General features: G+C 39.9%; 1 pseudogene; it reads left to right on the top strand.

Moving 5' to 3' along the window:
• The first annotated feature begins 12,493 nt into the window (after positions 1-12,493).
• Positions 12,494-70,078, top strand: LOC122917508 (annotated as a pseudogene).
• Positions 70,079-72,089: the final 2,011 nt, after the last annotated feature.

The following is a 72,089-nucleotide window of genomic DNA, read 5'->3' as shown; positions in this document are numbered from 1 at the left end:
CCGACGCGGGACTCGATCCCAGGACCCCGAGATCATGACCCGAGCCGAAGGCAGCGGCCCAACCCACTGAGCCACCCAGGCGCCCCTATGTTGAAAATCTTAAATTTGGGAGGTCATGAATCCCTTTGGAAATCTTACGGGTGCTGCTCATAACTTTCAAAGCAAGGGGAATGCACACATAAATATACAATATTTTACATGGAATTTTGTGGCATTCTCAGTCTTTCTAGGGGATTTATGACACCCAGTAAAGAGTTCTTCTCAAAAAACAAGAATAAATGTAGCTAAATAGACACTGAACAAGTGATATAATCAAATTCATATTTAACAAAACAGTGGTTTTTAGAAGTTGGCGGGTAGAGAGATCACCTTGGGACTTTATGTATGAATACAAGAGTTTGCCTTTTAATTTACATATTTTCTCCCATGGCATTGTGGGAAGTGAGTAGGAACTAATTATAACAGCCAGAATTTATTCTGTTCTGGCTACTGTGATATGTGCTTTCTCTTCATTATCTCCAAGTGCAGGCCTGTGGTAGGAGAGGCACCGTTTAGCGTTCTTTCACTCCCATTCATAGGATCTCAAATTCTGACTTTTGATGTTTTCTGCAAATTAGGATGTACTTACAGACACAGGGACACATTAGGAGAATCTAAGAATGTACTCAGAATGTGATTTTATATGTTTGATCCATTAATAGGCCATACTGTCTGGAGTGCAATTTGAAGGAATTTTTTAATACATCTTGAAATTGTCATATGAATAGCATAATTATATACATGTATTATGCTTATATGTATATATACAAAGGTATACATATGATAATATATGCAAATGTATACACATGTATATTTTGCAGGTGTTTTTTCAGGTTTTAAAAATATCTTACCATTTTTGAAATCTCATTTTCACATTTGTCCCTTTTTCAACCTGCTTGGAATCTCAGACACTAGTAGCAATCTAGGACTCTATTGATCTTGGGGAGGCTCTCCAAACCACAGCTTCTCAAGGTGCCCCATTCTGGGACGAAGGGGAGGGGCTTTCTCTCCAGGTCTCCTCAGAGTTGGCTTCAGCAGGCCTGAGTCAGGCCTGGGTGGACTGATTTTTAACAGCTTCTCTGCCAGTTGTGGTGCATAGGACAGTTTGAGAACCTCTGGCTCAGAGAGATGAAAGAGAGCTTGAGGGGTCCATAGGGGAAGGATTTGGCTTTCCCCATCACCAAACCCCAGAGTCATTGGCTCAGAGAAACCATGATGCACACAGCTGTGCCCTCCCAGCAGAAGTTTCATGTTTGGAAAATCTCAGAGCAATGACAGTCGACTAACTTCAGAGAGCACCCAAAATATTTGACTCATTTTGTAAGGCAGAGAGGTAGAAATGCTCGGATTGCAGACTCCAAAATGGAAAAATAGAACCGATTTCCAAATTCTGCACCCCTGTCCCCAAGCAAATGACGTCTTGGCTCCTATAAGAAGTGAGATAATTGTGACGGTCCCTTCATTGTTCCAAGAAAAAAAAATGCATGCAAATTATCAAAGGAACTGAAGGTACTAGATTGGACAATACTTGAATTAAAGCAGCAAGAATGCCCACATAATAGTGCAGCTGAAACCATAAAGACAACCTAAGATCCGTGTTCAGGCAACCTGGACGATTGCCCTAAGGCAGGTTAACATGGAACGCTGGCCTCCAGACCGTTATCATCATTCTGGTGTGGTTGCCTTTCAACAGTAACTGTTAAATCTCAGCAATCCTGGAGGTAAACTGATTTAGGAAAATGCTTGGAGCAATGTTCTCATCCCTCCCTTAAAAGTTAATAATTTAAAGGCGATAGAATCACAAGGAAATTGGGCACAACAAAACGTTTCTACATCTGATAGCTTGGAATCCATAAGAAGTAGTCTAACAGAAATTGAAACAAATTTTCTTTTCTTTAAAAAGTGTGTGTGTGTGTGTGTGTGTAAATATTCTGGATCTGTTGGATATGTCAGATGTGGCTCTGCTACCTTTTCTCACCAAAAAGTGACTTCACAAAACAGTCATAATAAAGATCAAGTTTCTTGGGGAATTGTACTGATTGCCATAAACCAATCTCAGTTTTCAGATCTCCAGAAACTTCTATAACTCTTACAGTATTCATTTTTAGTTTGTGGATGTTTTCCAATGGTTTGTAAACTTAAACATCCAACAAACTTTTAGCTTTTGTTGCAAACAGAAGATTCAAGTTTTAAGTCTTCTTGATTAAATCCCATGTTCTTGCTCCTGGGTATCATGTAACTGATTAGCAATACCTTATATATGTAGGAAAAAGACATTCAAACACATGTACTCTTTATTGCTTATGCCCACCAGTTCTAAATAACAATCCTCAGTGATTATGTGGGAGGTCTTAGGGCAACTCACAACAGATTTTGTCTATTCATCTGTGCAGCAGGTGTAGAAAAATGAGAGGGAGGTTCTGGCCATCTAATTTCAGCTTTGGAGGCCTTAATCCACTTGTAGTTCTCCAGTAACAGAGAGTCAAGGCTCTAGTGACTCTTCAAATGACTCCTCCCTTTTTTTTGAATAAATGAAGAATGTTCTTCTATGAGAGCATTAGACCTTTGACTTATATTTTGCTAATTAAGAAAGGTGTTCCTGATGTGTTAAAAAAATTTTTTAATGCACTTGTATTCATTGTATAATACAAATCTTCAAAACTTTAAATTCTTCCCTCCTGTGAAAGGGGGATTAAGGTTTGTTCTACCCTCTTAGGTTCCATGCCTGGACCTGCAAGTATAACCAGTAGGAGAAAGGCACACAAATTTTATTTAATTTTACATGCACACAAGAGTCTTCATAAGAGAAATGAAGAGTTGGAGAAGCAGTTATAGAACCAAGAGCTCATATACTTTTTTTAAAACAAAGAAATGATACATTGGGGAGAAGTGAGGAGACAAAGGAATTTTGTTGGAGGGCAGTCAGTTGTGGGACAGTGAGACTAGAAAACTAACAGAGATAACAGTTATTTTTAGTAGGTTTGTTTAGATTGTTCTATTTTGGCATCAACGGTCAGTCTGTGATGAAAATATTCTTCACCTCCTGATACAGGGAGGACATCGTTCTCATGGGAAATTTCACGACTTGCTAATAGGTAGAAGGGAGACATCATAGAACTCTTTTTGCACTGGCTGTGTCTCAGGAGCTTTCTACCAAGGTGGCATATTTTGGGGGTATTATGTTCTGAACCCCTTCACCTGCTTGCACTCTTAATTATTGCCTCACTTTCAAAAACATCATATGCTCTTAGAAGCCATCGAAATAAATACCCTTGAAAATTCGGTTTATGCCAATTGACAATTTAAATAATTTCTCCAAAATCATTTATTTACAGTTAAGGGCCCTAATAAAATAAATTCTTAAAACAAATCCCTCAGAGATCTTTTGACAAGGGAAAATACAGTCCTTGAAAGAGGATTTCCTGGATAATCTGGGATTTCAAAGTACTGTGCTCAGGTTTTCCAAGTAAGGCATACTTCTTACTCTTAAAGACTTTGTAAGAGGATGGTATCTCTGGAGCATGAATAAGTATGACACCAAGCCAATGCAAAGGCTTATGAGAGGAAAAGCATAGCCGCCTGGAACAGTCCTGGGGGTGGCGGCCAGAGGTGGGCGGGGCTGGACATGTACGGCCTCTTGTAGGTGCCAAAAAAAAGTCTAGCGTTAAGCGGAGGTCTGCCTTTTTTGTGTTCTAGGGTAGATTAAAAAGACAGTGTGAATGGCAGGGAGCAGCCAGCGATTACAGAAGGAAAACTGAAGATTTCAGGAGCTGTTCTGTCAGGTTAATAACAGAAGCCAGTGATTATTAACTCTAAATGCTGTTTTATTTTACTGAGGAGCTTGAAATAAATGTTTTCTGGGAACTAATATTCAGACCTGCAGTTTTCAGGAAGGACGCCTTGTTTGAGGCAACAAATGTACTTCTGGAGAATGGCGGCTAATTCACATTTTTATAAATGGACTAATTTTAAACACAGCAGGGAGTATGCTTTTTAAAGGAAACCTATGGTGCATCCTTTTATAAAATACAGAATCTCTTTGGAAAACAAATATGTTTTGTAAATCTCTCCTTTAGTGGATGGGAAGAGTACGCTCCTGTGCTGAGAGCCATGTATATTCATATATACTTAGGTTTCAACAACGAAAAAGTTCTTTCGAAAACAAGAGCTGCTTCCCTTCAAATGCTTTGGCCTGTAAATATTTTAGTCGAAGGCCCAATCTCTCCGTCATCTTGCTTATTTTTAGAGCCCTCATTGGCAAAAATAATCTCTGGTTTCACTTTTAGTGAAGATCACAAATTCTGGAGAATTCTAAAGAGGTATTTTCAGAAGAATGGGGCAGATGTCTATGTTTCAAGATAGGCACTTCCCTTTGTCCATGTTCTTCTTGAGGAGCTTCTCAGAAAACAAAACAAAACAAAAACAAAACCAAAGCAAAACCAGGAGACGTGTCTTTGTGGAAAGAGACAACCCTCATCTCCTTGATGACTCATGCTCAGGCAGTTGATGTGAGAACATTAAGGCAATGAGATTCTGATGTGGGGTTGTGTTGGAGCGTCCACGGTGATTCTTGGCAGACATCACCTTGGAGACTGAGATTTTTTTTGGTCTTGTTTTAATCTTGGCTTCTAGGTCTACTTGATACAGAATTTATATAGAGAAGAGGAATTTTTTTTTCCAATGGCTCATCTTCCTCTGGGACTCATAGATTTCTAAGAAAGTTCTTATGTCTACTCTAGGGTTTGCTATGACAGGTATTTATGTTTGATACAGAATGAAACACAAAATATACTTAACCTTTATTCAGCCTGCATTATAAATGTATTCTGCAGGCTCTCAGCCACAGTGAATTATATTAATAACCTGTTATTGTAAAAATGTCAAGAGTATTTTCTGTCTCTTGGAATGATTATTTATCTGCTGAAAGTACAGTGTTTATTTTAACACGTTTGACAAGAAGAAGAGGAAAAAAGTGCCTTTTAGTGAAATAGTACTTTTCAGGCAGGTGTTTTTTTGTTTGTTTTGCCTTTTTTTTTTTTTTTAAGATGACTCCAAAAAATTGCTCCAGAGATGGCACAGGGAAAATGTCTCAATAGTACCTAGAATCTGAAATCACCCTTACCCCCATTTGATTACACAGAGAACTTATAGGCTTTATTTACCTTGTTTGTAGCTGCACTAATGCACTGATCTCATTGTCCCTAAGTAGGTTTGTCATTTAAAAAGAACAGATGAAATGGTCCTTGAATGGAGAGGACAAAAAAACAAACAAACCAACCAAAAAAATGCTCTTTAATTCCTTACCATCCATGTCCATCGGAGAGTACATTCTTTATGAGCACAGCATAGACAACACTTAAAGATTAGAGATTCTGAGATATCTTCATTGATTCTTGCCTGGGCACAAATGCTGCAAAGAATTAACTTGAGAAGTTTGCATTCAAATCTGAGTTTAGCATGCTGGCAAACTTCTATTATGCCATCCTTCGTGATGTTTGCTGGTGGTGGGCAGGATGTGTGGTGTATTCATCTAGTGTTTTAGCTTTAAGTCCTCAGTATAACCTTTGATTTCTTCTTATAGGTAGTTGAACTTTGTACACTTATTTATTTTTAATATTTTAAAAATCACACTGGGATCTGGATTCCTGCAACAGCTCTTGGAGTGTCTTTTCTACTTTAGGCCCATTCTTTCCAAACCTTTCCTGTTGATTGTTGCCTGATTCCTATCTCTAGCTGTGATTTGTTGATTCTTTTCTCAAGAACTCACAGTTGGTTCCTTTTGTTGGTGGAGTATATATTTCAATCTAGCTTTCAGAGCTTCTGTGACCTTATCCAACTGTGGTTGATCCAACATAATCTCCACTTATTAAAAAATGAACTTTGAACCAGTTGGGAAGTCTCACTAGTAGACTGGTCTCCGTCTGCCAATATGTCCTATGTATACTCCTAAATTCTTATTTTTGCTTATTCTGTTCTTCTAATTTTAATTCACTACTGAATGGCTTCTCTGTCCTGCCAACTTCTTGTCACCAGTGAACACACACTTCCCACTGGGTGTGCAGGAATGCCTTTCCCCATGATGAGGTCAAGATGTTGGTTTCTTAGCTATCTTATTTTAAATAGCTGTTGGATTGTATCAGAGTACATTTATATCTAACAGCCATTTTTTTTTTAAAGATTTTATTTATTTATTTGACAGAGATCACAAGTAGGCAGAGAGGCAGGCAGAGAGAGGGGAAGGGAAGCAGGCTCCCTGCTGAGCAGAGAGGCCCAACGCCGGGCTTGATCCTAGGACCCTGAGATCATGACCGGAGCCAAAGGCAGAGGCTCTAACCCACTGAGCCACTGAGGCGCCCCCTAGAGCAACAATTCTTTTTTTTTTTTTTTTTTTTTTTTTAAAGATTTTATTTATTTATTTGACAGACAGAGATCACAAGTAGGCAGAGAAGCAGGCAGATAGAGAGGAAGGGAAGCAAGCCCCCTGCTGAGCAGAGAGCCCAATGTGGGACTCAATCCCAGGACCCTGAGATCATGACCTGAGCCGAAGGCAGTGGCTTAACCCACTGAGCCACCCAGGCGCCCCAGAGCAACCATTCTTAAACCCAAGTGGAGAGATGAAAGTAAGGCAAACCAAGGGTGGGAGCTTAAATAAAACTGAAGGAAGACAAGTGGGAGATTTTTGAGAATGAGTGCTGTAGGATAAAGGAGATGAATGTCAGGTATATACCTCTTCTTGAACATCACTGAGGTCTAAAGTTCCTTGTGAAAAGGGATCTCAAGGGAAAGCTCACCTGAGCATCCCAACAGAGAGGTGTAAGACATCTGTGAGTATATTGGGGTTTAGTCATTCGCTTTCCATGATTCTTCCCCCTGTCTCCCAACAACAGGTCCCCAATGTCTTGCAGTGAGAGAGAGCTGAAATGTACAGATACCTCTAGAGCTGCTGGCTGGATTATATAATGGGGGAAGTAGCAAGAAGTGATGTTTTGGTGAGTTATTACATCTAAACGTTGATTCCAGCTTTGTTGATTTAGAAGCTTCATACAACAAGATATCCAGAAGCTGACAGCTTTTGAGACACTAACTCACACTTTCCAAACTTATGAGGTGTGTAACTCAGCTTATTAATTGACAGGGGTGGGTATTCCTTTCCAGAGACCAGAATGTATAATTTCTGGGCACCCCTGAAAGTAGGAAATCTGAAGGAGGGGCAAGGGGTTGCCAGGTGAGCATCATAGCAAAACAAAGGGCCCTAGGTCATTTGAAGAGTACTTCCCTTAGTCCAGAGAAAAGTCTGGTGAGCTATTTCTGCACTACAAAAAGAGAAATAATAATGGTCATGTGAACATGTGTCCTGTCCCTTGTAAGAGTCAGAGAAAAGCAATTTGGCTTGGAGAATGCTTGTTGATGAAAGTTAGGGAATGGTGAAGAGGAAGACAAAGTATTACTTTTCAAAGAACGAAGTAGAACTTAAGTTTATAGGAGTAACAGGAGTTCCTTCCTTCCTTCCTTCCTTTCTTCCTTTCTTCCTTCCTTCCTTTGTAGGCTCTACATCCAATGTGGAGCCCAACACGGAGCTTGAGCTCACAACCCTGAGATCAAGACCTGAGCTGAGATGGGGAGTCTGATGCTTAAATAAATGAGCCACCCAGGTGTCCCTAGTAGGAATAGGAATATCTAACGGAAAAAGGTAGGCTTATGCTTTTAAGATAATTTCAGGTTCAGAGTCGAAATGTTTTTAGATTTTAGATCATCTGGGCAAAGCAGCTATAGTTTCTCTTCTTACTGGATCTTGGGCTAGATAGACCTTACTTTCCATAGAGTTTCACTAACCCAAGAAACTGAGAAAAGCTGCTGACATTTGAAGCCAAGAGTGGTAGACTTACAGGACAGAAGGAGGGAAAGGAGGACCCTAGCTCAGAGAGTCATGGAATGTTCTGGGAAAGGAGTAAGGAGTGGGGTAGATACTCCCAGTGTTGGCAGTGGGAGGTAGATGAATGGTTGTGGGAAGAACAGAAACAAAAGGAGGAGGGAGAGAATGAGGAGTGCACGCAGAGTACTTGGAGGGCATCTCTGTTGAAGGGAAAAGCCCAACCCAGGAGGTCTGCCCTGGCTGGTATTAAGAGGGAAAGTAGCTTACCAGAAGCCAGCGTCTTATATCCTCCATTACCCTAGCCACCTGACATTAGAATTCCTATAGCTTTGGAACAGTCACTGAAGGTCCTTGAAGAATCACTTAACCTCTCTTCTGTCCAAATCTGGGCATGTTTGCTGTAGGAAAATTTGATAATCTTGTAGCTAAACATGGAAGAAGCACTTTTTCAGCCTGAGCTGCCAGAAGTTCCAATTGAAATTCAAACTGGCTTAAATAAAAAGGGGATTTATCAATTCATATATTCATTGGCTTCAAGTGTGACTTTAGGGACCACAAATCTCTAACCAGACCTAGTCTCCTGCTGACTTTTAGCTCTTCTTCCCACTGTGTTGTCTGAACAAAGGGCTCCTCAGAGATCCAAGTTCACATTCACCCTATTTTAAGTCCCTTGGAAAAAATGTACCACTTCTTGATAGTTACACCACAGCTTCTAGGATTTTATCTGGGGTGCCATGGCTGGTCACTGGGCTTAGCCCCCAACAGTCATGGAGGGTGGGAGATTTGGCTCTTGGATCAGACTTGCTTCACTGGTATCAAATGGGCTGAGGGTGAGGAAGGATACTTTCCAAAGGTAAAGTCAGAATGAAGAGTGGCTGCAGGGCAGGAGGAAACAATACCCGTCCCACTCTTCTCCGGAGTCATGACCATTAGCAGCCCGTCTCTTGATGTGGATTACTTGGCCCAAGACTCATCTGGCTACAGAATAGACAGAACTGGGGAGCCGGTAACATGTAGCTCCCCAACTTCTTCCTCCCCATCGATTGCTGGGGACCAACCCTGTGTGGGACAGGGAAAAAGGTGCATGGCAAAAGTCACGTAATAACTTTAGTGATTAGTGAGAAACTCCTTTGTACCAGGTGTTAGTTATGGTATTTAATTTAATTCTTCCAATTACATTATGTTTTAAGGACTGTTATGCTCATTTTAGGGATAAAGAAGCGTAAAGGTAAAAGAAGCTAAAAAAAAAAAAAAGCTGTCTTTTCATAGACAGCACTACAGTAATCTCTGTGTATTTATCTGTATGCTATCCATGTCCTTTGCTAGAATGTAAATTCCATGAGGCAAGGACTGTGAGGGTCTATCTTTGACACCATGGAGTTCCCGTGCCCGGAAAAGTGCCTACTAGCAGTAGTAGGTGCTTACAAACACTCCTTAAATATTTGCTAAAATACTGACTTTTGCAGCCTTCCCAAACCTTAGAAAATTAGTGACAACCAAATACAGTAGATGTTTGCAACTTTCATTGCCCATGTCACCAATTTCAAACCATTCTTGAGCTTTGCATTCTCCTTGACGTCTACCCGCCTCCTGCCCACAACCTGTAGCTCAGGCTCTCTTCTCAAGCCAAGCAAGCTTGCTGGTTAGTCGTATGACACGCACTGACATGTCTCTGCCTGTCTGTGACCCTCCTGGAAACTTCCTTCCCACTTCTGTTCTCCTCACTTATCCGGCTGTGCCCCCAGAAAGAAGCACACAATTGCTAAAGCCCTTGATATTGAAGTAAGATCCTGATTCCATTAAAAAGGATTTTGGGGGGACGTCTGGGTGGCTCAGTCGGTTAATCATCCGCCTTTGGTTCAGGTCATGATCCCAGGGTCCTGGGATCGAGTCCCACATCGAGCTTCTTGCTCAGTGTGGAAACTGCTTCTCCCTCTGCCTGCTTCTCCCCCTGTTCATGCTCTCTCTTTCTCCCTCCCTCTCTAACAAATTAAAAAAAAAATACCCCCCCCCAAAAAAAGAACCTGGGGGTGCCTGGGTGGCTCAATGGGTTGAGCAGCTGACTTTTGGTTTTGGCTCAAGTCATGATCTCAGGGCCCTGGGATCAAGCTCTGCGTGGTGCTAATCTTAGCTTGGCAGGGAGTATGTTCGTGGATTATCTTTCTCCCGTGTTTCTGCTGGTAATGGCAAAGCTTTGAAGAATTCCGAGCCAGGCTTTGTAGAGTTTGACAGGGCAGGAAATTGCTAATAGATATTTAAAGAGGCAAGGGGTTAGGTATTTGTGAGACTCCAAAGTGCAGAACTACCACAAGGACAAAAATGACTGGGAAACTGATTTTAGACCAACATACAAAACAACCGTCAAATAAGAATCTTGCCAGTGGAACAGGCCGCGAGTAGAGTGAGTTCATCATCACCAGAGGCATGTAAGTGTGTCAGGGAGGGGATTCAAGCATCCAATGAGGGACCACACTGAATTACCGCATGTTCCTCCCGTGTAGGTTTTCAGGTCATAATGGTGACGGGCCACTCCTGGACTGCAGGGGCTTTGGGAAGGGCTGACATGTTATGCTGTGCATACATGAGACAGGAACTTTATTTCATAGTAAAGTTGAGAAGCTACCATTAAGAATAAGTGTATGAAAAAGCATGAAAGCAGGAATGAGAAAGGGAGCATGGGAAAGAGGGGGAGGAGGGGAGAGAGAGACAGAGAGCGAGAGGAAGGGAGAAGTGCACTCTTCACTAGGAAACGGAAGCTTTCTGCTTTTGTTCTTCATTCATAAAGGATATACATCCTTCGTAGGTACTCCAGCCCCACTATCGCAAGTATTGTGGGAAAAGGCCACGTTTCCTAAATGTGGGAAGGAAAGCCAGATTTTCAGGCTTTTTCTTTGGCAATCAGGAACACCTGGGAGAGGGACATGATTTGTGGTGGGAGCGGGATGAGGCCCGTGTCAGCTGGATAGGCCAGAGTCTGGTTTGTGTTGTATTATTTGTAATACTGAATACTGAGCTCCAGAGTACTTTGTAATCATTACCCAACCTGCACGGCCTCCCTGACAGGTAAGCTGTGCCGTTCCCAATTTAGAGATGAAACAATGGGGGTAACTGAAGACTCCATGAGTGAGTTTCAGGGCTACAAACAGAAGCTCAGATGCCTTGGTTGTCCGTTGGATGCTGGAGTTCCTTGATTAACACTTTCCAGGCAGCAAGTCTTAACCAGTCCGGGTCCCCCAGAGGTGCACTCTGCCAACAGGGCCGGTCTGATCCCCACCCCCGCCACTGGGTCTGCTGACAGGGTCCACACATCTTTGAACATCCTAAGGGCCACCATCTTTAACTTTGTCCAAATGTCATTTGTTTGCTCAGAATATTAATCGTGGGTTTCCTGGTATGTGATTCTCAGAATGGTAACCTAAACCTTCATATGTTGGTGTTGTGTGTGTGTGTTTGTGTGTATGAGATCATGTTTGTCGGTGTTGTGTGTGTGTGTGTGTGTGTATATGTATGTGTATAAATCTGTGTACGTCTGTGTGTGTATGTGCATCTGCAAGTATGTACGTATGTGTGTGTATTATACTATCCTTGCTTTACCTCTCCTTGTGTTTTATTGCTTAGTAGTTCCAAAGACAGATGGAACTTTTTTCATTGTATCATTCTGCTAGCAACCTTCTGAATACTAATAAGAGAAAATTATTTTTCCTGGGAAAAATATTTCTGTGCATCCTGACATTTTTGGCAAGTCTTTTTCGACTTCTAATGGAAAGTTTTGATAAAAGGAATTATCTTTTGTGCAGAGTTGTTTTCCTTTGTATTTCCCTGTGCCTACCATTCATTCAGTTTTCTATTAAATTATTATTTTCTCTGTCTTACTTTACAAGTTGTAATTGCTTTGTTATCAGAAAGACAGAGGTAGGTTCATTTTATCCTTTTATCTCCTAGCGTCTTGGTGAATGAATTGTAGCACTCCTCATTACCATAGCTTTGTTCGGCTCAGTTTTTAATGATAATTGGCCTTGTCATTTCTTGTAATGTAAGCTATAGAAATCTTCTGGTTAAAGAAGAGAGAGATTAACAAGTCAGAATATATTTTCCAATGAATTGATAAAGAAATTTCATGTTTGATTTAAAAGCATTAATTAAATGACAAGGAGCTCATGAAGTGAAATAAACAAAAGATGGACAAATGACACTGTCACAGCACATTCAGGAAGGAAGCACATGAGCATGTGATTTACTGAGACAGAATACTACGTGCGTGGGTCCTGTCATTCACACTCCCACCCCCCAATTTATAACCCCTTCCGATGTATTTTTTCTTTCATCTTTTTTACATGAGTGCGCCCCATCTCGGTCTTCTTTATATGCCACACTTTTTTGTGATTTTGTCCTTCTGGATGAGACAATGTACATTTGCGTAGTCATACTCAGAATTGTTAACACTGAGTTTAACAGGGGCTAAACCTGTGCAGGCCAAAAAGCTCTACATTGCCCTCGTCTGTCAGGTAGAGGAATTGCCCATCTCACAGATCGCTTCAAGTAAGGTGGAACCTTCCAGAGTACCTAGCGAAGGATGCAAGGATGAGGTTCTTCTGCGGAGTGGAGAACATGGAGCAGTTGAGCAAGGAGCTTCTTACTCAAGTTGATCATAGGGTGAGTTTCTAAGGAAACTGCCTACTTTAGAAGGAGAATCCACTTTATGCATCTTTGATTTAAATCTTCTGCTATATAAACTATGTCACTCTTGCCACTTTCTAAACTAGTCCAGTTCCAGGACCTTACTTTGTAGAAGATGTAGGACCCGCCCATCCTATGTTCCTTTGTGATTTTGACCAAGGTGGGAACACACTTGCCCAGTCTAATCAAGATAAAGTGGTAGTGTTCAAGATGAAGTGTAATGTATTTTTTGAAAAAAGCCAAGGGAAGGTATCCTAGAACTTACAAGAGCCTAGACTTGAGCGCTGTGTCCACACTGTGTCTAGTTGCAGATGAAATCTGGCAATGCTCCTTCTAGCCTGAGGTAGGTACATGTTTTAACTACTTCCACCTTCTAAATCCTATGCAAAATCTCTTGCCAGGACCAGTGGAAGTTGTTATCTATTCAAAATGGAAAGTGTTGATAAACAGCATTATCTTTTGTCCAGTTGTTTTCCTCTGTATTTCTCTGTGTGCACTGCCCCCCACCAAATCCCTCAGTTTCCTATGGAATTAATTACTTTGTCTGTATTCCTTTCTAGGTTGTGGTTGCTTTGCTTGTAATCACTTTCTGCTAGAACCTGCTTCCTGGTTTTCTCCCAAGGTATGGGTAAACAGATCAGCTCCGTCTGCGTTAGGAAGACGTTCTCATGTTGGCTCATCATGCTTCTTCTCCCGGTCCTCCTCAGCTGTAAGTAAAGCTCCCTTGCGTTCAAAACTGTATCGGTAGTGCCGTGAGTGTTAATGCTACTACAGTGAAGAACATTTACTTTTCCATCTCTAACACCTAGTGTGGAGTCTCATGCACATTAGGGCTTCAGAAGAGGCTTGTTGAATAAGTGAATTGGTGATACACTTTCGCTTACAAGATATTTATTTGGAGTCTGATGAAAGAACTAACAGGTGAGAGCTGTGGGCCCCAGGAATTCCTGTCCTCTCACTTGACCTTTTCCCTCAAACTTGCCTGGAGCTTATTCACGAGACGTTTCAGACTTGTTTAAATTTTTGATGATGCGTAGCAGTTCTAGCTAACATCTGGAGAGAGTTCACGGTAGGGGACATGTGGACCCAGTCAGCGCCAACTTTCCTCATAGCCCAGTGGTAATAAATTACTTCCTTGCAGTAACCAGAGGCAGACTCACACTCCAGTCTGGGCCTGGTTCCTTGTTTCTGTTTCTGGTTTGACGGATCCCTCCAACTCTCTGCTCAAGTACAAAGCAGAGATGACGGTTATGTCCTGAGCCCCCTGGTTGAACAAGACATTGAATTTCACTCTCCTGGCTCTTTTTTATGGCCCACAACCTACCCACTTCTTAGGTACTTTGAGGGAAGGATAATCCCAAACCACATTCCTAGAGTTTTACATCTTCAAAACTATTACTTTTTTTTTTTTTTCACAGATGGATTTGCTCTTCCAGTTAAAGTTTGTGGTTAGAATCTAGATATTCTGATTCCTGACCTAGTGCCATATCCATATTATAACACTTAGGAAAATTTAGTGACTTTCAGAAATATGCGACTGACTTAGTGATTCTGTGGTATTTAATTATTAATCATCATGACACTTGATTGTGTTCTACATCTAATTTCTCTCTTTTCAGTAATGGCCAGAAAACCTTATAAGAATTGTCTCTGTGGGGGCGCCTGGGTGGCTCAGTGGGTTGGGCCGCTGCCTTCGGTTCGGGTCGTGGTCTCGGGGTCCTGGGATCGAGTCCCGCGTCGGGCTCTCTGCTCGGCGGGGAGCCTGCTTCCCTTTCTCTCTCTCTGCCTGCCTCTCCATCTACTTGTGATTTCTCTCTGTCAAATAAATAAATAAAATCTTTAAAAAAAAAAAAAAGAATTGTCTCTGTGTATTTTTGCCATTTCAACCCCTTGACCACTTCTTTCAGGCTTTTACAATCTGGTTTTCTATCACCTTTTGTCAGACTGTAATTGTTCTAGAAATGGATAAGCCCAGGGGTTTTCCTGAGTGCTCTATTCCTGGATCTTTCTTAGTCCTAGAAGGTTATGTTCAGTTTTCCCTTCCGGTAGCATCAAAGGCATGGCACTCTCCAGATGATACTGTTATATTTCAGTAATTCCTTTAAAAAAAAAAAAACTTTTCAACTATGAAACATTTCAAGTATCTACAGGAAAAGCAAAAATGGTGTAACGAATCCCTGTTTACCTATAAGCCAGTTTCAATAATGGTCAACACTTTGCTGCTTTGATTTTCCTATCTCCCCATATTTTATTTTTAAGGGGATTAAAGCACATCTAAGACTGCATATTATTTGAATTATAAATAATTCAGTGTGTATCTCTAACATATAAAAACCTAAAAAAAAAAAAAACCAAAAAAACCCTGATGGCATTAGCACATCTAAGCATTAATGGTAATTCCTTAGAATTATTCAGGAATCAGTCTGAATTCAGTTCCCCTATTCATGCCATCTATTTTGGAACAGGAATCATTTGTCTGTTAGAATTTATTCATACTGAATCTGGCTAATCGTACCCTTGGGTGTTTTCAATATGTCCTTCCTTCTATTCTCCAAATTTTTTGCCAAGTGGTGATTAGATCTAGAGGAGCACTGTCCCCTGGAGTAGAATGCAAACCACGGATATAATTTAAGGTATTCTAGGGGCACCTGGGTGGCTCAGTCAGTTAAGTGTCTGACTCTTGATTTCAGCTCAGGTCATGATCTCACGGTTGTGGGATCGAGCCCCAAGTCAGGCTCTGTACTCAGGCAAAAGAGTGCTTGAGATTCTCTCTCTTCCTCTCCCTCTGTCCCTGCCCCCACAAATAAATAAATAAATCTTTTTTAAAAAGTATTTTAGATAGTGCTAAATTCACCCTCCCAGAGGGTTTGTACTATTTTTGTATTTCCTCCAGCAAAATGGGAGATCACTGATCACCTTAGAGCCTTACAAACAGTACTCTGAACTGCCAAGCCCAGGGTTTTCTATCAGTCTAGTGAGAAATGGTATCTTGGTGTAGTTTTAACTTACATGTCTCTTATCAACAGCCAGGGTAAGCATCTTTTCCTGTGTGTAAGGGCTGCTTCTACTTTCTCTTCTGTGAACTGTCCATGTACCTTTACCCATTTTCTCTTGGATTGCTGATCTTCTTCGTCTCCATCTTTAGAAAATCTTTTTGAGGAGTATTTGATCTTTGAGTGGAATGTAAATGAAAGTTGCAAGTGTTTTTCCCCAGGTCCCTCCTGTGTAGCCTTCTCACCTTGGCTCTTCCTTCTTCTCCTTCCAATGGGCAGCCTTGCTTCACGGTTCTGCTGTCAAATTGCTGATTATCCTCTGAGCTCATCCATCAAGAACTCAACATGCCTCTCTCCATACTGTGAGTTCTCACGAAGGAGACTCAGGTTCTATTAATTTTTGTATTTCCAGCTCCTGATGCTGTGGTTAACTCATGGGGGATCTTTGATATATTGTTTCAACCTCTATGCTGTGATGTGCAAAATTTATTTTTAATCTCTACTTATATAACTTGTATATCTTGGTCATGTTGTTTTTACCACCTGGATTTTTCCCCTTTTTTTATTTTCTAGATCTGAACTGTTGAAATTTTACTTCTCTTTTAAGGCTTATCTGTGCCATTTACTCTACAAAAGCTTTCCTGATTTCATTAAGATGATCTTTCCTTTCTTTGAAATCCTTCATACTTTGTATTTCTTTCTGGGTCCTTATCATGTGACCCCTTCCCCTGACTCACATCCTTTGCAGAGTCTAGTACACAGGCTGAAGGAAAAGGATAGTTGCTGAATTACATAAAATATGAATGATGTGTTCTTTCTCTATTTTACATAGTTGGTTTATCTTGCCTATCTAAGTTCCCATCGTAAGTTTCCAGAAGGCTCATCAAATCAGACTCAAAGATGGGAAATATTTTAAGCACTCAATTAGCATCTTATTAAATACAAATTAACTTGTTTTAAAAATAAATAATAAATGAAATAAATAAATAAAAAACACCAATAATTTCAGTGTTAGTTACAGGAGTGGTCAATGTTAGTTTAGAGACGAGAATCCACAGGGCAGAGCTAGGAGAGGAAAGGTTTCTAGCATCATTAGTATGTAACTACCTTCACCTAGAGAAGTAAGTCACTGGATTAAGTTACTGCAACAGTCTGAAGATGTCTGTGTTCTTTTTCTTCCTTTTTCCCCCCTTTTTGGGGAGTGTGTGCAAAATTCATTTGCGGAATATTGAGTTACTTGATTGAATATTGAGTTACATTACCTGATTTATTGAAGATTATTTTCATTGAGCTTTATAAGGCTCCATCTTTTTTGAGTTATTCATTTAATTCCTCTTCATCTCAGAGCCGCACCCCATTTCTGCCTACCCTGTCAATCCTTACTTGATCATAGTTGACACATGTCTTCAGGTAAACCATCCTTATAAAATAGATAGTGCCCTGTGTGTGACTTTGGGTTTGGCCCTGTGCCTCTTTAACTAATAAAAAGAGGGAGAAGTGGCTGTTTACCAGATTCCAGCTGAGGCAATCAAGAGGACACTTTTCATTTATTTATTTATTTATTTTGTGCTATCATTGTCACCAAGACAAGTGTCCTGGTGGCTGGCCTTAGGAGGGGATGACTACTATTTTCAGATTGTTGGTTTAGAAACTCATATCTTATTTCTGACGACATTTTGCATGTCGCCATGTTGTTGGGCATCAGTAAATAAAATATGAACTGGAAGCAATATAATATAGCATTCCCTGGAAATACCGTCATTCAATCACTTAGGGAATCTACTAAAAGTGCAGATCTTTTGGCTTGCCCAGATATTCTGTATCAGAAACTATATGGTGGGGTCCAGGAATATAGATGTGTTTTAAAAGAAATAGCCAGTGATTCAGATACATGTGGTTCTTGGGTCCATTTTGAGAAATGCTAATTCTGTTTTCTTCTCTATAATATAATGGGATAAATATCTAAGTGTATAAAATGTAGCCATCATCAATCCATCACCAATCTAGTCATCTCACTCATATATCTCAAACATATTAACTTTGTTTAAAAAAAGATTCATTGGGACGCCTGGGTGGCTCAGTTCGTTGGACAACTGCCTTCGGCTCAGGTCATGATCCCAGAGTCGCGGGATCGAGTCCTGCATCCGGCTCCCAGCTCCACGGGGAGTCTGCTTCTCTCTCTGACCTTCTCCTCGCTCGTGCTCTCTCTCACTGTCTCTCTCTCAAGTAAATAAGTAAAATCTTAAAAAAAAATAAAATCTTAAAAAAAATCTTAAAATCTTTTAAGATTTTAAAATCTTAAAATCTTATTTATTTTAGAGAGAGAAAGAGAGTGTGTAGTAGTGGGGGGCGGGGGGAAGGGTCCGGGGAGAAGGACCACCTAGGTGCCCCAAACATACTAACTTTTAAACGTTCATTTAATGTGTTTTAGAAAACACAAGCATATAGCCTCATGGAGATTTCAAAATGAACTTCAAACGGATCCTGTGTAAGAGATGTCTTGTTTAAAGATGCCAGTTCATCAGTTTCTGTCCACAGATTGAGTTTATCTGCTTCACATCTCTCTCTATCATGGAAAACTCTCTTCCCTGCCCTTTTATCATGAACTTCCAAGTCACCCGTTAGAGTCCACGTTGATTAGTCCATTTAAATGGACTTTGCTGGTTTATGTGTAGGTCAGCTCGAAAATGGAATAAACAGTGTGACTCCACGGATCCGTAAGGCCCCTTGGCCCTGAGCTGTTTGTCCCGTTGACTCAGTCACAGGACCCCTGGGATGCCCACAGTGTGGAGAGTTCCCGTTAAATGTATTTGTTATTTGGGAAGGGCTAGCACTCTTCTTTACTGGTAAGTGATAGCTCTGGTTGAAATACTTCCTCAGATCTTTAGCTGGTCACCCCCGACTTAGATAATGGACAGTTTTGATTACAAAATAGGGAATAAGAGCTATCAAGAATGTGGGTCATTTCATAGGACACGTGTGTACCTGAACACAGTGAGCAAAGGCAGGACTGACAAGAAAGGGGACTGACTGGGTGTTCATTTAGACCTACTTTTACTTTGCAAATTTTTTCCTAGAGAGAGAAGCCTTCATTTATAATGGTGGTCTTTCCTATTTCTTATAATGAATGTGTATGTTCAGCTGAGCAGTGCTCCTACAGTTTTCACATGTTGAAAGCTTTTGGGCTAAAGAAGAGTCTTTAGGTGCCAATTATTATTTTAATGCTAAAATTAAATAAGGAGCCAGTAATTTCGCAGGGAAGCTTGCCTCATTTGCATGTTGATTAAAAAGTATCTGTGAAGATTGGGGTGGGATTTGAACAAATAAGCCTTGTGTGTGGATCATATATTTTTCTTCTGGTCAGAATTGGGAAATGTCCTTTGTCTATGAAGGATATGGAGTGGCTGCCGAGAGAATCGATCATTCAAAAGATCTTCTTACTGAATCTCAAATAGCCTCCCTAGCTTTGTTGTGTACATGCTAGTGTGTACCCAGGTGTGTGTTCACTGCGTATGTTCATGAGCTTAGTTTTCTCTAAAGCTACTGAAATAAAACCAAACACAACACAAAATAAAATATACTTTCCCAAAACCTGTCGTCTACTGCTGTACAACATTCGTTTTTAGTTAGAATTAAATCTTTTGTACACGTGCCAAGGGTTATTGTTGTCAGTCTCCTTCAAGCTTGGATACACTGTGATTTGTAAGATTTGGGGGTCTTTCCCCTTTGCACTTGGGCATTGTATTTATAATCAGGTAGTATCTGATAGGAGCTGCCCAAGTCAGTTTTGAGGATTCCTTTATGTGGTTGGAACATAGCCTGATATGCCTTGTTACTCTTTTTTTTTTTTGTCACATAGCAAATGTGCTTTTCCTTGTCACTCGTGATTTTTCATCCTTTTTGGTCCCATTTTAATGCTCTCTAAAATTCTATTTAGGACCCTGTTTCACTCACAGCCATCACAAATATAATCAGGATTTTCGTGAGGAAGGCTGATTTGATATTTGAATCTTGCTTTTTAGCCACACTGTCAACTCATTAAACAAACACACAGTCAGATGTAGTATTCAATTAGGCGCCCGGAACAACAAGTTGCTTCACAAATGTTATTTGATCGTGATTAAGGTTACAGTTTTCCATGAACTATCCTTGTCCTGGTCAGGTGCTTTGGTCTCTATGTTTACCCAATGTCAGCTGTTTGAAGCTCTAAACATCCCTGTGAGCCATCTAAAGCTAGATGTCATTGCCAGCTGATGTTGAAAGAGTGCCACAGTTCTTTCTTTAATGGTATTTTCAAATGTAACGAAAGTTGAAGCCCCAAAATGGGCTTCTCCTTTTGATGGAGAAATAAGAGATGAATATGTTGGCTGACTAAGGGGCATTTCCAGGGACAGCTGACTTGATCATTGTTTTTCTTTTATTGTTGTGTGAATGACAGGAAGGAAAGGGGAATGGAATGGATATACGTGAGCGTTTTTTTTTTTTTTTTGACCAGAGCTTATTCAAAAGGCATTTGAACATCAGGAATTACATATAGCACACAAGTAGCCACAAGTTTTCCCTTTAATAACTGGAGATTGCCTTATTGTCCTTGATCTTTAGTTCAGGGGTGGGTAAGCTATATCCCACCAAATACTGCCCAACAGCCTGTTTTGTAGATAAATTTTATTGGAACACACCCACGCCCATTCATTTGCATACTCTCTCCCATAGCTTTCATGCTACAATGGCAGAGGTGAGTATAATCCACAAAGACGAAAATATTTACTCTCCAGTCCTTTATAGAAAAAGGTCACTAGGGACGCCTGGGTGGCGCAGTTGGTTGGACGACTGCCTTCGGCTCAGGGCGTGATCCTGGAGTCCCGGGATCGAGTCCCACATCAGGCTCCCAGCTCCATGGGGAGTCTGCTTCGCTCTCTGACCTTCTCCTCGCTCATTCTCTCTCTCACTGTCTCTCTCTCTCAAATAAATAAAAAAATAAAATCTTTAAAAAAAAAAAAAAAGAAAAAGTTCACTAACCCACATTTTGGTTGAATCAAGGGTCTTAGGGGTGTTGGAGCCTGGTTGGGCTATATGCCTATTTTGATCATATTCTTTGGGAAAGAGGTAATAACATGTTTACCATTTGTTCCGCATTTTGTGTCTTGGAACATGCAACTTATTTTTAGAATGAGTTGGTTTTATCCAAGGATTTTTATTTCAATCTATGAAGAAGTAGTTCCCACAGTGTGTTGTGTGTCTCAAGAGATACAGGGGTAAAATCATACATGCAAATTCTGTGGGGTGTGTGTGTGTGAGAGAGAGAGAGAGAGAACAGAGACAGGATAAAAGATTTTTTTTTTTGTTTCGGTGCCTATACATTTCTTTTGAGCTATTTACATTGGCTGTTGTACTCCTCAGTCAGTTTCTTGCAAGATTAAAATCTGCTTCCCACTCCTGGCTATGGCCCTAACTTCACTCAGCATTTGGAAAAAGGAGAAAGTTGGCATTGGTTTAATATTTAAGTTTCGGTGAATTTGTTCTTATGTATTTGTTTTTGCTTAAATAATATATACCCAAGGTAAGAGATCAGAAATACAGATGAGCTTATGATGGGGAAGGAGGGAAACCTCTCTGCTTTCTTCCTCACGTTCCCGGGCTCATTTCCACCAGCATTTCTTTGAACCATTAAAAAGAAATTCTGGTAGCTATTGAATAGAAATCATCAACACCTATTTCTTAATTTAATGACCTTGGACCATTTCCCCTTACTCGGTGCTGTGAGAGATGGCAATTTGGCTCCCTCACCCTTTTCCTTAACTTTGGTGGTTACATTTGTATTTTCAGTTTTACTTTTGGTTCTTTTCATAACTTTAGAAAAAATATCAATAATCCGATCTCTTGTTCCCTTTCTTTTAGTCAATTGACTTGATTTTGCTCTGGGATGAAAATATTAGTCCTTTCCCTCTCTTGCCTGCTCCTTCTTTACATTTTTTTTTTTCTTCCCATGTTCCTTCAATTTAATTTTGGCTTTTATATTGTCAAGGTTGATAACATTTACATTCTGTTCTGCAATTACAACCATACTTTCTGTGCTCTCTGACTATGTTTGTTGCCTTTGAGGCTAAAAATAATCAATCTTTTATATTACTATAAGTATGTAATTATTTTTTACTGCCGAGACATGTAGTGTGCTAGGATTCCATTTCTTTTCTTCTGGATTCCATTACATGCCCCCAGGCCACTCATCAGGGTAAAATGGAATCTTTTCCTTTGTACCTCTGTGTCGTTTTTATAGGATTTCTGTTAATCAGTCGCTGGCCAACCTGGATTGATTTTTATATGTCTCTTATCTTTTTGCTCACATTTTCAATTTGTCTTTTCTGCTCTATAGTCCGAAGGATGTCTCAAACTTTGTTTTCTATCCATTTTATGGCATTTTAAAATTTTGGCAATTGGTCCTCCTGCTCTTTTTACTTGCTCTTTCTGGAGAATTCCACGATTAACTTCCTGCTTCAGCCCTCCCTCCTGATCATCGTTTGAGTGATGGCTCCCTCTGCTTTCATGTATACATAGAACCATTCTATTCCCTACTCTGTCATCCAGAAATCTGCAAAAATATCTGGTCCATTGATGTCCCATATGTTCTCAGCACTTTTATGAATTTACTTCCTTGTGTCTTTTTTAACTGCCATTTTAATGAGTTTCAAAGGAGAAGAGGCAAAGGCATATGCATAGTCTACCATCTTGAACTTTATTACTTTAAATTCATATCTCACTGTAGCTTTTTTTCCCTTTAAGAAGCACAGACTATTTTAGAGTTTATAATAAATAACCCGCACATTTATCTAGCATATTTACATTGTCTTTTATTCTTTCAAGCAGGCCAACAAATTTTCCTCAAAGATTTGGTTATAAATCAGGTTCTGATAAGAACTGCATGATAAATGCAGTAAATGCATGGTTGAATTTTTCCTTTCTATAATTTCTCTTTCTTCAAGTCAGTTTTATTTAAAACTATTCTACATACTTAGGTGTTCTACAAACTCAGAGTTTTAAAGTTTAAGATCCTACATCATTTTTTACATGGCATTTACATTCAAATTTATTTCCCACCATAAATCAACCATAGGCTTCGTATGCATTCAATTAGTTATATAGTTTCTTATGAACACAATAGGCATACGCTCCCTGTTTCCTTTTCCTCTTTTCCTCATTGTGATTTGCTTTTCTAATGAACTTCCCTTCTGGCACTTTTTTTGTATTTTCAGATCACTTACCATTTCTTTTCCTCAGAGAAGAGTTAAGCAGAAAATCAGACACTTTTTCTCCCCACCTCTTATCTTTAAGACATTTTGCATGTGGGTAGAGAGTGCCTATAATTTAGTTTTCTTCAGATGCCTTCTCACAATTAATTAATTAATTAATTAGTTAATTAATGAGACTGCTGTGGACGGAACTGTTTGCTCCCAGAAGTCAAAGGTGGAACGCCTACCCCTCAGGGTGACTACATTTGGAGCTAGGGCCTTTGCAGAGGTCATTAAGGTTAAATGAAGTCATAAGGGTGGGGCCCTGATGTGAGAGGATTTGAGCCTGCCAGAGAAGAGACCTCCAGGTGCTCCCTCTTTCGTCCCACCCTGTGAGGACACTGTGACCAGATGATCAGTTGCAAATCAGGAAGAGAGCTTTTAACAGTAGCTAAACTGGTTGGCACCATGATCTTGGACTTCTTAGCCTCCAGCACGGTGAGAAATAAATTTCTGTTATTTAAGCCACCCAGGGTATGGTGTCTTGTTATGATGGCCCACACTGACCAATAGAGACCCTACAAAGGTTTTGAGTTTTCTATTTCTCTATCCCTTTCTGTTGCTTAGATGTTGACTTAACTAGTACCTCCCGCTCCCCTCCTCCACTCTCTACTCTTTCCTCATGTGGTTTAATGAGCATCGTGACACTTCCTCAGATACCCGGGATCCCAACAGTATATACTATAGAGGTTCCTGTTGGGAGCACTTGGTTATAGTCAGTTTTCTTAGGTGAGGCCCCATCAGGCATTTCATGCCTTGTTACTCCCCAAGTTCTCGCCCAGTCACAGAAATTTCAAATTTATTTCCATTCAAGTCTGAACAAATGCTGTGCTCCCTTCTTGCATGGTAATGATTGTTTCTGTCATTGCCATTCGCCTTAGATGGCCTCCTACATTTATGCTTCCACGGGCATGAGGCTGCCTATTGAATTTCCCTCAAATCTAGGAATTTGTGTTAATTTCTGCCAAGAATTTTCTTGCACTCAGTTTCAGTGGTGGCGTAGGGCTGGCTTCTGATATCCTTATCAGGAAGCCATCTGCTGGCCAAGCACCTATGGGAGGCAGAGGGGAGCATTTTGCTATCACCTTCTCTACTTCTATGAATTCTCTTGAAATAAACTCCGTCATGAATCTCTAGCCTACTCTTATGTGGGCTGGAAGTGGGAGATGGACACTGATAGGCAAGTTCTGCCACCTTTAATAAGTCTCACGAGAATGCTCGGACATCTCTCCGCAGAAGGAAGAATTTCTCCTCATCTAGTGTCCTCAGATCTGATGCTTCAGCCAACATCCCACCATTGCAGGGAAAATCCCAGTTAGCATCTTGTTGCTCTGCTTTGATAATTAACATTTGTTTCCACCAACGCTAGCCCTTCTTTCTCAGTCAGAAAGAGTCAGTGGAATGGAAGCGGGGAAAGAAAAGTTCCCTTCTCTAGAAATTCTCCCTCAAAGTGAGTTCACCCATTCGTGTAGAGATAAGATGAGTATTTCCCTAGGGTCCTTGGTGCTGTCCTCCGCACAAGGCTGTGGTGGCTCAAGAGTCTATTTACTGTTTGTAACGTGTTTCTTCTCTACCAGAAAATGGCCCCATCTCCTCCCACCAAGGTCCCTAGCACATAGCAGAGAACATGAATTATAACTGGGACTCGGTTAATGTTGGTTGCACTATTGACAATGAGCTGACTGGGGAGCTGTAAAGGGGAGCTTGACTGGAAATGGCCATTTGATTTTGACATTTGACAACTTCGAAAGCTCTGAATGGAAGATGCATTTGTGGGAAGAATAAAGCTGTCCTGAACTTAAGTACTGTGACGAGGAAGGCCCTGTCTCTATGGGCAGAGAGGAATTGAAAAGGATAATCACCCTCTCCCCACCTCCAGTTAGCTTCCTCAGATATCCTAAATTTAGAAAAATTCTAAAGTCCCTTGAACAACTGTGTTAATCCTGAAAGAAGCAGTTTATAAACAGGCAAGGAGTGAGGGCTGCGAAAACACCTTGACTTACCTACTAAGATGCCTTGGAGAATCACTTAAAATTGTATTGAAGGCACAAATCTGTCAGTGGCCCCTGCTTTAGAGACCTGAAATCACATTCTTTAGGTGGGAAGACTTTTCCATTTAGGGCTGTGTACATTCTGCTGATGCAAAATCGACAAGGTTGGCAGCCTCTTTGGATGAACGTGTGGCAGCTTATTATTTTCCATGGTAACAGATTTTTGTGACACCAATATGGGATTGACTTTGCAGTAGGTTCAAGCAGAAGTACAAGCTGACTCGCAGGAAATAAGCTGTTGTCTAAATTTAACCATTTGGAGCAGGTTACGAACCGAGCAGAGAAACCCGCGTTCTTTTTCAGGACATGGGTGTTTTGGGTCTGCTCCTGCTTCAGAAATCTCGGTGTGGAAAACCCAAGTTCAAACAGTGTGATGAGAGAGAGGATCGGAGAAAGCAAGTGACAGAGGGACAGGGATTGAGAGGGTCTGTGTGAGCAGTGACTGTGGGGAGGGAACGAGTCAGAAGTGCCTCTGCTTAAGAATGTTGAGGAAAGGCACCTGGGGGGCTCAGGCAGTTAAGCCTCTGCCTTGTGCTCAGGTCATGATCCCAGGGTCCTGGGATCGAGCCCAACGTCAGGCTCCCTGCTCAGTGGGGAGTGTGCTTCTCCCTCTCCCTCTGCCTGCTGCTCCCCCTGCTTCTGCTCTCTCTCTGTGTCAAATAAATAAATAAAATCTTAAAAAAAAAAAAAAAAAAGAAAGGAATGTTGAAGACAACCGATGTTGTAGGCTAACGGCACCCCTACCCCCACAGTATCAAAAGGATAGCAGCATGGCAGTCTGCTGTGTATGTAAATAAAAAAGTTGAGGAAAGACGTGTACTCAGCATGCTCTTAAAACATCTGTTCTAGTAAAACACTTGAAAATAATCATGCACTAACAGGAGAAAAACAGCTGTGTGGGAATCGGTAGGCTCCACCATACGCACGCCTGGAATACAGATACGATAAAACCTTCAGAAATGGGCCCCTGGGGCATTTGGATCAGTGGACGGACTATTGATTATGTGTAATTTTACTGAAAGCTGTTTTTATTTAGCTGTACGGAATATACTGTGCCTAGGGTCCTAGGGAAAGCTGCTCCTCGTGCATGTGTCACTTAAAGCCTTTTACACCAACTCTCACAAAGGAATCGAGGAGCAAAAATTACCCTCTAGGGAAGGTTTTGAGGTACCAGGTGGTGATGTTTCTGCAACCGAGTCATGGAGGTGACTCCGTGCTTAACTCGGGGCAGGAAGCCTTGCTTCCCCTTGGCACTAAATTGTACCCCAAGCTTTGATCCTGTTCTCTATCCCTTGTTTTTGGTCAGCTCACTGCATCGTGATCAGATGTTCTTATTTGTAGAGACAGAGAGGCTATGTAGCCTCCCAAGAGATAGCTTGTGTGGATCTTAGGAACCCGTCTCTTCTCACCCATCCCTGGAAAGCTGTTAGAGAAAAACACTTTTCTTTCCCCAGGCAGTAGAAAATGTGTAATATAAGTAAAATAAACTCTCTGTTTATTCCTCCCTGTATCTTTTAAGATTTTGTGTCTGGAGACACTCACTATTGAAATTAATTTGCTCCTAAATTAATAACCATTACTTATGTACTATAATTGCCCTCGTGTTTCCAAAAAAAAAAAAAAATCATTTGAAGTTAAAAAAAAAATGTGGGTCAGCTCTCATCCTCCAGATGTTGATGACGCGATGGAGGGTTTGGAAAATGCCCTTTTGCTTCTCCTTCTTCATGCCCCATGGTGAAAAGCCCCAATTTCGAGGTGTCTCTTGCAGGTGCAAAGCACTGCAGTACCGTATTCCATCAAGATGCTATTTTTCTTGTGCTGAAAGAGCATTCCAAAATTTATCAGCCTTTACTGGATTCAATCAGGCAGCCACTCAGAGCTGCTCAAGGCAGAGTTGTACTTCTCACCACTGACATGTGGAAAAGCAATCAGACACTGAATTATATGGCTGGCTTTCTTTGTCTTCATCTGTTTAAAGTACTCACCGAACCCCAGTGAAATAACAGCGCTGTGTGGAAAAGCCCTTGGAAAACCTCATTCATCATGAAGTTGGTAGGGAAACCTGAACAAATAGCTCAAGGGCCGACTTCACAAAAGGCAAGAACAGACAGTGTTCTGATGTTTTCAGGAATCCTGCTGTGAACGTCATTTTGCCTCCCTTCGCCCCCCACTCCCACCTTCCAGACTTGAAACATTTGGACCCTTAGACTCCAGGCAGACAGAATATGAACTTCTCATAGAGGGTTAGTGTGGCAGCTGTTACAATAATAGCATTTCCAGACCTTGCTCATCCACTTTGAGAGCCGCAAATGTACCATTAAAAGCAGTTTATGTGTCCCTGTGTATCAAGGACTGTGCCACCAGCAAGGCTGGCTAGGACCATCTAAGTCGAGGTAGAAAAGACAGACCTGCCATATCTAGAGGATGGAACAAATGTTGGCTTCAAGCTGACCTGCCCCGTGGGGATGAACTGCTCTGTAGGTTATTGTTAGTGGTTTAAATGGTAAGTTTGGCTTTCTTCAGGGAGCAGCGTGATTCTAGCTTATACTCAAGTCTCGTCATTAGATGTTTGGGCTTAGGGCGTGTAAAGAAATGTTAATATTTGCTGAAGCCAAATATAATTAATGCTATAATTTGGTCTCAGAAAGGTAATGCTTTATTCAACCCAGGATGTGTCGGTTTTAGATTATTTATAGTTTGGATAACCCACACAATGGATCCTCTATTCTACAGATAATACACAGTACTTTTAAAGGATGTTAGAAGCAATCTGTGAGTTCAGCTTCGATTTGGAAGAGTAGGGAAAGTTATTAAAATTGGATCTCTCAAGGAGATAGGACTAAATACCTCCTGCTCAAAGGAAAGATTGAGTTTCAAGAGTGCCTGAGGATAAGGGATGTGGCAATCTGGTAGGCTCCCAGTTTTGGCTTTGCAAGCCACTTGATCCTGGATGTGAGCTGGGTGTGTGTGTGTGTGTGTGTGTTTTGTGTGTGTTGTGTGCGAGTGTGTGAATGTGCATAGTCCACATTTCCACACAATAGTGAATCTGATTTCAACTTGGACCCTAACAAGAAAGACAGGCTACTTGTCAAAGAATAATTAGTGTGCAAGACTTTCCATTTTCCTATCATGCCAGAAAATGAAAAAAAAAATTTAAGGTATAGATTATTTAGAACACAAAATGCTCAAGTCAGTGAAGCCATTCTAGAGAAAGTAGGTGGTCTCTTAGTGCCAGACATTTTGCAAAGCCTGTTGGAGAGAAGCATATCTCCCGGGAAATCCTGTTGGATTATCAGCATTTGCCAAAGAATTTCAGCAATTACTGGGTGAGAGAGGAGAAGTTCATTTCACAAAACAAGTTATGGCCCTGACGTATGAAGGCAACATGAAGCAGAGGTAACATGGGACAAAAATGCATTCACGTGTAGACAAACACCGGACACTTCAAGAAGTAAAAGGTTTCAAACTGATCCAAGCTAGAGGCTAAACTACACATTGTTATAAAGCACCAAGTAATCAGAAACTGACACTTGAATGTGATGGAAAAACTTTGCTATGTATCCTTGTGTTAAAGTTAATGGTACATGTAGATAGTTCTCCTTGTATATTGTGTTCATTTCCTTTCAACAGATCTTTTTGTTTTCCTCACATGGTCCAGAGTTGAGGAAATATTCTAAGTGTTATAGTTCTATGTATCTGTGAACTGGGTTCCGTTCAAATTCTGGACTCCAGAGCAGCGAAAGCAGCTATGCAGCACCGCTCAAAAGGATGTTGCTTTAGTTCAATATATTTTCCAAAGGAGGGAGTGTTAGAGTAGAAACTTGTTTGCTATATCCTCATTCCTCCTATCCTTATTCTATCGAGTCCGTTCTCTTAGTTAATACCTTTTTTTGAGGTCCCCATCATGGTCGGTCTATCTCAATACTAATAAGTCAACAGATAACCAAATACAGATAACTCAATCAAATACAAGCCTAGAATGATCTTTCTTAAGGCAAAGCAAAGCCCAATCAATACAAAAGCGATCTATAACTGAAATGCCACACCCAGTAATCGAGGTGCTATCAGCATAGTGTGGTGGGAAGGGCAGTGAACTAGAAATCATTCTCGTCCTCACTCTGCTGTCGGAGTTGGTTGACCTTTCGTGATCTCCTTAACCCTTGACAGAAGAAACCCATCTATCAAATAATGGGGTTGAATAGTAGTAATGGTGTTATTCTCTTCTATTGAGTTGTAAGATTATGGGAATTTGACACAAAGCTATTACACTGGAGCAGGGAATTTCATATGTACATATAAATTTCATATTATAGTTTCATATGTATATTTTATATACATCATAGGTGAGGTTACATACTATCCCAGTTTGGCTGTTTTAGGCAGAAAAGTAATTTCTTAAAATAATATGGGGTAAGTTACAGAAGCAATAGGAGGGCTTGAAAACCAGTTTGGGGCTCTGCAGCTAGGAAAAAAAAAAATGCCCAAGATGGTGTCACAGAGCACGCGTGGTGAGAATACGGTGGAAGCACTTGGGCACGGCAACCTCTGTGATAGACCCCCAGTGTGTCCTGCTGCCACTACTGCCTGAGGAAGGGGTCAGTTCACGCCACTTCTCCCCCAGTGGGAATCCCCCGCCCCCCCACCCCCCAGTCCCTGCATCTTTGCACCCTGCCTTCCAATGTAAAGGCTGTGGCCTGGGGCACATGCCCAGACCCTGCCTACTGGAGAAGCCAGAGCAGTGAGTTTCTAGATTTTTCAACATCTGTCTGGAATTCGCTCCTGTCTCCTATGGGGACTTTTGGTATGGGGTATTCCCCAAAATGTAAGCAAGGCTTCTGAAAATTGGCAAGCATCCGCCATACCATCTTTATGCCGTCTAGCAAACAAATATTCTGTTCTGAGGTGGAGAATTTATCCGTTGAAGTGCAGGAATACAGCCCATCCCAGGTTAAAGCTCCCTCAGAAGTCTGTGTCCCTCCTTCTTGTTAATTCTGCCTTCCTCCTCCCCAGGTGATGAAAGCCATTTCTCTTGGCTCACTTCTAATTTCTACCCAAACAATCTCTTTTTCTCTCCTCCTTCCTTCCCCTCCTTCTTGCCCTCCCTTCTACCTCTCCCTTTTTTTTTCTTCATTACTCTTTGGGATAAACAAATCAGAAAATTATTTCTCTTTGGCCAGCTGCCAACCTGACTTGGAACATTTAAGCCTTAAATCCACACATGTTCTCTGTGAATTACCCGCATAAGAAAGGACTCAGGCATCTACAGTGATTTGAGAAAACGTTATTCATTACAAGTACCACAGGCAGAAGGTTCAGAAGTGGGAATGGAAGGCTTGGACAAGGGAATATTGGAAAAAATCATCCACATGTACATTGGGTAGGATTGTACATGTGAGTGACGTGGGGCTGAGGTGGTATGTTGGTCCTTTGTGGGGAAGCCCTTTGAAAAAGAGGATGAAGGTTAAGTTCAGTTCCATTAGACTCTAAGAATATCGCTCTTCTGTCCGGAATGTGGTTGGGGAGACAATAGTCCAGTGTGATGTTGAGCCCCTTAATGCCCGGAATCCGTGAGAAGCTATTGTTATACTGTGTGTGAAAAATTGCAGTGTGTACACAAAAAATGCCACTCTCTAGCTCCAACTGGAAAATGCTATGAAGACACAATAAAGCAAATCACAAGCCAGCCCAGTGTAAGCTTGAAGAACAGTAATAAGTGAAAATGATTGCTAATAGCATGTTGTCAGTGATATAATGTTGCTGCCTTTTGGGTGTCAGAACTGGACCTTTTCTGAATTTATTACAATACTCACGGGGGGAAATGCATGTTCGTTACTAGTGTCTAGAGCATCTGGTAGGGTAACCTTTAATTCTGCTTAAATGGAAATCGACAAAGCAGATACATGTTATCCTGGTTCTTGAGAATTAGTCCCCAGAGATGGCTCTTCTGATACAGCATTCCTGAATTATGTGCCACCTTCAAAATAAGGCTTGAACATCAAATGACCCTCAGTGGTTCAATCTGTGTAAATAAATCGAAGCCATATGAATCTGACACAAATTGCTTCTTTCAATGAGCTGAGTGATTGCCATGGACTGCCATGGTCGAACTCTGCTTTATATATTGACTTCATGGATCTGAATCCCCTGCTTATACAAGAAAGTACAAGTTAGTGTCATCAGAGGTCCAGATTACATTTTGAATAGATAATACTTATCTTTGGGATTATGGACCTTGCGAGAATATGAAAGCTAAAGGAGGAAAGAATCCCTTCCTGTAAGTCAATAGTTATCATTCAGGTGTACAATATGTGTTATAGCATCCTGGGGAAGGGGAGTTATTTTGTAGGGGATATTTCATATGTACAACAGCTAGATTTTGTTATGAAAACTCTTTGCTTTTTCCAGCAGGCAAGCTATCAGGGAAACTTCATTAAAAACAAAAACAAAACAAACAAACAAAAAAACGAAAAAAACCAACCCCTCCCAAACTATTTTACTTCTCTGTCTTATATTTCCTTCATCTACAGTAATTTCTATATGGCTGAAGAAATAACCTCAAGGTGAGCCCAATGCTTTTAAAACATTTTTTTTTAAGATTTTATTTATTTATTTGACAGACAGAGATCCCAAGTAGGTAGAGAGGCAGGCAGAGACAGAGGAGGAAGCAGGCTCCCTGCTGAGCGGAGAGCCCGATGCGGGGCTCGATCCCAGGATCCTGGGATCATGACCCGAGCCGAAGGCAGAGGCTTTAACCCACTGAGCCACCCAGGCACCCCAGTGGGCTCAGTGCTTTTGAAACTCGTTCCCGTATTCAGGAGCTGGATTTTGAAATAATTTAGATGGAGGCAAGTCCCAGAACACCCCCCACCTTGGTTGAGATCTAGGTGATTGTGAAATGCTCCATCTGTCATCATAGATGCTCTGGAGGAGTATCTTGGTAGCTCCTGGAAGAAGTTATCAGGTGGATTGGGAGGAGATGAAGTAGAAAGAAGAAAGGAAGGAGAATTGTTTTATGCAAATAACACAATAAGGAAGAGAGGGATGAATGATGAAAAGGCAGGTGGCAGTCTGACCTCCAGCATTTGGGCTGGAAAGGAAGTAGAAATGTGCAGATGGGGAGGTTGGCTGATTTTTCCTGGTGGTGGGTTTTTGTGCAGTGAGGAACTGGATCTACTTCTAGTGCTGCCACCGCTATGGTCACTATCACCACCTCCTATCTGTGGGACATTGGGTCTTCTCCCATTTCCCAGTCCCAGAGATTCCTTCAAAATGTAGAGGTTGTGAAAAGTCTCAGGGTCTGGGGGCCAGGAGACCGAGCACCGACTTGACTGTGGTCACCAGCCAGCAACCAGGGGCGACTCACGTAACTTTGTCTTTGGAAGATGCAAATAACAAGAGTTAGCTCCTATGTGTGTTGTTAGGAATAAATGAAATAACTCAGGACAGTGGCGAGCACCATGTCGGGCAGAGAACTCACTGTTAGGTCAAGTTCCTTTTTTTTCCCTTTCTAGTTAAACTCATTTTTTTATCTACAATAATTAAATTTAAAAAACTACTCCCAGCTTGAGTATTTAATAGGTAAATGTTCCTTTTATACCAAATTACATCATTTTGGGGTTCTTCAACATTCAATAGAAGCTGTGTTTGGTTTATTGCTATATGCTTGTTACTTACTACTTCTAAGTGTCTAATGTAATACCTTGCACCTAGTCAGTGCTCAGAATTTTTATTGAATTAATGGTGGGAGGGCCAACACAGAAACAACCTTTTTGAAAATAAAGCTTTTCAGAGGAGACAGCTTTCAGTGAAGCAAAGCATAATAGGCAACAAAAACATGATAGATGGAACATTTCACAGCCATAGTTTCTCAGGGGAACAAAGGTCCAGGAGGACAACATTGCCAGGTATGTTCCAAGTCTGATAACACGTTTCTTTTCTTTCTTTCTTTATTACTTTATTTTTTAAAGATTTTTATTTATTTATTTGACAGAGACAGATCACAAGTAGGCGGAGAGGCAGGCAGAGAGAGAGAGAGGGGGAAGCAGGCTACCTGCTGAGCAAAGAGCAGGATGCAGGGCTCAATCCCAGGACCCTGAGATCGTGACCTGAGCAGAAGGCATGGCTTAACCCACTGAGCCACCCAGGTGCCCCACAAGTTTCTTTTCTGGAGCACAAAGGATCCATTGGGTTTTGCTCAGAACATCAAGATCTCAGCGAGAGTCTACGGGCACTTCTTAAGCTCTGAAAGAATTTAGCTTATCTGGATGCTCACCACCATTCTGAGGTGGACTGAAACACAGATGAACTCACATGAGAAAAGTCTTTCTTTTCCCCCCACTAAAGTAACATGTTTTCATATTCACATTTCATTTCAATGCACAGTAGAATTTTTCTCTTCTTACCTTTTATATCTGGGTCCAGTGGATGTGTGTTTTCCAAAGGATAAAATGAAATCTACTGAGTAGACAGAGACAGATTTTGGTATCTTTTGGTCTTTAATACTTTTTATCCTTTTGGAAGGAGGTCTTAATTCACTATTCCACGCCAGTGGGTACTGCTGGTAATTGAAACTTATGTTTCTTGTGGATAATTTTGAATGCCACAGACCACTTCATCAAAAATGTTAGTTATTGTAAAAATTGGCTGCCCTCACTAGTTTTAGATTACATTTGTACTAGCGGGTGATAGAGGAAGAAAGTCACAGGAACAGCAAAAAACCCTTAGTACTCTGGAGCTAGTCCCTTTCAGTTTGAATCTGGTTTGTGTATTTCCTACATATGGTCTTGTGCTAATTAGTGTACTTCTGTTTTGTCATCAACAAAATAAGGAAAATAATAGGATTTATCTTGTTGGATTTTTGTGAGGATTAAATGAATCAATATGGGTTGAAACACCTAGAAGGATGGTCAGCCTCTAGTTGACCTAATATTAGCAGTATTTTTCCTGTATATTGGTGATAGTTTTTTGGCTTTTAAATTTTATAATCCTGTAACTTTTTTCTTCTTCATGATATTACCAGGACTTGAGTCCAAAAGTTGGGGAATATATGAGTGAATGTGTTTGTGCATGTATGTTTGATTTTTTTTCTTCTGGGTGAGTAAGCAGGTTTTATTTCATATAGTTAGAGTTATTAACTTTGAAACATCCCTCAGTAATCCAATTTGAAGAGCTAGACAACAAAGTACCATATTTTTCATTGAATGGGAAAATGTGCAGTGGGTATATGTAATAAATGAATATATTATGCAGCGAGGATATAAAATTTAATGTATGTAGGTGGATAAGAAAGAAAGTCCACCCAAAAGGCTAATGACTTGGAATTAGAACTTTACAGAAGAGGTTTTGTATATCATTAAGTACCCTGTGGTAGCCTTTTTCCTGCTGATATCTTCTTAGATCTTCATACTCCTATTCAAAATCTGAGTATTCCAAGTATTGTTTTCAGATCCACAGTGCAATAGCAGACAGAATAAAAGGCTAAAACTGAATTCTCAAATTTGATTTCCAAGGACACAATGGCAAGGAAAGGGACAAGTAGGCTCCTTGTCAACTGTCCAGCAGTGCAGAAAAAGACGATCTGTTCCTATGTAGATTGGCAGAATTTAGATGCAATGAAAGCATTGAAATATTCTTAAAGATCCATGTTCTTTTTAAAGTTGGCCTCACTGAGATAAGTCAAGCTTATTTTTCTCTATTCAAGTGGGCAATGTGTTAGAATGCTTCAGTTCAATACTCTCTAATTTACCTTTTTTTTTTTTTTTTCTCACTTAGAAAATAACATGGGCTTCTTTTGGGAAGATCTGGCTTTGGTTCACGACTCTGTCATTTACTAATAGTTGGGCTGTGGGGAAGCAGCTTTCCCTTGTTGAACCCCAATTTTGGTATCTGTGAAACCGTGAGAACCAGATGCCAACTGCAGGGAGGAGGGCAGTATTAAAAGGCTGGACCTGGGAAGTAGTAGGATGCAGGCGCCGAATGTTAGCCCTCTGTCATAGTCCCAGCATCTAACCACACCTCCCAGCAGCCTTTCAGTCCTTCCCCCATTCCTACCTAGTATACATTTCAAAGCCTCCAAAAATAAATGAAGCGGCCCAAAAGATAAGAAGTTAAGGATTTCAGCAAATCATCTTATTTTCTCATTATCTTCTGCACTTTAAGGAACTGTGAGCATGTGGAAAAGAGAAAGAAGAAACTTCTTTTGGAGATTGTCATACCCCCTCCTTCTGTATATTCTGGAATGTTTTTGACAATGGTGATCACCTGAAAGGTAAACAAATAGCAAGGAGGAGTGGGACATTTGGTACTTAGAGGCTGAAGGGTTAGCAACAGATGTTTATTCAGCCCTATATATATTCATATTTTACATCGGTTTCTCGATAACTCTATGCATTTTTTAAAAGGAGCATTTAAATTTGCTACAGATGTTTCATGAAAACCATTATTAGAGTAAAGAGAAAATGCATTTGGAAGCAATCGTGCAAAGGTTTAATTTTTATTTCTAAGGGAAAATGTGTGCATGCAGTAAAAGTAATAAAGGAAAGCTGAATTTCCCTTGAGGTACACTCGGCTGAATAAAATCTGCTACATTATCCTTCAATCAGCCACTTAAAAATTTTAATTGTGTAGACTCTTAATCACAAGGAAAGTAACCTTTGCGTGAGCTTTCCTTTGCGGAGGGGAGTTAGAGAGGGCTACCCCCTTTTTTCAGCTCCTTTGGAGGAATCCTGTCTTATTGCAACATTTCTGTGCCTCTTCCTATGCTCCTCCAGGCTCTAAGCACTGACTTTCAGGCTCATTATGTTGTACTGCCTAGGAAGAAAGCAGAGTGGTAATGAACAGGGTTTGAACAAGCAGGTACTTGGTTACTGTAAAATGCCTCTAAGCTAACCCCACTCCAAATCCCTGCAGTGTGTGTAGATGGGTCCCAGAACACTTGCTGTTCAACAGTCCCTGACTCAGCAAACCGAACACTGTGCAGGTCCCTCTCTGTGGCTCATGCCTCCCTCTTTCTTTTCAGTGTTGTATGCCATTTTGGAAGTGCACTGCAAATGCGTAGGAGACGTAGATCTCCTGATTTTCTTTTTACACATTCAGTGGCAATCAAGGGAGCTATATAGTGTGATAACGTTAGAAGATGATGATTTTATGACTCTTAAAATTTGACTTTCCACATATCCCATAAAGGAACTTGCACTTAATTGAGATTCATGGGGTTTTCTGGGTATGGGATGAATTGGGAACCGTGAATTTGGTGAGATTCAATGAAGACACACACTTCTACCGTCCAAGGGAAGCAAGGGGCAAAGCAAATTACCCAGATCATCCAAGCAAAACATCTCTTAGAACCATTCGGCTTAGCCTCGGTACTCTGTGCCATTAGTCTCCTCCTCTGGCTCTCCTGGGTGAAGATGCGGAGAGGCTGTGCCTTTTAGTGTCTCTGCCTATATTTCTTGGAGAGTCCCTAGGTGCCAGCCATATTAGAACAGGGTCATGTCTTTTGTCTTGAGTCATCCAAAGCTGAAGGGAAATGTGAACCACAAAGCACAGGCACATCTCATGGCAGTTCTTGCTTTTTTTTTTTTTTTTAAGATTTTATTTATTCACTTGATAGACAGAAATCACAAGCAGGCAGAGAGGCAGGCAGAGAGAGAGAGGAGGAAGCAGGCTCTCACTGAGCAGAGAGCCTGATGCGGGGCCCGATCCCAGGACCCTGAGACCATGACCTGCGCCGAAAGCAGAGGCCTAACCCTCTGAGCCACCCAGGCGCCCCAGTTTTTGCTTATTTTTAAGAAACCGTTTTACTGAGGTCTTATAGGCCTACAATAAACTACCGACATTCTAGTGTCACAGTTTGATGTTTCGATACATGAATATACCTGTGAAACCACCACTACAATCAAGACAATGAACACATTCAGTGAACATCACTTTCATAACCAATAGCATGGAGGACAAGGGGCGTTAGAGAGGAGTAGGGAATTTGGGTAAATTGGAAGGGGAGGTGAACCATGAGAGACTATGGACTCTGAAAAACAGTCTGAGGGGTTTGAAGTGGCGGGGGGGTGGGAGGTTGGGGTACCAGGTGGTGGGTATTATAGAGGGCACAGCTTGCATGGAGCACTGGGTGTGGTGAAAAAATAATGAATACTGTTTTTCTGAAAATAAATAAGTTGGGAAAAAAATTTTTTTCTTTGTGTCCTTGACAATCCTCCTCCTGTTCATGAGCAGCCCTCGATCTGTTTTTCGTCAGTATACATTAGTCGTAATTTCCTAAACTTTTATAGAAACAGAATTATGTTTTATGTACCTTTTTTTTTTGTTTGTCTCCTTTGCCCTCACATATTTAGTTGGATTTGTGCATGTTGTTTATAACACCAGTCATTCCTAACCTTTTACCACCGAAGAGTGTTCCTTTGTATGTATAGATCACAGAGGGATACACGTTCTCCTGTTGACGGGCATTTGGATGATTTCCAATTTTTCGCGATGTCCAATAAAGATACTGTGAACATGGGAACACTTGGCTTTGCCACCTTCTCCAAAACAACTTCGGGAACACACTTCAGAGAGCTCTCTCTCCTCCTTGCCTCTTTCCTGTTTTTGCAAAGTAGGGAAAATTATTGTTACCTATCTCCCAAGACTATTGTGAGGACTGCCTGGGATAAGGCATTACAGAGTGCTACCTAGAGTTCCTGGCTTAATCGTTCTCAGTTTTTTAAAAGTTGTTATCATTATTACTCTTGCTTACTTGTAACGTTTCCTGCGCTTTTCCTCCATTTGCATCAGCTTCCACTTGTTCCGTGCCAAGCAGTCCCTCTTCAAGCACATAACACACTGAAGCTGGGCTGTGTGACTCACAGTCATTGTGACAGTCCGGGAAGAGTCACATCGGAAATGGGTCTTCTCCTAAATCCGGGCAAGAAATTATTGGCAGAATCATCCCCAGCGTCTGAATTCAGCAATTAATTTCATCAGCTGTGAAAAATGTGAGAATTATCTCGTCCTTAGAATCCACCCCAATGAAGCAACTGTTAATAAATCGAGAGAGAACATCAGCCACTGTGCCAAGAGAGGCCCAGCTGTGTGTTGACAGGAGCCTTGGCAAGGACGGGGCATGCTGGTTTGGGGTGGTGTGCCGTTCGTTCACGGCGTTCCCACCACTGGCAGCCAGGCTGTCGTGAGCATTGCTGACAGGCAGTAATCTAATCTGCTATCCCATTTATTCTATTTTTCTCTTCAGCTTCCTTTTGGTTTAGCGTTTTGGCACTTATATGCAGGACATCGCATTCCATCTTGTTAACTTTTTTGCCTTGGAATAGTTAAAATTGCGAATCTTCACAGTGAGTTTGGCTTGTCTCTTTGCCCGTGGGATCGCTATCTCGGTCAATAAGTGCGTAGTACTCCCCTCTCCCCATCCCCTCACCAAGTCCAGAGACGCCATTAGCCTCCTATATGTGTGGGGGGTAACTGACACGAAAGTCAGTTTCCCTGGATGTCTATGACAGCATTGGCACCTTCCAAGGGCTTATTTGGAAACGAAGGCATATGCCAAACTCCCTAGTGTTTTCTTGGCATCTAGTTCTTGTCTAAGCCCTAAGAGAAAATATTCTGAACAAATGCCCAATGGGCTTTTCATAAAAAATATTCTCCTTCTGACATACTATTTATTTAGTCTCAGACTGTCCCCCACCCCACCCCAGAGGGTGAATGCTACAAAGGTAGTAAATCTGGCTCTTTCATTTACTGCTGTATCCCTAGTACCTGGAACAATTCCTTCTAAGACCTCAGTAAATATTTGTTGAATGAATTAGTGAAATCACTCAGTAAATGTTTTGAGTCTTAAGAACTAGTATTGTGCTTAAACCTGGAAGTATCAACTAACTCTAAAGACTAATTCCTTGTCCTGATAAAGCCTATATTTCAGTTGGGGCACGAGACACAGTAAGTGAAAAGTAATTGCAGATTGGGATTATCAATTACGATTAACCATTATGAAGGGCTATTTGATTAAAGGATGAAAAATCCCTCGAGGGGATGGCAAAGCCAACTCTGGGAGATCTAAGTGATGAAAATAAACTAGCCACATGGAAAAGGAAAGGTTGGTCATTCAGATAGTACAAAATTGTGTTGCGGGGGGAGGGCTTGGAATATCTGAGGAAAGAGAGAAGACTGATAGAACTCCACGCAAGCAAGGAGGGAAAGCGATGAAGTTGGACAGGTGTAGGCGAACCACTTTATGAGACCCTGTGGACCATGGTACGATAAATTGCAACAGTAAGCCAAGCCGCTGGAGGGTTTTGAGCCAGAGTGACATCTGATTTATAGTTTCAAAGATCTTTCTGAAAGCTACATACAAATCGTATTGGAAAGGATTGAGTAGAAACAGGGGAGCCAGTTAGAAATTTCCAGAGTCCGGGGCCTTTGCTAAAGTGGTGGTGTTGGAGATGGAGAGAAGCGGATTGATTTGAAATACACCGGAAGGAAGTACTGACTCAGTCTGGTGATAAATTCAGTGCATGAAGGGGATGTGTTGAAATTGAATGAAGAATGATTTCTAAGTTTCTGTAGGTACTTTTAGGTAAATGGTAGAGCCATTCAGTGACTAAGGGGGGGAGGTACCATTCATTGAGATGGTAATGACTCCATATATATGGTTCTCCAGGAAACCATATATATGGAGAGCAAGGGTGGTGGGAGGGAAGGAGAGATTGATTTTAAGGAATGGGTTCATTTAACTATGGAGGCTGAGAAGTACCAAGTTCCAGAGTCAGCCTGCCAGAGACGGAGGAGAGCTGATGGTGTAAAAGTTCTAGTCTAAGGGCAAAAGACTGATGTCCCAGCTCAAGCATCCAGCAAGAGTAGTTCCCTCTTACTGCGTCTTTCTGTTCTATTCGGATCTCCAATTGATTTGGACAAGCCCCACCCCCATTCGGGGGAGAGCCTCCTTTATTTAGTCTATCAATTCACATGTTACTCTCATCCAGAAATACTCTCACAGAAGCACTCAGAATAATGTTTGACCAAATGTCTGGGCACCTTATTGCCCAGTCAAGCCAACATATAAAATTAGGCATCATCAGAGCTAATATAGGTTGACAGGTGCTCTGATACCCCTCAAAGTGGGGTGGGAGAGGGGAGTGATACATGCATTTATCAGATCAAAATCAATCCCCCCCACGAAAAAAAACAGAAAAAAATAAAAGAAACAAACAAAAATATAACCATCATAGAGGGACAGATTGTATGTGGACATTCCTAGCTTTGTTTTTATACATATTCAGCTTCAGGTGTCTGGAATCCACAAGTATGGAGATTTTAAATTACATGTTTGGTATACGAGTCAAAAGATTGGAGGTGAGGTCTGAGCTGTAGACATAAATTTGGCAATGTGGTGGTGATGGTTAGTTTGCCTACCTAATGGCAATCTTCCTTCCAAACAGTTCTTACTTGTTTGGTGGTGGAAACAGGTCCCGCTGTGAAAACTATATTACCCACTTTCCCTTGCAAAGAGGATGGTCACATGGCAGGTCTGGCCAATAAAATGTATGTGACAATTGTGAGGCAGTTAGATGAAAACTATTTAAAAGAGCAGCAGATTCATTTGCCTTTTATTCTTTGCCTTTTCCTTTCTTCCTGATTGAAATACCAACCCAGCTAACTTTTGATAATAAGGTGGCAAGTACCTGTTAAAGAAGGCTGAACAAAATGATTGAGTGAGACTGCACTGTAATTACTGTATCAACCCAGGACTACGTATCCTCAGGAGAGAAGTCAAACCTCTCATGTGTTTAAGCTAGCATTAGGCAGTTTTCTGTCCCTTGCAGCTGACTGCAATTCCTAACTGATACAGGGTGTCATGAACGTAGAGACAGCATATTAGGGTGTTTTGTGCTGTAAGTAAGAAAAATGTGACTTAAACAATAACATTTTAAATTCTTGTATAACTGGAAATCCCAGATTTCCAGTTCTGAGAAATTCTAAGATTAGTTGTTCTAGGACTCAGTGAGGATATCAGAAATAGACTTTTCCTATTTTTACTCTACCATGTTTTATTTTTGTTTCATCCCATTGACTTCCTATTCATGTCCAGTGGGAGAGTAAACAACTTTCCATCAAAAAGTCGACATAAATCCAAACCTTTACTCCATGGATACAATTTAGACAATTTACTCCATAGAAACATCCTCATCCTAAATCACAGGCATAAGAGGAATTTGCTGATTGGCTTGACCCTGGGTTTTGAGCTTATCACCAGCAAAGGAGAAAAGATTACCTTCATTGACTTGGACAATTCAGGAATTATTTCTGAAACAGGGTCAATAATCAAGCTCTATTGCTATTATATAATAGAGAAAGATTGGGAGAAATGTGGAGGATTTAAACAAATGTTAAATATAGTTTTCTCCTTTAACTGCTCAATGTTCAACTAGGCTCTTCCTCAAATAAATATGCACCCTGAAAATGCTCACACCAGCAGGAACTACATTCAGCCTTCCCCGAAATGGGACAGCTCGAAGTCTCCAGGATTTCGGTTCCAGGGCTGTGTGGTTGAGGTGCTGTTTCTCCCATCACATCTAGATGTAGCCTCTCATTGGATTATTGCTAAAGCACGGTTATTATCCATCTTCAGCACGTTTAGTATAAAGTAGTGGAAAAAGAACAGGACAAGCACAATGAAAATTCTGTTTGGAAAAGGGCAGTAGCACACACAGCTCCCTAGTATGCAGCATAAACCATAGCCTGCTGGCTGGGAACAGTGAGAGCCTTCTGACCTGGGAATGCAGTGGCTTCTGTTGTTACATACAGCAGACTCTTACTCTCCTCTCCTTTCGATAAACTCACTTGTCAGTTCTCTTCTATCACTCCATGCTGTGCCCCAGGAAGACCCACTCTTTTCATTGTCTTTCATCCGAGGGAAACATTAGGTCTGATGCCCCTTGCGGAGCTGCCCAACTTTAGGTGACTCACTGCCTTTAAGTGTGTGTTGAAGGGATTTAAGTTTTAAGTCGTGGCTCTTGATGGGCAGGCTCAGTAATTTTCACTGTGCAATGCCATGCTGGGAGATTTTAGTGTGGTCGTGTTTTTGTTGGTTTGTTTATTTTTTTAAGATTTTTAAAGATTTTATTTATTAATTTGAGAGAGAGAGAGAGACTGAGAGAGCACACAAGCAGAGGGAGAAGCTGACTCACCACCGAGCAGGGAACCGGAGGCAGGGCTTGATCCCAGGATGCTGGGATCATGACCTGAGCCAAAGGCAGACATTTAACCATCTGAGACACCCAGGCACCCCCTGGGTTGTGGTTTTTCAGTGTTGGGCTTTGGACTCCCAGCAGCAAGACTCTGTCTCCTAGAATCTTAGTTTTATGCCTCCAGTCTACGTTTGCCTTGTCCTTGGAAGAGATTTGAGGCCTTTGCCTTGGGTTAATGGACACCAGTATGTTGTATTCTTTTTCAGGCAGAGAACACTCAGCAGGAATTGTCAGAATCTTGTAATTTTCTTATGCTTCAGTCTTACATCTTATCTCCTACCTCCCAATCTTTATCAGCACTTATATTTAAGGTGGTTAATTCAATTTTTCCAACCTATAAAATTCCATGATTTTGGAACATACAAAGGGCCCTTCTTAATGAAGCTAATTGTTTTTCTTCCTTCTGTATTTATAGTGGGCCACATTCAGCCTGTTGGTCTCTTTCCTGTAAGACTTCATTGATTTCCTCAAGAAATGTTAAAAATAGGATGCCTGGGTGGCTCAGTTGGTTAAGAGGCTGTCTTTGGGTTGGGTCATGATCCCAGGTCCCAGAATCAAGTCCTGAATCAGGCTCCTTGCTCAGCAGGGAGCCTGCTTTTCTCTCTCACTCTGCCAGCTTATGCTCTGTCAAATAAATAAATAAAATCTTTTAAAAAAATGTTAAAAATACTCTAAACACATTTCTTACCGAGCCTCTCATTGCTGTAGACTTGGTAGGCAAGTCTGAGTTTCAACACAATAGAGACCATTGTTTAATGGTCTTCAAAATGGTGTGATAAAATTGCCAAAAAGTAATAGCAGAGTAAATAGTAGGGTTTTCTCTGTCCCCTACCCTTCATCTTCTATGAAACTAGTGTGTTTTCCACAGCACCTCATTTCCTGGTATCAAAATCTATGGTAGTTAAAATGCTGTCAGCTGAAAATACAGAATTTTTGCAGGGGGTGGCGGGCAACACCACAATTCAATCAGGGCTAAGCATCAGCCTCAAGCTGTAGTGATTCAGGGGTCTATGTAGCAGCCAAAATAACCCAGATGGAGATAATCCTGAAAGATTATGATCCTGGAGCTATCAGGGCCCATTATGTAAAGCCAGAGAAAGACACCAACTCAGTAGAAGATAATGTCAAGAGCTGGAGAGAAACCAAGTTCTAATGACATCCCTGCACCTCTGAATCCAATCATGTATGGAGCCAGCATATTTCTGGCCTTCTCAATTAAGGGAATCGATAATTTTTTTTTCTTCTTCTTAAGCTTGTTTGAACTAGAGTTTCTGTCCAATTCAACATTTTAGACTGCTGGGTTGATCTTAATAATTGGACTATGGAAAATCACTCAAATTTATCTGATCACATAATTTTAAAGATAAAAGGGATGCTTAAAATTAATTAATCCAACTGCTCCATTTTTATGATGTGAGCTCACATAGTCTGGCCATACATACAGCCTCAAGAATCACAGTTCTTAGACATAAGATGCTGGGAAGGGGGGTGCCTGGGTGGCTCAGGTGGTTAAGCGACTGCCTTTGGCTCAGGTCATGGTCTTGGATTCCCAGGATTGAGTCCCGCATCGGTAGGATGTCTGCTTCTCCCTCTGACCTTTCCCCTTCTCATGCTCTCCCTCTCTCATTCTCTCTCTCAAATAAATAAGTTAAAAAAAAAAAAGATGCTGGGAAGGTGGCATACTTAATTCTTTGAAACTTGAGGATTCCATTTCTTTGGCTAAGCCATGGGTCTCTTGGAATCAAATTAATATCTAAGAGGGATGTACCAGTAAGTTGAGGATTTTGTGTTTTACAGTGTACCTCATCGCACAAATATTTTCTTGAGATTGATAGGTGATCTAGTACCAATCTAACCCAACTTAGCCTAGCATGAGTATCTTGCTCAGTTCACCACACTAATTTTATGGCTTTGGCTTTTGGGAGTCTTATAACCAGTAGATCTATTATTTCTTTTCTGAGAAGGTTTCTTTATTGTGGTGGATTCCCTAATGGCTTTTAATAGTCTGAACTGTGCCTATTTAGATTTTGATGTGGCATTTGTCCAAATAGTCCGAGTTTCTTGTCTTAATTTATTTCCCCAAGTTCTCTAGAAGTTTATGCTATGAACTTCCCTTGAGGCTTTGTAAGTCCTCTAATGACTGCCATCTTGTTTTCTTCAATTGAGATGTACCCATTATTTTCCCTTGTTGAAATAATCCTCCCTAATTCAACCAGACTTACTGTTTCTAGATGCCTGTGCACAGCTCTTGAGGCGTGTGAGGACTGCCCAGAGATGTTTACTTCGTAGATGAGGTTGGCCACAAATCCGCATGTTGCAGTCCACTAAGTCTCATGCAGAAAAATCTGGACCCTCTTACACCCCAATTTTCCACCAGGAAGGATCAGGACCAGCAAACCCGAAGAAGGCAAAATAAGCTCAGCTCCATGTGAGAGAAGCTTACCAGGGATCTGGGAAAGAACCAGAAGAGGCAGCCAACCAACAGGACTATGGGGCACCTTCATTTAGGAGCCATTCCCAGAATCTTCAGCAGCTGTCTTTGGTTGGTCCCATCTGGGCTGCCAAAACTGCCAATGACAAAACTAAAAGAAGTTAGTAATGAGCTTGATGCCCTTTATTTAAGGGAAAATAGTCCCTGGATTGGGGGCCTACAGTGCCTCACAGGCAGAAAAACACTGTTCCCAAGAGATCTGGGGCAAGAGTGAGTTTTCTAGAATGTTAGAAGAGGCAGTATAGAAACAGGGCCTGATTGATCTCCTAGATCAAGGTTTTCCCAATAAGCCTAGAGGTCTTATTTTCCAGGTAAAGTAAGCTAGGAAGAGCTGAGTCAGAGGACTGTGCTTGGTGTATATTAGGTTTCCTTGGCAGGGTTTTCCCGTCAGTGAAGCCTGATTTCAGTACAGATTTTCTGATGCGGGGTGGGTCATTGACAGCCCTACATTGCAGATCTTGATATGTGAATAAACTTTATCCCTTCCTGCCTTATCTATTTTCTCTTAGTTCTTTTTGTTGTTTTGTTTACTTTCATGAAGGAGGTTCCTTCACATGTATAGTGACCTTTCCAAGAATAATAATTCTTCTTCTTCTTCTTCTTCTTCTTAAGATTTCATTTGTTGGGTGCCTGGGTGGCTCAGTGGGTTAAACCTTTGCCTTCGGCTCAGGTCATGATCTCAGGGTCCTGGGATTGAGTCTTACATCGGGCTCTCTGCTTGGCAGGGAGCCTGCTTCCTCCTCTCTCTCTCTCTCTCTCTACCTGCCTCTCTGCCTACTTGTGATTTCTCTCTGTCGAATAAATAAATGAAATCTTAAAAAAAAAAAGATTTCATTTATTTATTCAACAGAGAGAGAGAGAGAGAGAAAGAGCACAAGTAGGCAGAGCAGCAGGCAGAGGGAGAGGGAGAAACAGGCTCCCCAGTGATCAGTGAGCCCAATGCAGGACTCAGTGCCAGGACCCTGGGATGATAATCTGAGGTGAAGGTGAACGCTTAACTGACTGAGTCACCCAGGTGCCCCTTTTCCATGAATTCTTAATCTTGAGAGACTAAAAGCCCCATGGGTATGTTTGGTTGTGTTTGGATGTAGGATGATGGGGTGGCTAGCTATCTTGTTGAGGACATTAAAATATATTTTTCTGGAGATCTTTTGTCTAACAGGATTAACTTTCTCCAAATAAGAATCCTACAATATCCAGTCTTCACATAGGCTCTTTATTTCCTTCTGTAGAATGACATTTTTAAACAAAAGTTGTTAAAGGTTTGGTCAGATGTTACATAACTCAGAGTCAGCGAGGCCTCCAGAGACTGAAGTTTGTATATAAATTCTTTTAATATAAAATAATCTGAAAGTGTCTTACAAAGTAAAAAATCCTTTAATAAAGATTTTGAATTGTGGTCTTTAGACTTTTGAAAAGACAATACCCCTTCTCATGGGATAAAACTCTTGCACAATGAGGATGATAGTAAATTCATTAAGCAATCAATAGTGAAATCAGGAAAATGCTTCTCATGTTATATATTAATAGCAAACTTGAAAGAAACCATTCCCCCCCCAGCTTTTATCTAAATATAAAAGAAGAAAAGTAGTGCAAAACCAAGGCAAAAACATTGACTGAACTTTGAAGAGGTTAGTCAGTGTGTAATTGTCTTTGAATGATTCCTATAAGGTAGGAGGCTAGTATTTCCTGGTGGGGGGCATGTTTCCTTTGCATTACCCATTATAGCCTGAAGCTGATTTATTGTATTAGCTCAGTAGTTTCTATGTTTGTTTTTTGTATGGCTGCCTCGGTCTGGCTCATTATTTAACATCATTAAATAATACTATAATTTTAACCTCTCTTTCTTTTTGTATACTCTCTAACTGGATGGAAAATCAAAATATTGGAGTCATCACCTACCTTATTCAAGTAAGGCCCAGCCAGTTAATGGAGAATTATACCTATTGTATTTCTATTGATATTTTAATGATCCTTAGTACTGAACTCCACTCTTTTTTTTTTTTTTTAAAAGATTTTACTTATTTATTTGACAGAGAGAAATCACAAGTAGGCAGAGAGGCAGGCAGAGAAAGAGAGGGAAGCAGGCTCCCCGCTGACGACACGGGACTCAATCCCAGGACCCTGAGATCATGACCTGAGCCGAAGGCAGCGGCTTAACCCACTGAGCCACCCAGGCGCCCCTGAACTCCACTCTTAATTCCTTGGTCATACCATGTCAGAGAAGGAGGAGGCACTAAATGCTCCCTCCATTTTATCGTTTGATCTTTAGGTTAGCTGTTTGTTTCTCTGCTGTTTTGAATTGGGAAAAACAAGAGCTTGTGCAAGAAGACAGTTGCTTTTACCTAGCATACAAATGTTTATGGCACTTTTGATTAGTTGTGGATTTCTTAGCATTTCAAAAATCTTGGAATTCTCATCCAACTTCATGCAGATTCAACAGAACAGTAAATAAACATTTTCCAGGCATGTAAGAGTTCTTCCTAAGACAGATACATTGCATTATTACATATATCATGCCACATTCCAAATTGTCCATTACATGTTCCAGAAATTAAAGCTTGAGAATTTAGATTGGCAATTTTTGAGAAAGTTGGGGACTGGAATATGTAAGTGAATTTGAACTCATTGTTTGGTGCTAGCAGGGTTGAAAGGCACTATGCAACATTTTCATAAAGTAAAACAGAAGTGAAGAAAATCCAGCGGGCTACTTGTTTCAACTGCTGTGAGCCCACACATAAAAGAATTGCTCAACTTGAAAAGTCTTCCTAATTTTTTAAGCCATCAACCTAACTGATGATCTTAATGTCCATCCTCAGTCTGTAGCTGGCTGAAGGTGATTCTTGAAAACAAAAATCTAAATAGTGATTAAAAATTTTATATCGGCTCTTAAGTTTAATTAGGCAGGCAATAAATACCTGTTGAAAGAATGAGTGTTATGAAATCAAACAAGAAGCAGAACCACTGAACCCTTGGGGTGACAAAATGGAGCAGGTACCCCAGAAACTAAACTATGGGTCTTGCTTTTCCCCATCTTTTGGCCATGGGCAATGATGACAAGGAGACAGCTGGCTGGGTAGAAGCTCTGCCAGCTGTTAGAAAAATAAGGAAAAGGAAAAATATACCTTTGCACTCTTTCTCTGTTGTGGTTGCTCTTTTTCTCTTTTCAAATACAGAGAAGAGTAAATTCTCTATCCATACCTCCCTAGCCCCCAGATCATAGTCCCTAAGGGAGAAAAGCTGAGTCTACCTTTCCCCCAGTGTCTTTCAGGCTGCTCTGATTTTATTTTAATCTATTTTATAATATTCATAATTAGGTAGAAAGTAGAGATTTCCACTTAGCCTAGCCTTCCCAGTGCCCTAGTCAGTAGCTTTTGATATATTGTGGAAGAAGGCCCAACGTCAGGAGTGCTGGGAATCTGGGTAAAAATGTGCATTTTTATATCACACCTGTCAATCACTGGTCAAAACTTCTGGGAGTGGCTCCTTGATATCTGTGTTTTAAACAAGTTTCCAAGGTGACTATCTTGTGCCCTAGAGTCTGGGAATCACTGCTTTACGTATGACACAGCTTTCAGATACTTATTAACTTCTGCCATGTGCACATAATTTCTGGCTCTTATCACAAATAAATTTATTATCTAGTAGAGTTGCACTAATGAATATGGAAAAAATAGTAATATATTAGAGATAGAAGTAGAGGTATAATGTACTGGAGAAACTGAGCCTTGCATCCATCCATCCTGTAAATTATGTACCAAAAACTGTTGGGTGCCTTATGAATATTTAGGTAGCTACTTGGTCCTTCTATTCCTCCCTATATAGGCTCTACCTATTTTGTCTATGTCTAATATGTTTTACAATGCGCTTGCTTTTATATTTAGTTTCATATATCTTCCTTACTGGTCTTATTCTCTACAGCAGAATTGAATATTCCTACATAATACAGCAAATGCGTATGACATTAACAGAGACATTCCTTAATAATGCTAACACAGAAATGATCTCAATGTGAAGAGAATAGTACACTAGTTGTCTGAAATCAGGCTTCTGAAAGTGGAGTCTGGAGAATCTTAGGATCATTAGGTTGATGACCTTTGGGAAAGTAAATGCAAAATTACTTGTATGGGTTTCTTTCTGGGAATAAATAGCTTTTAATGGAGTTTCTAGAAAACTTTAGAGCTAATAGTCTGGGTTTCATAAAGCTAATGCCTGCAACAGCAGGCAAGTAGAATAGATGGCTGAAATAGTACCCAGGGCCAGAGGCTATCAATGGATGTTCCGGTAAATAGAGAATATAGGGAATGCGTGTGTTCCTCTAAACGGAGCAGCTCTCTCTGCCTCAAGACCACTGTTTTGCACTGTAAGAACTCAGGCCCTAATGGCCAGGTATTGAGATTTTTCAAGCAAATCCAAATATATGGCATTTCTTTCCTCTCTGCCTCCCACCCTTCCTTCTTCCCTCCTCCTCCCCTTCCTCCTCCATCTCCTCCTCTCCTTTGTGAAACTCCCCATATGTTTTCACTAGATGTAGAAATCTGGTTTGATAGTTCTTTTTACTTCAGCACTTAAAAAGTGTTGGGTGACTCCTTTTTAGCTTCTGTTTCTGCTGGTTAGAAATATTTGGGGATTTGAATTGTTGCTTTCTTATAAGTAACATGTTGTTTCTCTCTTATAGTTTTCACATTTTTTCTTTCTTTTTTTGGGGGGGGGGGTCAGATTTTTTATTATGATAGACCAGAGAATTGCATTTCTTTGCATTTATCCTGTTTATGGCTGTTCTTTTTTTTTTTTTTTAAGATTTTATTTATTTATTTGACAGATAGAGATCACAAGTAGGCAGAGAGGCAGGCAGAGAGAGAGGGGGAAGCAGGCTTCACGCCGAGCAGAAAGCCCGATGTGGGACTCGATCCCAGGACCCTGAGATCATGACCTGAGCCGAGGGCAGAGGCTTTAACTCACTGAGCCACCCAGACACCCCATGGCTGTTCTTTTTTTTTTATAGATTTATATCATTTTTCAGATTTGGGACTATTTCAGCTACTATTCCTTCAAATATTTTAACCCCAACCTCTTCCTTATTTCCTTCTGGGACCTCAGTGACATAAGTGATAGATCTTTTATTATTGCACCACTATTCCTCTGCACTTTATATTTTTATATCTTTTTCTCCTTGTTCAGACTGGATCATTTGTATTGATCTATCTTTATGTTTACTGACTTTTTCCCCAGCTCTGTTATCTCTATTCTGCTCCTGGGCCAATCTAGGGAGTTTTTCAATTCTAGTTACTCTATTTTTAGTTCTAAAATTTTTATTTGGTTCTTTGTTCTATTTTCCATTTCTTTGCTGGAGCTCTCTCTCTTTGTTGTTTTTTTTTTTTTCCGTTTATTTCAAGAGTGTTTGTAATTTCTTGTTAGAACATTTTTATTTTTATTTTTTTAAGACTTTATTTATTCATGAGAGACAGAGAGAGAGAGAGGCAGAGGCAGAGGGCCCCACACTGAATAAGAAACCTGATATGGGCTTGATCCCAGGACCTTGGGATCATGACCTGAGCCAAAGGCAGACACTTAACCAACTGACCCACCCAGGTGTCCCGTTGGAGCATTTTTATGAGAACTTCTTTAAAATTTTTGTCAGATAATTCCAGCATTTGGATTATCTTGATGTTGGCATCTGTTGATAATCTTTTCTCATTTGAATTGAGAATTTATTGCTTCTTGGTATGACACATAATTTTGGACAGCGTTCTGGGTTTTTAAAGTATTAGGTTGTGATGCTATTAATGGATGCTACTTAAATCTTCTGTTTCACCAGGCAACAGACCTGTTTAGGTTCAGAAAGCATGACTAGGGCCACTTTTGTAGGTGGATTGTAGTTCCAATGTCAATTTAGTTTTGAAACTTTTGCAGTATTACCTAGAATATCCGGCTTGTGTACCACTGAGGCCAGTTTCACCCCTGAGTGCTATCCTGTCCCACAGTTCACTTCTCCAAACTTTTGCTGTATTGATGCTAGTCGGTTTCACACATGGGCTGCTTGGCGGTGTGATTGTGAGTTTATGTTGCGATAGAAGAATCTCTTTTCTCAGCCCGCTGCTCTCCTTGATCTCATCTCCCAATCTGCCCATTCTGACCAGGCAGAGGTTGGACTGCCTCTTCTTGACCAAAGATGTTTCCTTGGTGCAGAGCAGGGACTGTAGATGGGGTTCCTTCCACAGTCTTCATAGCACCTGATGTGGAAAAAGGAGGGATGCTCCGCTATTTATATTCACGTAGAATAAGATGGGCTTTTGGCTGGGGTGGGGGACAGGGCTCAGCCTCTTCTGCAGTTATTGTTTCACAGTGGGGCTTATTGACATGGCTCTACGCCATAGTATCCCCAGCACCTAGGGAGGGGCAAGGAGGAGGGGGCACACTGTGGCCTCTGCTTCATTAGAGAAATGTGGGGGGTTTGACTTAGCTTTGCTCCCCAGTTGCTGCAATGCCTGATGGGAAGAGGGATCGGCAGTTTCTTTTGAGGTGTCTGCTGCAGTAGGGGACATTGAGTTCAATGGGTCTGTCCCAAGGGGATGCCTTCTTCCCCATGCTTTCGCTAGCAAGGGCAGTCTCTTATTTAATTTTTGCATCTTTTATTGCTTTGTGTTTCAGGTTGTAAGTTGTAAGGTGCTCTAGGGTCAGGGCCAAGAGATACAGGAGACAAAACCAAACCAGGGCTCTCCCCACTACATTGTTCCTTTAAGGTGCGGGTCCTGAGCCAGTGGCCTCATCTCGCCTCACAGTCTTCTGCTACTTGCTCTATATATTTTTATTTAGAATGTTTAGTTGTAAATAGTGAGACTAGTACAGTGGAAGGTGCTTATCCCATCTTTTGTAGAAACCTGGTTCCTTTCTCGTGGCAGTGTATGTCCAACTTCGTAAAAGAGTGAGTAAGATAAGAGGTTCTAACCAAGTATCTTCAGATTCTTAATGAATTTTTAATCAAGGACCTTAAGTATAAGTGACCTGTAATTTCAAGCACGCAGTGAAGCAAGTTCATTGTAAATATGATGCTGTATGTGCTGTTAAGTTAGGAATATAATTTAAATAATCTCACTGTGTGGAGTTTGCTTCAGGTTTTTAATGCAATATTTTGGACACACAGAAAGATATATGAAGGACAACTTTTCTTTTCTTTCTTTATTTCTCTTCCTTTCTCCCTCTTTCTACAAATTACCTCTTTCTTTTTGAAGGACTGTCTGTTGTACCTTAGCCTTCATAGGTTTGGGGTGGACATGGGACCAAGGCTTGGCCAAATGTGTGCTCTCTCTCAGGATTTGAATCAAGAGCAGAGGAACAAAAACAACTGAAGAGATTTGGAATTTATCTGCTGTGGTAGCCACAGGGCCCTGCATGTAAGTTTTGTTTTAGTTGAGATTTCCCTGAAAGAATAGAGCCTGGCATAGGGCTTGTGGGCAGGAAGTATGTCTTGGGAGGTGGTTCTACCTCAAAGGTGCAGAGGACAGAGAGGGTAAACAGGGAAGGAGGGAGCATTCAGTTAGAGCTGCTACTTCTGGCTGATCACTGCCCTAAGCGATTGAGATTTCATCTTGTTGGAACCATATGGGGAACCATGTGGAAAGCAGCTCAAAATTACCCAGATGCGGGGATGGAAGAGGCTAATATTTTTCCAGCAGCTCATGTCCCACTAATTGCCAGATGAGTTTCTACTCCTTCACATCTCCATGTTTTTGTGTATGTGCCTGAGTGAGCTCTCCTACCCATACAATGGAGCAGAGACACCCCATACAGAAGGGGCTGTTACATTACACCTGTGTAGTTCTATTCTGTAGCAATGGCTGGAATAAAGAGTTGACCCAAGGGGATGTGAGGTAGGACCGAGCAGTCTCCAATATACATTTCCCTCAGTGCCCTTTCTCAAGGCCTCATGGATACCTTGTTGTCCTTCCTCACCTTAATCCAGTGAGCAATTCCCAAATCTATTTATGATGAATTCTTTTTTTTGCATGTGTTAGCCAGAACAAGTTTCTGTAGATTGCAACCAAAGAACCCTGACACTTCCATTAATCTGCTCGCTTTCCCTGCGAGATGGTTTCATCTGCGGGAAAAGTCTGTCTCCTTCACTGAATCTTGGCATGTCTATCAAAATGCTTGAGCTGTGCCTTCAAGGACCATATGCGTGTTGTTAAAATAGAATCCTCTGGCCCCAGATGCTGAAGTTTCCCCTGTTAGCTTCACAGTTAGGCCTAACTTATTTACATAGTATTTAATGACAGGCAGCACTTCAAGTTTTGAATAGATGTAAACAGGCAGCAAATTGAAAATACAAGTTAAAGAGGTACAGGTGGATGTTATCACGTAAATAGTATTTGGTTTTCTGAAATTACAATTATGACACTCCTGAATGATCTCCGATCCCACTGTATTATAATGTGACAGATGTATATTGCTGTGATTTCTCCGGTGATGCTCGCCGCTGCTTCCTTGTCATCTTTAATAACAAAGCGACCGGACAGATTAAATGGAAAAGATTTATTCTCTGAATGCCATAGTCAAAGCATGCTGTCATAGTAACAGGTGAAAGCATTTCCACTAGGAGGTTATTATGCACAATAGGGTGGTCCCGATAGCAACCTCTTTACATCCATTGTACCAATGACACAGTATATGCATTTCTAAGTAGGACTTGATGGAGAGGCCTTTTGTGATGACTAGCATCAAAAATTTGAAATGCTAATTATGTTGAACCTACTAAAAAATGCCGGTGTCATCGATGTACTTGAAATTTTGCAAAGTAAACAGCTGGGCACAAACAGTACCCAGATGAGACAGAGAACATTGTCAGTCCTGGAGAGGCTGCTTTGTTTCTTTCTCACGTCCCAATTCCATACATTGTGTAACTACTATCTGGACCCTCATTGCGATAGATTCATTTTGCTGGATTTATTGACTTTTTGGTGCATTTATTTTCTATTTTTTGTTGAGGTGTAACTTACTTTCGGTGAAATAAATCGTAAGTGGTACAGTTTAATGAGTTCTGGGAAATGCACACGACCACATAACCAATAACTGGATCAAAATGGAAAACATTCCCGTCACTCCAGATTTCCTTATTATTCTCCAGCCAAAAGGAGAAAGCAGCCCTTTTCCTGAAAGCAACCATTTCTCTGAAATCTTTTGCTATACATTGCTGCTTGAAATTCACGGAAATGCAATTATATAGTACATTTTCTTGTATCTGGCTTCTCTTTGCTCACCATAAGGTTTTTTGAGATTTTTTTAGGTTGTATGTATAATCAGTTTGGTTTTTCTATTGATGAGAAGTAAACCTCAATATAAATATACTACTCCAACATCCCACAACAAAAGTTCGGATAAAGGGGGCACCTGGGTGGCTCAGTGGGTTAAAGCCTCTGCCTTGGGCTCGGGTCATGATCCCAGGACCCTGGGATTGAGCTCCGCGTGGGGCTCTCTGCTCGGCAGGGAGCCTGCTTCCCTCTCTCTCTGCCTGCCTCTCTGCCTACTTGTGATTTCTGTCTGTCAAATAAATAAATAAAATCTAAAAAAAAAAAGAAAGTTCGGATAAAGTATAGTTTTACTTCTTCTTTTTCAATCTTTATAACTTTCATGTAGGTTTTTTGCCTTATCTGTTGTCTAAGACCTCTAATACAATGCTACCTAGACTTGTTAAAAGTTAATATCCTGGCGTTATTCACAGTAGTAAGGGGGAAAGAATTCATTGTTTCACCATTAAGTATAACAGTAGCTGTAGATGTTTTTAAGAAATAGGTGCCTGGGGTGCCTGGGTGGCTCAGTGGGTTAAGCCTCTGCCTTTGGCTCAGGTCATGGTCTCAGAGTCCTGGGATTGAGCCCCACATCAGGCTCTCTGCTCAGCAGGGAGCCTGCTCGCCCCCCCGCCCCGCGCCCACCCCCCCCCCCCCCCCCCCCGCCCGGCCGCCTCTGCCTGACTTCTGCCTACTTGTGATCTCTCTGTCAAAAAAAAAAAAAAAAAAAGAAATAGGTGTCCTCTATGAGATTATGGCAGTTCCTTTAATTTCTGGTTTGATGAAGGATTTTTATTTTATCATGAGTGGGTGCCAAATTTTGCTAGAAAATTGTATATATTTTGAGGTATTCATGTATTCCCTTTTACTGAGTTAATATGGTGAATGACATCAATTCATACAAATGGTAAATTAATTTTGCATCCCTGGGATAAATCTCACTTGGTCATGTTATGTTATACTTTTTATATATTTCCAGAATGATTTGCTGATATTTTGTTGAGGATTTTTGCATTCATGAGAGATACTGGTATGTAGTTATTTTTCTTCTAATATCTAAATTAGGTTTGGTGTCAGTGTAATGTCAGACTCACAAAAATGATAGGAAATATTATGTCCCCCTATATTTTTTTCAAATATGTATAAAAATTACTTTTTCAAATATTTGACAGAATTCATGAGAGAAACCACTTAAATTAACTTTTTCTTCTTAAATATCTGATAGTATTCACAAATGAAACCATTTGAATCTGGAAAGGTTGTAAGTGAAAGCTCAATTTTTAACAGGTATATGGCTATTTAAAATTTTTCTTTGTTCTTTTGTCCCTTTGGTAATTTGTGTATTTTGTAGAGTTGTCTATTTTACCTTAGCTGTCCATTTTATTGATATAAGATACTTTTTAATGTGTGTAGTATATGTTGTGATAATCTTGATACTGGTAATTTGAAATTTTTGTCCTTTTTCCTTCATCAGTCTTACTAGGTATTTTTTAATTTTTAAAAAATTTTCCAAGTATTAATATTTGGTTTTATTAAGCTTTTCTATATGGTCCTTTATTTGTCAATGACCTCCATTTTTTGTCTACACTGTTTACTTCATTACTCTTTCAAGTTTAATTTAGTCTTGTGTTTCTAACCAAAAAAAAGTTTTTTTTTAAAAAAAAGATTAATAAAATTTTAAATCCCTGGCAAGATTCGTCAAGGGGGAAGAAAGAAGACACACAAATTATCAATATCAGGAATCAGAAAGAGGACATCAATAGGTATATAAACTATAGATGTCAAAATGAAAACACTAAGATATTTTGGATAACTCTATGCCAATAAATTCTACAATTTGGATGAATGGGCAAGTTTCTTAAAAGACTGATATTACCAAAATTAACATAAAAAGAAATCAAAGATATGAATAATGCAGTATTTACTCACTCAAGAAGTTGAATTTTTGAAGACTAAATCCCTCTCCTCCCCATACATCGCTCTCCATCCTTGATGTCTTTTCCCAGGCATTCTAAGAAATATATATATATATATATATATATATATATATATATTTAAAGATTTTATTTATTTGACAGAGAGATCACAAGTAGGCAGAGAGACAGGCAGAGAGAGAGAGAGGGGAAAGCAGGCTTCCAGCTGAGCAGAGCCCAATCCCAGGACCCCGAGATCATGACCTGAGCTGAAGGCAGAGGCTTAAGCCACTGAGCCACTCAGGTGCCCCTCTAAGAAATATTTTTTAAAAATGTAATTGCAATATATACAAGCTCTTTCAGAAAAATGGCAGCAGAGGAAGACTCATAATTCTCTTTGTCTTTTTTTTAAGGCCAGCTAAATACTAAATACTAAAGCCTCCCATAGACCAAAAAAAAAAAAATTTTTTTTTCAAATATGTTATGAATATAGACACAAAATTCTCTTTAAAAAATTTGTAAATCAAATCTAGTAACACATAAAAAGGAAAATACAACATGACTAATGAGTTCATCCCAAGAATCAATGAGGTTAGTGCTCGCTTCGGCAGTACATATACCAAGAATCAATGAGGTTAATTTGCCATTTGAATATCAAATATTATAAGTCATCTCATTAACAGAATAAAATTCAAAAAAATCTATGTAATCTTTCATTATGTGCAAAAAAGGTATATAACAAAATTCGATGCAACTTCAAGACATCACCTCTCATCAAATAATCGAAGGTGAGTGCCTTAAATGATAAAAGTCATCTGTGAGAAAACTATGGCTAATATTTTATAATAGCTAATATGGCTAATGTTTTCGCTTTTCCCTTAAATTTTGGAAAAAAAGCAAAAATATCTATTCTCACTAGTTCTATTCAACTTTTGCTAGAAAACCACATCAAATAGTGCAGAAAAACAAAGATAAACAAAATATGGATTGAAAAACAAGAAGTAAAAGTGTCATTATTTGAGGATGACATGATTGTGGTTCTAGAAAACTATGGTATTTATAAGAAAAATGATTAAACTCAAAAGTATATTTTGAAAGATCAAGAATGTAATATTAACATATAAATCAATTACATTTCTATATACATTCGGCAAACCATTTGAAAATTAAGTTAAAAGCCAATACCATCATAATGTACTTAAAAACATCAAATCCTAAGGAGTAAACCTAATGAAATATATGTAAGACCCCTAGATGGAAAACTATGATACACAGCTGAGAGAAATTACAGAAGTCTTAAACAAATATATAGTATCGTGTTCATGAATTGAACAAGTTATATTGTTAAGTTCTCTGTTATACCTAAACTGATTTATATATCCAATTTCTTTTCTCTTTTTTTTAAAATTTTTTTATTTTTTATAAACATATATTTTTATCCCCAGGGGTACAGGTCTGTGAATCACCAGGTTTACACACTTCACAGCACTCACCAAAGCACGTACCCTCCCCAATGTCCATAACCCCACCCCCCTTTTCCCAACCCCCCTCCCCCCAGCAACCCTCAGTTTGTTTTGTGAGATTAAGAGTCACTTATGGTTTGTCTCCCTCCCAATCCCATCTTGTTTCATTTATTCTTCTCCTACCCACTTAAGCCCCCATGTTGCATCACCACTTCCTCATATCAGGGAGATCATAGGATAGTTATCTTTCTCCGCTTGACTTATTTCACTAAGCATGATATGCTCTAGTTCCATCCATGTTGTCGCAAATGGCAAGATTTCATTTCTTTTGATGGCTGCATAGTATTCCATTCTGTATATATACCACATCTTCTTGATCCATTCATCTGTTGAGGACATCTAGGTTCTTTCCATAGTTTGGCTATTGTGGACATTGCTGCTATAAACATTTGGGTGCACGTGCCCCTTTGGATCACTACGTTTGTATCTTTAGGGTAAATACCCAGTAGTGCAATTGCTGGGTCATAGGGCAGTTCTATTTTCAACATTTTGAGGAACCTCCATGCTGTTTTCCAGAGTGGTTGCACCAGCTTGCATTCCCACCAACAGTGTAGGAGGGTTCCCCTTTCTCCACATCCTCGCCGGCATCTGTCATTTCCTGACCTGTTGATTTTAGCCATTCTGACTGGTGTGAGGTGATATCTCATTGTGATTTTGATTTGTATTTCCCTGATGCTGAGTGATATGGAGCACATTTTTCATGTGTCTGTTGGCCATCTGGATGTCTTCTTTGCAGAAATGTCTGTTGATGTCCTCTGCCCGCATACCTCAATATCATCAAAGCCATCTATGAAAAACCCACCGCAAATATTCTCAATGGAGAAAAACTGAAAGCTTTTCCCCTAAGGTCAGGAACACGGCAGGGATGTCCATTATCACCACTGCTATTCAACATTATACTAGAAGTCCTAGCCTCAGCAATCAGACAACAAAAGGAAATTAAAGGCATCCAAATCGGCAAAGAAGAAGTCAAACTATCGCTCTTCGCAGATGATATGATACTATATGTGGAAAACCCAAAAGACTCCACTCCAAAACTGCTAGAACTTGTACAGGAATTCAGTAAAGTGTCAGGATATAAAATCAATGCACAGAAATCAGTTGCATTTCTCTACACCAACAACAAGACAGAAGAAAGAGAAATTAAGGAGTCAATCCCATTTACAATTGCACCCCAAACCATAAGATACCTAGGAATCAACCTAACCAAAGAGGCACAGAATCTATACTCAGAAAACTATAAAGTACTCATGAAAGAAATTGAGGAAGACACAAAGAAATGGAAAAATGTTCCATGCACCTGGATTGGAAGAATAAATATTGTGAAAATGTCTATGCTACCTAAAGCAATCTACACATTTAATGCAATTCCTATCAAAGTACCATCTATCTTTTTCAAAGAAATGGAACAAATAATCCTAAAATTTATATGGAACCAGAAAAGACCTCGAATAGCCAAAGGAATATTGAAAAAGAAAGCCAAAGTTGGTGGCATCACAATTCCGGACTTCAAGCTCTATTACAAAGCTGTCATCATCAAGACAGCATGGTATTGGCACAAAAACAGACACATAGATCAATGGAACAGAATAGAGAGCCCAGAAATAGACCCTCAACTCTATGGTCAACTAATCTTCGACAAAGCAGGAAAGAATGTCCAATGGAAAAAAGACAGCCTCTTCAATAAATGGTGTTGGGAAAATTGGACAGCCACATGCAGAAAAATGAAATTGGACCATTTCCTTACACCACACACAAAAATAGACTGAACATGGATGAAGGACCTCAATGTGAGAAAGGAATCCATCAAAATCACAACCTCTTCGACCTCAGCCGCAGCAACATCTTCCTAGGAACATCGCCAAAGGCAAGGGAAGCAAGGGCAAAAATGAACTATTGGGATTTCATCAAGATCAAAAGCTTTTGTACAGCAAAGGAAACAGTTAACAAAATCAAAAGACAACTGACAGAATGGGAGAAGATATTTGCAAACAACATATCAAAATCTATAAAGAACTTAGCAAACTCAACACCCAAAGAACATATATATCCAATTTCTATCAAAGTCCCAGCAGACTATTTTGAAGAAATAATAAGGTACATACCTTTATGTGTATGGAAATGCAAACAACTTAGAGTAGTCCAAAGAACAAAGTTGGATAACTCAACAGCACTTGATGTTGAGATTTACTATAAATCTGTAGGAGATGAGATAATCTGTCATTAGTGTGTTCAGATGAATAAATTAACAGAAGAGAATAGAGTCCAGAAAATATATGTATGAGATATATACACATATTCCCGTATATATGTTTAATAAACAAATAGAAATACGCATTTCTGTATAAATGAGGATAAGCTATATTAAGGCAATGAAACAGAAGAGTAAATCTAGAAAAAGAACAATATGAGTGTGTGTGTGCCAGTACACACATTGCCAATTGATACTTGAGCAAAATGTTAGTTAAATCAATGAAAAAGCAAAGTCTTTGTCAAAAACGTAACTGGAACACCTGGATTTCAATGAGAAAAGGAAACCTTGATATCTGTCTCAAATTTTTACACAAAAATAATCTATGTAGGAGAGCTATATGCACAAGAATAAAATCGGACCACTTTCTGACACCATACACAAAAATAAACTCAAAATAGATTTAAGACATATATATGAGACCTGAAACCATAAAACTCCTAGAAGAAAGCACAGGCAGTAATTTCTTTGACATCAGCTCTAGCAACGCTTTTCTAGGTATGTCTCCTCAGGCAGGCAAGGGAAAACAAAAACAAGCAAAAACAAGCTGTTAGCACTACACAAAAAGAAAAATCTTTTGCACAACAAAGGAAACCATCAACAAAATGACAAGACAATTCACTGAATGGGAGAATACGCTTGAAAGTGATTATCTGATAAGAGGTTAGTATTTAAAATATATAAAGAACTTGTAAAACTTGGGCTTTTGTGGGACTCCGCTGGTTCGCCAATGACTCATGATTTTGGCTCAGGTTGTGATATCATGGGTTGTGGGATTGAGACCCACATGGGGATCCCAACTAAGTGGGGAATCTGCTTAAGATTCTCTCTCTTCCTCTCCCTCTACTCCTCCCCCCCCATCATGTGCATGCATACTCTCTCTCTCAAATAAATGAATAAATCTTAAAAAAAAAACAAACACAAAACAAAACAAAAAAGAACTTGTACAACTCAATACCAAAAACCCAAACAGTCTGACTAAAACATAGGCAGAGGCATCTGGGTGGCTCAGTGGGTTAAGCCTCTGCCTTCAGCTCAGGTCATGATCTCAGGGTCCTGGGACTGAGCCATGTGTCAAGCTCCCTGCTCAGCCAGGAGCATCTCCCTCCCGCTTGTGCTCTCTTTCTTTCAAATAAATAAAATTTTTAAAAATGTTTGAAAAATGGGCAAAGGATCTGAATAGATATTTTCCCAGAAAGACATACAGATGACCAACACACACATGAAAAGATACTCAGTATCACTAATCATCAGAGAAATGCAAATCAAAACCACAATGAGATACCACATTTCATTTGTCAGAATGCCTTGAATCAAAAGAACAAGAAATAACAAGTGTTGGCAAGAATGCGGAGAAAACCCTTGTGCACTGCTGGGAATGTAAATTTGAGCAGCTAATGTGGAAAACAGTATGGAGAGTCCTCAAAAAATTGAAAGTAGAATAACCATATGATCCAGGAATTCCACTATTGGGTATTTACCCAAAGACAATGAAAACACCAATTCAGAATAATATGTGCACCCTTTCGTTTATAGTAACATGCTTACAAAAGCTAAGCTGTGGAAGCAACCTAGGTGTCCATTCATAGATGAATGGATAAAGAAAATATGGTATATATACACAGTGGAATATTACTCAACCATAGAAAAGAATGAAATTTTGCCATTTGCAACAACGTGGACAGAGCTAGAGAGTATAATGCTAAGCAAAATAAGTCAGAGAAAGACAAATGCCATATGATCTCACTCAAATGGAATTTAAGAAACTTTCAAATGAACAAAGAAAAAAAAAGAGAGTTTTTTTTTTTAAAGGAACAGATTCTTTTTTTTTTTCCTAAAGATTTTATTTATTTTTTTGACAGAGAGATCACAAGTAGGCAGAAGACAGGCAGAGAGAGAGAGGGGGAAGCAAGCTCCCTGCTGAGCAGAGAGCCCGATGCGGGGCTCGATCCCAGGACCCTGAGATCATGACCTGAGCTGAAGGCAGAGGCTTAACCTACTGAGCCACCCAGGCACCCCAAAGAAACAGATTCTTAAATATAGAGAACAAACAGATGGTTGACAGAGTAGGTGGGTGGGGGAAGACTGAAGTAAATGAAGGAGTTTAAGCATACACTTATCTGGATGAACACTGGGCAATGTATAGAATTGTTGAATCATTATATTGCATACCTGAAACTAGTGTAATATGTTAACTATATTTCAGTAAAATAATGAAATAATTTGTGGTGGTTAATTTATTGAAAATTTAAAGCAGAACATAAAGCTTATGCTAGAAAAAGAAAATGAGAGTATCTTTGTGAGTTTGGTGGAGTCAAAGATTTCTTGCTTGATGCATAAAAAGCACAAACTTTCAATGAAATTATTGATAAAATGGGTTTCGTCGAAAGCCATCATGAAATAAATAAATATAAAATATAAAACTAATATGAAGAAAGTTTAATATAAAAGCCAGAAACTGGGAAAAACAGAACACAGACATTTGACTTGCATAAAAAAGTACAAGGAACACTTGGAATTCAATAATAGGAACATAAATGTCCCAGATTTCAAAAACGAGCAAATTGCTTGGATAGATATTTCACAAAAGATGATATATGAACATTCATTAAACACATAATAAGATGTTTATCATCATTTCTCATCATGGAAATAGGAAATAAAATATTCAAACCATTGTTTCACATTTATTAGAATAGCAAAAAAAGATACCTATATATCTAACAACAATGTATCCATATACCTATATCTATGTCTATAACTATATCTTTATCTAAATATGCCCAATATTGGTGAACATGTGGAGCTCCTGAAATTCTCCTACTTATTTTTATGGATGATTAAAGCAATACAGCTTTGGAACAATATTTGTCAGTTTCTTTTTTTTTTTTTTTAAGATTTTATTTATTTATTTGACAGAGAAAGATCACAAGTAGGCAGAGAGGCAGGCAGAAAGAGAGGGAGAAAGCAGGCTCCCCATCGAGCAGAGAGCCCGATGTGGCACTCAATCCCAGGACCCCGAGATCGTGACCTGAGCCAAAGGCAGAGGCTTAACCCAGGCACCCTATTTGTCAGTTTCTTATAAAGTTAAACATAAATCTCCCTATGACCCAACAATTTCATTCTTAGGTATTTTTCAAAAGAAATAAAAACATATTCACAGAAGGACTTGCAGAAGAATGTTTATAGTGGCCTTGTTCATAATAGGCAGAAATGGGATACAACCCAAATGTCTTTCAAAAGGAATATGGATACACTGTGATATGTTCACCCATGGAAAGTATATACAGCAATAAATCTATGGATATAGGCAACAAGGTGTTTGAATCTTAATGTTTAATCATTACATTATGCAAATAAAACTGAACATGAAAGTACTACATATTATATGTTTTTATTTACACGAACTCCAAAGACAAAACTAAACTATGATAAAGGCATCAGAGTGATTGACTAGAAAAGGGTATTAGGAAATTTTGGGGGTGATGAGAATGTGCTGTATCTTGTTTTTTGTGTGTATATGTGTGGCAGTAGTGGATATAGGTATACATAATTTTAAAATTCAAATGAACACCTAAACTGTATTTTATTTTACGTTGATTATTTGAAATGTGTCCACCAATGTTTTGGATTTGATTCTGTCCATTTTTTTCTTTACGAATTTTTGAGCTTCGTTGGTAGGTTTATACACATTTCAAATTCCTTACCCCTGCTGCCAGTAGATTATGTTGTCTTCCTTTGAGTGTTGGTGTTTGTTTTTTTTTCTTTCTTTTTCTTCTTTTTGCAGGGAGTTATTAGTGAATCCTTTTGTACTTGTTAGTCTTGGTTTTAGGCTTATTTCCGTTTTGTCCTTAGTCCTTGGTCATGGCCTTCAATACAGGGCATAATCCTGAGTTGTAAGATGTGACCTTTTGAGATCTCCACAGAATGGCAAGTGTACATGGTGACCTTTCTGCCTCTGGCTTGGCTGCGGCTCCAGTTTTTCTATGCCCCTTCCACCTGTGGCATCTCACTGTTTAAACACACAGCCCTGCTCTTAGCCAAAGGCCTGAGGCAAGCTGTCACATTGACATCCAGGTTGCTGGATTTGTGCTTCCTTCTCTTTTTTTGGTCCTCTATCTTGTACAATCAGCTGTTTCTGCAGACCCAGACTCTCACTTTTTCTCTTCAACTCAGATTGTCTTTCCCACCACTCTTTGCTTGGGGGCTACTTTTCTGTGCATTGTCAAGATGGTGTCTGTAGGCAGAAAACTACAAGAAATGTGGAGCCAATTTCACGTATCCCCCTTTTCTCAACATCTTCAATTCTCGAAAATCTTTGTTTCAGATATATGGATCAGTTTTGGAGTTGTTTCCCAGAAGGGTTAATTGATATCAGTTACTTCATCATGGTTGGAAGCAAAAGTCTCACTGTTAGTGATACTTAACTTTTAAAGTTTACTTACTCTAGAGGAATGTTCTATCAGTCTTGGTGTTGTGAAGATAAAAGATTTTTACATATAACTTGTTTAATTGAGTAGGAGACTAAATGAACTGTCTTCTTTGGGAACAAAAAACCTGGTGATTACTGTTAGCAGGTTAATTTTCTTTGACTCTGATACTGAGTGATTGAGTTGTGGTTTAAAGTAAATGACTTTGTAGCACTATCCATCTTTATATCTACAGTGACACTTGGAACCAAGAGTGCCAAAAAAAAAAAAAAAAAAAAAGAAAAACCAAAACACAGAAGTTGTAATTTTGTGATTGAGAAACAAAGTTAATTTTTTTTTACTAAAGATGGAGTGATTACTATTGAAAATTCCAAGGTATCATTTTAATTGATTTCTTCAATTAGAAAAACCATTTGGAATTTTGATTCTCCGATTTTAGGTAAAAGTGATAGAAGATACTGTTACAGGATTTTTTTTTCCTTTGGTGCCCGCTGTTCTTGGTGTGACCCACTGTTCTTGGTCACACCACTTTAAAGAATGAAGAGGTAGACCAGGCGAGTTGTGGGCAGCAAAACAACATTTTATTGAGTGATACGATAGTACAAAGCTCCCAAAGAGGGAGGGGACTCTAGAGGATTGCCCCTGGAGTTACTTTTTTTTTTTTTAGGACTTTATTTATTTAAAAAAAAAATTTATTTATTTATTTGACAGAGAGAGGTCACAAGTAGGCAGAAAGGCAGGCAGAGAGAGAGGAGGAAGCAGACTCCCTGCTGAGCAGAGAGCCCAATGTGGGGCTCGATCCCAGGACCCTGAGATCATGACCTGAGCTGAAGGCAGCGGCTTAACCCACTGAGCCACCCAGGTGCCCCACCCCTGGAGTTTCTAAGTCTAGGGGTTTTTCTGGGCTTGTTGGCGGGATATTTTAGTCTGATTAACCCTCCATGGGTGTGTCATCCAATCAGGCTTTTGTCATCTATCACATGGGAAACGGTGGAGGGCACTTTCCAAGGTAGTGTTCAAGTCTTTTTGAGGGTGGTTTCCTCTGGAGGGGTGCAGAGAAAAAGGGGGCTGGCGGGCTTGACCTGCCTTCTAACTATCCTTCACCAGTATGTGACCTGAAGAAAGAACATTCATGACTCTTATTTCAGGGTAAACCCCACTTCAGAAACATCACTGGAAAATAAGCAACAAACAGAATCCTATTTCTCATTTTTAACTCATAAATTTAATCCTAGGAAATGACTTGAATTCCTTAAAGATATGCAACTTGCAAATGAAAAGTTCACTGTACTCTGGTTTTTGTCCATCTCCCCCCTCTTTGGTTTCCTAAAATTGAAGCATTTCCAAACAATGCGCAAGAAAATAAGTTTCACAATAACTTTATACCTTCCCTCGTGAAGTTTGGTTTACCTAGGATATCTTATTAAGGAATAAGTCTGCTTGGTTAAACTGATATATGAATATTTAACTGATTTTTACAATATTAGCAAATATTAAGATGGGCTAAATTTGAATGCTGGGCTCTTAGGCTTCTCCCTTCACTGAGGAAGTGAAACACTGGGCATTGTGTTCCAGTGATTCTCGATGGAGGTGGGGATGATGGGTTGAGATAGGTAGGGCATTAAAGGGCAGGGAGTGGGGGAGATTTTACCCTACATGGGATATTTGATAATATCTGGCATCATTTTTGTTTGTCACGGCTGAGAAGGGGTTTCACTAGCATTCATTTGGTAAGTACGCAGGACAGTCTACTCACGCCAAAGAACTGTTTGGTCTAAAATGTCAACAGCATCAAGGGTGAGAATCTCTGCTGTATTCTAATGGACTTGGGTTCAAATACCAGTTGTGCCCCCTTATTACTGTTAGGTCTGTAATCTAAGGAGCAAGACTGATACAAAGTGAAGGTCAAGCAGAGCTTTATGTCATGCCAAGCATCGGGAACCAAACCGACAGGTCAGGGCCGCCTCTTACAGAGAGGGCGACCCCTCCCATCCTCACAGACTAACTTTTATAGAGCAAAGGCCATGTGGTTGAGCCTGGCCACACACAGGTGGCCAATGAGCTTGTAACACACGGAGAAAGCTGCACAGTCATGCTAGGCCCCACACGGGTGGCCAATTGAATTACAGTTCACCCCCTAGTAGCTATTTGAACTAGCCTATCACCTTGGTCAGAATTGGCGCCCAAAAGGTGGGGCCCACACTCCTTGGTAGCTAGGGAGACAGTATGCGTGCCCCAGTGATTGGATGTCTCCACCTGGCCCGACCCACCCTTGTATTTGGGCTTTGTTACCTTTTAAGCAAGGGCAGGGGGAATGGGCAGGGTCAGTTTAAGTTTTACTGCATAAAGAACAAAATCACTGTTTAACCGGATGGAATCGCTCTGGCTAAATAGGCCCTTACATTACCTAAGTGATCTTGAGAAAAATATTAAAATGAGACTTAGGTTTACTTTCAGTGTTGTTTTCTTTCATTGTTTGGTGTAGTGCTAGGAACATAATAGATCCTTAATAATTGGTATATATTATTATTGCTACTGTTGCTTTATATTGTATTAATTTACATTTTTATAAGAGACTCCTTAATGTTGAGTTTGAAATCATCTCACCTTTGAGAAGAGAGAGGGAAAAATGTGAAAAAGCCTATTAGCTCGTGAATCAGAAGTTTTCTAGAGTATTTTCCCTTGGAGGGAAAAAAGAGACCCAAAGGTTACCTTGATAGCATATAGGGATATATATTGAATATATTTTAGCTTAATATGGACCACAAATCACAGACAACTTGGTGGTACTCACAGAGAACTGACAAGATACATGTTTGTTTGTTTTTGTAATATTACCAGTCCCTCCTTCAAAAGTAAGATTACATAGTTGGACCAATAACTGAAACTCATTTCTCTGGAGAGAAGTAGATCATTTAAAATATAATTTATAATATGTTATATATTTTAGAATATATATTAAATATTTTATAAGTGTTTGGGGATGCAAATGCTGGTCTGCACATCATGGTTATTTGGAGAAAATTAGATGAAACTTCATCTCTAAAGATTTCACATGTGTAAAGGCCAACTGAACATCTTGGGGTATATGCCATCATGTAATAAATATTATCAAATAGACTTGCTCTGTTATTAGAGAATTTTCTTGTCTTATAAAGTGGGACATAGAATCTTTATTTATTTATTTTTTTTTTTAAAGATTTTATTTATTTGACAGACAGAGATCACAAGTAGGCAGAGAGGCAGGCTGAAAGAGAGAGAGGAAGAAGCAGGCTCCCTGCCGAGCAGAGAGTCCGATGTGGGACTCAATCCCAGGACTCTGGGATCATGACCTGAGCCGAAGGCAGAGGCTTAACCCACTGAGCCACCCAGGCACCCGGGACATAGAATCTTTAAATAGAGTTTTGGTGTCTACTAATTTACAGAGCTACCAAGACAGGAAGCATTTATTTTTTGATCAGTGTTTAGTGAGTGCCTACTATATGTTTGGTCCTATTCTATAAGTTGGGAGTATTGCTGTAAGTAGAATAATCTAGTGGGGGAGGCGGTCATTAATTAATTAAATTGGTTAAATACATATATACATGTATTTTCAAACTATAACAAGTACTAAGAAGAAAAACTAAAGGAGCTCACATGTGAGATCAGAAAACACTGCTCTGAACAAGTCTAGTAATTTCTAAAGACATTTTTTCAGTATTTCCTCACTCCCTCCCTTCCTTCCTTCCCTTGAGAAAACTGTATTAAATCTACCCTAGTTATATTCCAGCTAACAGCTGGGAACAAAAATTGTAAATAAAATAGTCATGATGCCTTCTTGAAATTTATGATTTAGCTATTCAAGTGACCAGATGTTTTATAGAAGTAGAATTAAACATTTCCATCTCCCTTGCAAAATCACAAGGGAGAAAAAAGAAAACCAGAGAAATTATCTGCAGATGAAATGAAATCACACAGGTATTATTAGCAATGCCAATTACACACTGACCTTTGTGACAACACATGAACAAGCCTGCCATTTATTGTCAGTGTTTACAAGAAGAAAGGGGAGGCTCTGTTGCCATCATTAAGTAATGACCCTGATTACTGAAAAAGGAAAAGAAGCAGAGAAGAAAGTCAGAAGAATCTCCTGATTGCATTATGGTTTTCTAGCAAGCAACAGATTATCTTTCACTGGAAGCCTTACCCTATGTCATCTGTTCCTAAAATTAATTCTATTTGTTTAAATATTCACAAAACACATAATTTCTTACTTTGCCTCTAGTAAATAGATACTATAGATAGATTTTAAAATAAGAGGTCTCAAATTCAATAATATCTTTTTATAAATGATTATTTCAAATTCCATTTATTAAGACTTAATTACCATCTCTCTATATAATGAGTCCACTGCATACCTTATAAATGCTTCCAATAATCACATGAAATTTTAATGAATACACAATAATGGTCTTATTAATTTTAAATTAAATGTACTTGTTCATTTTTTAAAATAAATTTAAAGTGCCACTATAAATAACTCAAGAAAGGGAATTCATTTTTACATGGGAGAGACTATGAGTTTGGAAGTTTATAACTGTAAATACTCTTGTTCTCAAAGAATAAGAGTAGTGGATGGAATTTGATTTTTTTGATCTGTGTGGTATGCATATATAGTCATTACTGGGTATTTGTTACATGGATTATTTAGTTTAATTTTTATGAAACAGTAAGGCTGGCTTCATATTATATTCAATTTAGAGATGTAGAAAATGGTTTACAGAGGTTACTTGGCAAGCTCAAAATCATGTCGTCTAAGAGTTGTTCAGATTTCAGTCTGAGTGTCTAAAATCCTAGGGACTTAACTACTGTTTGAGTAGTGTAACATCATTGACTTACTTTCTAATTTCTAATTTATTTACACTTGGTAAGGGGTTAATCAAAGCTGCAAATTTTCTTGGTGAAAATGTTGCTGGAAAAACTTTGGCTTTGTCAGTAACAATAGGCAAAATGATAACAATGAAAGGTGAACACCTTGTCTTAAAGGGGGAAAAGTGTGAGGGAACAGCTCATATTGACCCACAGAAGAGGGTTGTTAAATACTAACCTGCACACGACTGAGTATAACTCTAATCAACAAAACTGGGCTCTTTGCCCCTCCCCATTTGACAGACAGATGCATCTTCTGGTGCCGTCTCAGCTGTGTCGCTAAGACACGATGGTGAAAGTCGAATAAATGGATTTGGCCATACTGGGCACCTGGTCACCAGGGCTATTTTTAACTCTGGTAAAGTGGATATTGTCACCATCAATGACTGGTTCATTGACTTCAACTACATGGTCTGCGTGTTCCAGTGTGAGTCCGTCTATGGCAAATTCAACAGAATAGTTAAGGCTGAGAATGGTAAACTTGATATCAACTGATAACCATCTCCATCTTCTAGGAGTGAGAGCCCACCAACATCAAATGGGGTAATACTGGTGCTGAGTATGTTGCAGAGTCCACTAGGGTCTTCACTACCACGGAGAAGGCTGGGGCTCACTTGAAGAGTGGAGTCAAGGGGGTCATCATCTCTGCACCTTCTGCTAATGACCCCATATTTGTGATCAGTGTGGATTATGAGAAGTACAACTCCCTCAAGATTGTCAGCAGTGCCTCCTGCACCACCAGTTGCTTGGCCCCTCTGGCCAAGGTTATCCATGACAACTTTGGCATCATGAAGGGACTCATTACAACAGTCCACACCATCACTGCTGCCTAGAACACTGTGGATGGCTCCTCTGGGAAGCTGTGGTATGATGGCCAAAGGGCCGCCGAAAACATCATTCCTTCTTCTTCTGTTGTTGCCAAGGCTGTAGACAAGGTCATCCTTGGGCTGAATGGGGAGCTCACTGGCATGGCCTTCTGTGTTCCCACTCCAGCATGTTAGTCATGGATCTGATCTGCTGCCTAGCGAAAGCTGCCAAATACATGAAATTAAGAGTGTTGTGAAGCAGATATCAGGTGCCCCGCCTCAAGGTCGTCCTGTGGTACACTGAGGGCTAGGTTGTCTCCTGCGACTTTAGCAGTGATACCCACTCTTCCACCTTTGATATGGGGGCTGGCAATGCCCTCAATGGCCACTTTGTTAAGCTCATTTCCTGGTATGACAATGAATTTGGCCTTATGGTCCACATGGCCTCCAAGGAGTAAGAACCCTCTGGACCAAAAAGTCCAGTGAGAGCAAGAGGAAGAGAGAGACCTTCAGCTTCTGGGGAGACCCCACCCCAATCCACCCCCCACCACACTGAGAATCTCCCAACCTCTACACAGTTTCCATCCCAGACCCCCTGCAAAAGGGATAATTTGGGGGAGCCCTACCTTGTAATGTACCATCAGTAAAGTATACTATACCCAGCACAACAACAACAAAACAAAATAAAAAATCCAAGATACATGTTAAGGAAGCAGGTCCCTGATGCCTTTTTCTATTTCAGGTAATCATAATGCTTTTTGATTATTCACATATTAGTGGAAATTTAACTCTTGAGAGACATTTAAAACTTCTTTCCATTTTTATATTCAGTCTGATGGAAAGCCATAGGTAAACATCCTATCAAAAAACCCAATCCTTTATTTCTGTAGAATGATTTTACTTTCATATATACATGTATTTCTTTTTCATTTATACTTTATGACATGTCTTTAGAAGAGTATCATCTCGGACCATCCATACTGGCAAAAATCAACATCTTGAATATTTTATTTTATTTTCACTTATTCCTCTTTTGATGCTCTTGTTTATTTTATATAGATCTGAATTTCTAACCTAACATTACTTTCCTTCACTCTAAAAAACTTCTTTTGGGGTGCCTGGGTGACTCACTTGGTTAAGCGACTGCCTTCAGCTCAGGTCATGATCCTGCAGTCCCAGGACTGAGTCCTATATCAGGCTCCCAGCTCCACGGGGAGTCTGCTTCTCTCTCCGACCTTCTACCCTCTTATGCTCTCTCTCACTCTCAAATAAATAAATAAATCAAAATTTTTAAAAAACCACTTCTTTTAACATTTCTTACAAGGCAGGTCTAGTGGCAACAAATTCCTTCAGTTTTTGTTTGTCTAAGAAAGTCTTTATTTCTCTTTTATTTTTGAAGGATTTCTTTGTAGGGTATAGAATTCTAGGTTGGTGGTTTTTTTCTCTCAATACTTCAAGTATTTCACTCTACTCTCCTTGCTTGCATGGTTTTTGAGGACATGTTGGATATAATTATTATCTTTGTTCTTCTATAGGTATGGTATTTTTTTCCCTTTGGATTCTTTTTTTTTCTTTATTTTTGATTTTTTGTAGTTTTATGTAAGTTTTAACAAAGCTGCGGGAAAAGGTGTGTGTGTGTGTGTATTGCTTTAATCAATTCTAAAACAAATTGTCAGTGATGCTCAGCAGCAAGGCAGATAATGTCTTTTTTTATGTATAACTTCTTTGGAATGTTACTATTTCTTCTCCTCCTGCTTTTTTTTGTTGTTGATATCTTTTTTTTTTTTTTTTTTTAAGTAAACTCTACCTCCTATGTGGGGCTTGAACTCATGACCTTGAGATTGAGAGTCTTGTGCTCCTCCAACTGAGCCAGCTAGGTGTCCCATTCCTTCTCTTTACTTCTTTTCCTCCTAATTTTCCCTTTTATTCTTCCTCCTTTCATATTTCTCATCTGCCTATTTTTTTAATCATATGACAATCTAACACTGAACTCTTCAAATGAGGCCGGAGCAAAACTTGGCTATTTTGTGTGGTTGACTATCTTGAGTTGTATGTACTCATGGTGCCCATAAGGGCAATAATTAGTTTTTGAGTGAATAAATGGTACTGTTAATGAAAATGTACTTAGAAAGAGGGGTAATTGAATAGGAAAAGCATATGCACAGTTTCTATAGAAAAATAATTCTTTTCTCCCCCATGTTCTCATGTCGCTTTGATTAAAAAATGTAATTTGGAAGGGCAGGCTTTTTTATACAAAACTAAGTTTTCTGGGGTGGTCTGTTTGATTGCTTGGCTAAAGACAGATCAAGAAGCTA

The sequence above is a fragment of the Neovison vison genome, chromosome 1 (genome assembly GCF_020171115.1).
Source record: "Neovison vison isolate M4711 chromosome 1, ASM_NN_V1, whole genome shotgun sequence".
Lineage (NCBI taxonomy): Eukaryota > Metazoa > Chordata > Mammalia > Carnivora > Mustelidae > Neogale > Neogale vison.
The sequence above is the reverse complement of the archived record's forward strand: the minus strand, read 5'-3'. Positions and strand labels throughout refer to the sequence as shown.